The sequence below is a fragment of the Uloborus diversus genome, chromosome 8 (assembly GCF_026930045.1).
Source record: "Uloborus diversus isolate 005 chromosome 8, Udiv.v.3.1, whole genome shotgun sequence".
Taxonomy (NCBI): Eukaryota; Metazoa; Arthropoda; class Arachnida; order Araneae; family Uloboridae; genus Uloborus; species Uloborus diversus.
Genome location: NC_072738.1, coordinates 26,062,831 through 26,134,919, shown reverse-complemented (window position 1 = coordinate 26,134,919; position 72,089 = coordinate 26,062,831). Strand labels below are relative to the sequence as shown.

General features: G+C 34.8%; 1 protein-coding gene across 1 annotated transcript; it reads right to left on the bottom strand.

Annotated features, from left to right (window-relative positions):
* Positions 1-32,062: 32,062 nt before the first annotated feature.
* On the bottom strand, positions 32,063-65,774 carry LOC129227979 (rhotekin-2-like). The gene is made up of 11 exons (XM_054862605.1): positions 65,730-65,774; positions 59,167-59,351; positions 52,139-52,191; positions 50,052-50,226; positions 48,795-48,948; positions 48,443-48,468; positions 47,514-47,718; positions 42,942-43,067; positions 39,961-40,126; positions 37,339-37,455; positions 32,063-34,922 (listed from the first exon to the last, which is right to left on the bottom strand). Exons 1-11 carry the CDS (start codon positions 65,772-65,774, stop codon positions 34,735-34,737), a joined length of 1,440 nt encoding a protein of 479 aa, XP_054718580.1. The 3' UTR covers positions 32,063-34,734.
* Between the last annotated feature and the right edge of the window lie 6,315 nt (positions 65,775-72,089).

The following is a 72,089-nucleotide window of genomic DNA, read 5'->3' as shown; positions in this document are numbered from 1 at the left end:
TCCGAAGAATTTACATTACTTACCTTAAATTAAAATAACTGATGCATGAAATTGTTTCAATATGATAATTACATTAAGTACCAATATATTAATCACATTATTATTTCACATTTCTTCCTTCAAAGTACAGGGTTAGCATAAAAGGATATCTCGGATTTTAAAATTTATATTTCATTAACTATTACATTTAGCACTGTAAATGATAAATAAAAATAAAGGTAAATTGTGACAGTTTTTTTTTTTTTTTTTCAAAATCATGATCACCTACGCGGCCAATCCAGTTTTGAAGAACGTCAGAGGCGCAGCGAAGTGGGGGACATGAGGATAAAAACATTCCCCAGAACTCTTACTTTTAATATTGTTGCCAATCCTAATACAGTAGTTAAGACGCGTGTAAGGACTGTCGTGACCAAAAAAAAAACTCCTCCAGAAAGAGTCTCTTGCTCCGCTGTGCGGAATGTGCACGATTAAGAAATTACTTACGTTCAAAAAAACTTGGACAGTTTGTCTTTATTTAAATGTATCATTTATAGTGGCAAGTGTAGTAGTTTTATGAAATATAAATTTTTAAACCGGGATATTCCTTTATACTAACCCAGTATATAAGTAACCTTGAAGTGGTCTCTACTGAAGCACTGGCCACTACTGGTGTGGTTACCTCAGTGTAAGAAGCAGATTCCCGTCAAAAACTAGAAGGAATTCATGGACTTCGGTTATTGGCAACCCTGACAGAGGCTTCGCTAGAAGTCATTAATAGCTTACTAAAGGATGAAAAATATTGATGAAAAAACTTCATTGGCGTGGAACGCACAGCCAGCTTAATCATTTCCAGCCGAGGACTGAAGTTTCGTGCTTATTAGCACTCAACAGCCCGGCATAGGAAAATGTCTCAGCTGGAGATGGAAAACCTCTTAAGGAAGCCAAGAGTGCGAAACAAACTGGTAGCTAATACAGGATTAGCAGACCAGACGAGTGACCGAAGCAATGGTTTGGTTCAACTCGAAGATTGAACGCGAGGCAAGGTATTAAATGGCAATTATATGAAGGTTGTAATTTTTCAAAAAATATAGTATACCGTGTTAACTAATCAGGACACCACCGGTTAGATACTGTTATCAGTTGAAAGATTGAAATTTTGCGAAAATGTTGAGCTATTATATATTCTTGAATGTTTTAAGGTGAAACGTATTATAAACAAAATATCCCTTTATTCTTAAAAAACGTAGAAGAAATAGCGTATTTTCTTGTGTTAAAACCTGAAAAGTATTTAAACAATTTTGATAAGTTTGCATACAAATTTGGAAAATTTACGAGATGCTGTTGTTGTCTTATCTTGGTTGTTGTTGTTTATCTTGGCCATAACCAAATTCGAACTTCTCGACTGCCCAAGCAAGAGGAGAAGCTACCAATTCGAGACGTATACTGACACGTTAGAATTAATGAAATACCCGAATGCAAACCGCGCTTTTTCAAAAATATTCAAAAAATGAAAATGAAAATTACGCAAAATGATCCCATGAAAAGCAGGCAACTGAATAATGACACAGAGATAGTTTCATGTAATTGCTTCTTCTATTTGGCATATCTTTAGGATTGTCAGATGTGGTTACAAATACTGCTGTATATACGTACATTATTGAGCGCTGCATAATTATGTGTAACCAAGAAACTTATGAAGTTACAAATTTTTTTTGGAATGTATATTTTAGAAGAAATAATAGATTGCGTAACAGATACTAACCTCTGTCACACAGTTTTTCTTTTTCTTAATCTAAAAATACATCATTAAGTGATTAAAGTCGATATTTGAAATATATTCCCTAAGTCTTAGCATGAACTTGCTCCGTTATTGTGTTTTTTCCGAGCATTTTTCTACAGTGTCGTTGCCCCTTATTTTCATCCCAATAAGCGTCGGTTTCGAATAAAAAATGGGCCCATCGAGATCTTTTTAGTTCACATGATAATTGACAGATGGCGCTTTAAGACATGCTCTTGCTAAGTAGAAGGTTTCTTAACGCAATGCTTCACTTGATACGCGTCTTATCAGGCTCAGTCATTTCAATAAAAGTTGTAGTATGAAATAAATCAATCAAACAAAAAACCCGGTCAGACTCCAGCGACATCTTTTGGATTTTGTGGCAACTTTTATCGATATGAACATAAGATAAGTTTATTTTTAAAGAGAATAGGTATTCAAAATTGAGTTCAGATGTATTTCAGTTACTTTAAAAGCGGATTTTTTCTTCCTGAAAAAAGTATTTGTGTGTGTGTGAAAAGATATTTTAGGTAAAAAGTGAAAAAATATGAAATTTTGTTTTCCAGAAAAATTAAGTTTTGAAACAAAATCACATAAATATATTGATGCTTTCCGCTGAAATTCAGTCAACTTAATGAAGTATTCGGAAATCTTCCCATTTAAAGCTAGTCGTGTCTCTGGTACCTTAAAGTAAACTTAGATAAGTATAACATTGGAAACTTCCTGATTTATCAAGAAAGTTCCAAAACCAGTGAGGCAAGCATTGTCAAAGCTAAGACAGAAATGCAAGTAAGTATCAAGAATAGCACTTGCCTACAATTTTCGCAAAGCTACGTAGACAAAACTTGACGTCTCCGGGAAAAGGACTTATTCGTGTACTTAGGGCGCCTTATCAGTCCGGACGGGCTACAGTCGAGCTGACGCTGATACACTTTATAAATACGCTTAGTTAATCTCTAAACTGGGAGCTAAAAATATTTTTACAACAGTGAGGAGTCTGTACTCGTGCGACTTGTAGAAATTTAGGAAATTTTTTGATAATGACATTTGATTTTTAAAGAAAATGGATAAAATTGACGTTAAAATATGTTATACGGAAATACTCGTTTGTCATGTTTCGGAACTTTTTTACAGTGTAAGTGAAGTTCCAGCAGTTCCGTAAAAACATTGCAAAAACCTGTTAATTGATTTGGGATAGTGTTAAATTTATTAATTTTTTCCACTTCCGCCGGTTTGCCGATCAACGTTAATTTACGTTCCTGGTTTTCATGTACCAATCATGTTTTAATAGAAATTTTTCGTTGATTCTCTGTGGTGGTGGCAAACAAAGGTCCCCTATTCAGTCTCTGCTTCATTCACAAATTTTGCCTTTAATTTTTATATCGCTTGACATGAACGACAATCATAGTATTTCTGCTGACGCTCTCCTTGCAATATGTCGTCACAGAGACATTTTTTTAAATGTTTGCCTTTCAGCGATAGGGTCTAAAAGTTGACATAAAAGTTAAAATAGTTGAACAATTCTCTGAGTTAAGGAGCGGAGTCAGGAAGTTATATGTATCAACTGAGGTTAGTTTCCAAGGTTTGTCGTCGTCTATAAGACCGAGTTCTTTATCTGCTGCTTGATAGGTTGGCAGGATCTTTAACTGTTAAACGACTTTGAAAATATGTAGGACCACGAAAATGCTCTGAATGAATTCTTATGTGACAAAATTCAGATTAACTATTAGGATGAATATTGTATATTTTACTAAGAGGTGAGTCATTTTCAATCTCGGGATGCCTTTCAATCTCTTGTACTCGGTTTCTTCGGAAAACTTGCTTTCTTCATCTGCCTCCTTTTTTTTTTTTTTTTTGCAATTTCCTCTTGATAGGATATTTGTAAGCTATATTATTTTATTACAGCGTTTTTAAATGCTTAAATACGGTCAGCATGAAGAATAGTTCCGCAAATAATTTTTTTTTCTTCTTTCTCAAAAAAATAGCTAAAACTTTGTCCAATTAATTTTTAAACTTACACTTTTACATTTAATTGGAAGAATTTGTGATATTTCGTTTGAAAAAGGAGCATGAAAATTTTGAGGTATCCAGCATTTATTTACTGGAAATCTCTCACTGTTCGTGTCAAAACTTGTAATTAACTGCTTTGAAATTTTATTGTGACCTTTTTAGCATAAAGTTTAAAATACTGAATTTTCAAAACATTTTTTCGGTTTTTTTGTAGAGTTGAAATGAGGAAATTAAAAAAAAAAAATTGAATTTCGGGAAAATTACCAGTAACATGCAAAAATAATGAATCTAGAGTTTTATTTTTACTTGATATGCTATCAAATGAGTTTTAACCACATACATTTACTAGTTGTAAACATCTTGAAAGTCGAGAAATGCAAAAATTATCAAAAGAACCCCCCAGGAATTACAAAAACAGCTACAGGAGCAACTCATCTTCTGCAGCCTCTAGAAAAAATAATGTGCGACTATTTTCGTGGGAACATAGTTTTTTTTGACCTGTTATGTTTCTAGGTCTCTGAAAAAAAAAAAAAAAAAAAAAAAAAAAAAACTTTTTTTTTTTGGTTACCAGATGTGGCAAACAAAACTTGTTTCCTAGGCATCTTTCCGCGTTCGCGTCGTGCGGTCTATTGCTTTTTTGTGGGCACCTTTGCTCAAACCAAGACCAAAAGTACCTTTCATGAACTATGCTTAAATGTTTACAATACACACAGCCAACTACCATTTCTGTATATATTTAAAATGCATTATAAATAAGACTGGCAGCTAAGAGATAAATGTATGTTCGTGGAAAATTGGTTTAATGCACATTATACGAATTTATTTACCTATATATTATTGGTTGAGTTTCACGTTTTGAAGATAAAATTATTTTAGACTACACTTAGGAATTTATTTCACACTGAAAACGATAGTTTAAATTGTGCTTTCGCGTATTACTATGGATGTCTTCGCGTAGATCTTAAAAATAGTAATCAAATCCAATCCTTTGCTTTTACAACAAAGGTATAAATCAAGTAATTATTTTTGCAGTGTTTTAGGAAATCATATTAATAATAAAACATTTAAATAGTACTTTACCTTGAGTTTTTTTATCCCTCTGAGGCTAGGAGAAATCTGAAATATACTAGAAAATCGCCTGTCATGGTGTGACGAGTGAAAATCGTTTCTACATTTGAACGAAGAAATTGTCTGTTTGTTGATATTTTGATAGTTGAATTTTTAACCCTAACACTAGTGGATTAACCCTAAACTCCAGTAGATAACGTTAATTGTTTTGGTTTCTTCGTTTTCCTAAAATGAAAGTCTTACCAGTAAAGCAGTTAAATGACCGGTTCGAGTTCAGTCTTGTCACAATAAATCCTTTCCCTGCATGTTAAACATTAGCAAAACGTATTACCAAATTATCATGCCGTGGCGCGAGTTTCATTGTTGAAACACGCGGGTTACTCGATCATCGGCAATTATTTATGTGAAGATATTTCATGAACACAAAACTATTTTGATTTAAGTGAAAAACCAACGCAAATAAGGCAGAAATTCTCCAAAAAATAGCACAAAGCTATTTTATGGCAACGGGAATTAGCTATTTCAAGGCTGTAATGGAGTCGCTTCATCAGTGTAACCCCCCCCCCCCGGGAGGGGGGGAATTAACACCCGGAAAATTGCGAGAGAACTTTCAAGAAGTAGCGAGATAAGAGTTCTCTCGAAACTTCATCAAAAATTTTTAATTCAAAACATCTGAGAAATACTAAAGGCGCAGTAGCTTGGCTTTAAAAAAAATCCGTCGTTAACTTACCAGAAATATTACCCGAACATTTTTACTGAGCTGCACGAAAAATGAAAAGCAAGAAGTAGTGTTTGAAAAGAAATATGGTCTCTAGACAACGATTTGACAATAAACTCTTCTATTTGTTTATTATTATTATTATTATTATTATTATTTTGAAAAGGACCTCCAAGGAGTCTTATTTCAAATAAATCAGATTTGTAATTCTGTAAAATCTCAAGGCATTCTGGATAAGTAGAAAATCTCCCGTCAAGATACGACGGGTGAGAATTTCTTCTACATTTGAACGAAACAATTTCTTTTTCTGTGATATTTTGATAGTAGAAATTTTAACCCTAGCTCCAGAGAATTAAACCTAAACTCTAGTGGATAGCGTTCGTTGTTGACCACTTTTTCGGTTCTACATTCTTCTACAATGACAGTTTTCCCAGTAAAACAGTTAAGTTACCGGATCCAGTTTAGCCTTCTCAAAATAAAGCATTTCCCTGCATACATTGCCAGAAAATATTATGAAATTTATCATGCATGGGGCATATTCAAAACATGGGTTTTAACATGTTATAATATTCATTACACCAAACTTACAGCCACAAGTGATGTATCAAATAAAAGGGAAACTCAATTTTGTTTGTTGGCATCAGTGCGCATGCGCGTGGAATGTTTCTGCTGCAGTCCGCTAGAAAGCGCTTGTAGCAAAGATGGTGACTAAAGAACAGAAAGCGTTTTGCGTTTTACAGCTTGCGTCGCCGTAAACCTCTCCAAACAGTCGTCACAGGAATTGCTAATTCACGACTAGCCTTCCGAACGGATTTCTTAGGGCTACGCGTGAACGAATTACGCACTTTCTCAACGCTTTCTTCTCTAGTTCTTGGTCGTCCCGTACTCTTGCCTTTACAAAGGCAGCCAGTGTCTTGAAACTGACGATACCATTGAGAAGGAATAGATGGAGAGAGTGTAACCCTACTATCCCGATACAGCAATAGTACCATGTGACTTGGGGAGCAATTTCGAGTTGACCGTAACCGCCGAAGAAGTTTTCATTAGCTGAAGCCAAGCATGATAACAACCTTTAACTGTAGAAGGTAAAAATTAGATTTATAGTAATAGTGCAGTATTCTAGCATTGTAAACTATGAGGAAAAAGCCACACCAGGAGGTCCAGTAACTTTTCCCTAGCATGTACGAATGTTTTTTACTTCTAAATAAAGAAAAAATAACATTTATATGCATTCAACGAGTACATATTTCACAACTGCCTACAATTTTTAAATTTTTGTACTTATTTTACCTATAAAAGTTATAAAACATTCTATATCTTGAGTGCAAATAACATTTTAGTTCCACAAAAACACTTTTTACTTAACTAGTAATTATTTTAACGGCTCTTAAGCATTTTGTGTACATTTGCTTTGTTGGCGAGTATCTTTTCACTAAGCTCCTGTGAACAGCAGATGCGCAAGAATAAAGATTTGCTATTTTTATGCTTCAATTTAAACACTAGTATGCCTGCGTATGAAATCATTTCGAAACATTGATTACAATACATATGAATCCATTAATTTTCAGTCAATAACAGAACACTTTAAACTATTTGTACATGCCCGTCATTTCAGGGAATAAACATCAAAATACATGAAAAATGCAATTACATTATATTTTAAAATCCGGAAAGTGGGGAGAGGGAGTTTGAATGATAGGCCTGTATTTGTATCCGTTATTTATTTATTTATTATTATGCGGTAAAGGAGTTGGAGCCAGAGTTGCTCTGAGTTGTAGCCCCGACTTCATAATAAGCGCCGTCGCGTCGTCTGAAAAATATTTAATGTCAAAAGAGCGATTGCGTGCCAAAACGCGACAACTTCCCAGCCAAACAAGTCACCTGACCTGGGAAACATTGGGTCCCAAGCTTATTTCACTGAGACATTTGCTATGGCTCCCTCCATTAGTATTCCTTCTCAATGGATGATACCATCTTGTTATCACCTGGTGGATCACAACCGAACTTAATCCGGAACGCACGTTGCACAGTAACAACAGATTCCGTCTTTGCAAACTGTAAAACACAAAACGCTTTCTGTGCATTAGTCGCCATCTTTGGTACAAGCGCTTTCTAGCGGATTGCAGCAGAAACATTCCACGCGCATGCACACTGATGCCAACAAACAAAAAACTGTTTGAGTTTTTCTTTCATTTGATATATCACTTGTGGCTGTAAGTTTGGTGTAATAAATATTATAACATGTTAAAACCTCGCTATTCATTTTGAAACACCCTGTATACGAGCCGACGCATCAGCGTAAGATTAGCCCTTTTGGATCGGAACGCGTGTTTGAGTAGTTGCCTTTCTGGCGAGTTATCGCGTTTGGTGATTGTTCACTGTGAGTAATTATTAGCGGCACGAGAATTGTTTATTAAATAAAATATTATTTTCGGCAAATTTGGTGAAAGTCGAAACTTTGCTGTAGCAAGGCTTCACTTGATACGCGTCTTATCAGGCTCAATCATTCCAATAAAAGTTGTAGTATGAAATCAATCAATCAAACAAAAAACCCGGTCAGACTCCAATGACATCTTTTGGATTTTGTGGCAACTTTTATCTATATAAACATCAAATAAGTTTATTTTAAAAGAGAATAGGTATTCAAAATTGAGTTCAGAAGTATTTGGGTTACTTTAAAAGCGGATTTTTTCTTCCTGAAAAAAAATATTTGTGTGTGTGTGAAAAGATATTTTAAAGTGTGTAAAAAGTGAAAAAATATGAAATTTTGTTTTCCAGAAAAATTAAGTTTTGAAACAAAATCACAAAAATATAAGCTGAGGAAGATGTTTATCTAGTTAAATCAATGTAAATTCCGTGTATGAAAAAATTTTGTGATAAATTATTTCAACCTTTCGCAATGAAGCATTTTTAAAATTATTGAGTAATGTAACTGCAAACCTTCAATAAATATAAATAGGAGTTAGTATTTATTGCAATTCATACATTAAATAATGATTTTAAATGAGCTTAAACAGAAGTTTTCTGTTTGAAAACGTATGTGAATAAAATGTTTTGGAAATACTGTTCTTTTTTTTTTTTTTTTTTTATTTTAAATATTTGAATGCAGTCTTTCATTACTATTGAGAAAAAACAATGGCAGATATACAGGCCGTTTTCAAAGTCTTAGCAAACTTGTGTATGTGTGTATGTAGGCGTGTGTGTTTCTGTCTGTGTGCAGGCATGAGTGTGTGTGTGTGTGTGTGTGTGTGTGCGTGTGTATGTATTCGGGTGTGTGTAGGATATGGACGCAACCTGGAGACAGTTTTCGCTAGAAGAGCAGCATCGGGAGGGACCGGTCGACGGTGGTGCTGCAGAGGAAGGGGGGGGGGAGAGAAAAATAAAATCAAAGGAATTCAAAACAGTCAAATGAGAACAATAAGCAATGTGATTGCTTTAAAAAAAGAAGAAGAAGAGAATTTACTATGTTTTAGCAAAGTTGAAATTTATATTCTTTTTGGTTAATCTAGGTATTCAAAGACGATAACCAAAGGATCTGGAGACGGAAAACTTCTTAAAGGAGCCTAGAAAGCCAAACAAACTGGAAACTAATGTAGAACTAGGACATCAGACGAGTGACCGTAGCAATGGTGCGGTTCAACTCAAAGATTGAAGGCAAAACTAGGTATTTTGCAGTAAGTTACTGCTATAAGCCAGGGCTAAGGCAGAAACACTTTTAAAATACACCGCCGGCTCAGTCATTCCAGAATGAATGAGCTGGCGGTGTATTTTATGTAAGTAGAACGGTGTTTAAATTACCGAATATATTAAAATTATTTGAAAAAGACCACCCTTTTCGAGGGGGCGAGGAGTTGTATTTTAATGAGCGGTGCAAGCAAAAACATGATACTTCACGTCTTGGAAACTAGCCTAATTCAGAGACGTCCTTGGAAGGCGCGAAATTCGAGATTAGTGAAATGGTGCAATTTGTGAAGCGTGCTTAAATAGATTACTTCTTTTAAAGGGAAATTGGTTTCGTCACTAAATCCAGATCGACTGCATATCGAAGCCTCAGAGCAACGGAAGGATATCTTAGTGTTAATCCTAGGATTAGATGTCTTGCTGTTGCACTAGAACGACAATATGGTGAAATCTAAACAAATTTAGTAAAACAAATCATTAAAATTTTATTTAATTACTAGCTGTATTTGCCGGCTTTGTACGGTCTACCTCGAAAATAAAAGTTATGTCAAGGACGCGTGATCAACAATCAGGCTTAAAAAACGTATAAAATCTTGTCAAAATAATCATTCTCAAAGAAAGAAAACGGCAAATCAAAAGTTTCCGAAAAAACTTTTTTGTACTGCCAGCAGAAGATTATTAGGAAAACAGCGTTTAATTTGTTCGGTAATTTTTGATTTGCCGTTTTCTTTCTTTAAGAGTGATTATGTTGACGGGAAATTTTACAGTATTTTTTTCTCTAATTGAAGCCTGATTTTTGAGCACTCTTCACTACACATCACTTTTATTTTTATAGGTGGCCCGAGCAAAGCCGGGCGACGCAGCTAGTGAATACATAAACTGAAAGTTACTGCTTGTGATAAATAATGTTTCATAAACAGATATACAACGTAAAACAAATACATAATTATGTTCTAAAAATTTTGACATTTCTATGTTTTTTGAGCAATCACGATTGCTTATTGCTTTCATTTGACTGCTTTTGACGTTCCAAAGCAGTTCATTTGACGTGCTTTTGAAATGCAAGGTTCCTTTGATTTTTCCCATGAGCACCCTCCGCAGCATCACCGTCGACCGGGTCCTCACGATGGCGCACCTATAGCGAAAACCGTCTCCAGGTTTCGTCCATATCCTACACTTACACGCATACATACACGCACCTACACACATATACATATATACGCCTACACACACATACATACACCTTCACACATACACAAACACATTCACACACACACACCTACACACTCGCATACACACGACTACCCACACACTCATGCCTGCACACAGGCACAAACACATATGCCTACACACACATACACATACCCCCCACACACACCTACACACATACACGCAACTACCCACACGCTCATGCCTGCACACAGACACAAATACACATGCCTACACACACACACACATACCCTCCACACACAAACACACACGCTTACACATACACACACACTCGTGATTGCGAAAAACATAATTTGAATTCAAGATGACAAATTTCAAATTAATTTTTTTTTTTTTTATAATTTCTAATTTTGATTCCGATTGGAAAATAAAATAAATAAATGAAGCATAAAAAGTGGGGAGGGGGCGCAGTTACCCCCTTTCCCCGAATCGCGATCACTGCCGTCACTACATATGAAATAGCTAACAAACTACACCTTGAAAATTAAAATGACTGTATGAAAAAAAAAAAGGTTAATGCTTAGAAAAAGAAAAACAATTCTATCAAAAAAAACATATACCGTATGCAACAATAGAGAACTTAAATTTAAATCAATAAAATAGCTACCAGTTTAATTTATACGCAGTAAGTTATATATAAAAATGCAGCTAATGTTTCTTTAAAAAGGTAACACGCACACCAAGTTGTCAAGTAAGTCCCTAGCGGGACCATATTATAGGCTAGAAGAAAATGTTGCCTGAGGAACGTGTGTAGCTTACGCAGGGCTTATAGTCCTCTTGTAGTCCGCAGGACGAACGCTGAAAAATCCCTAGAAATCGTTTCGTATACCACATTCGGTAACTAAGAAAAAAAAAAGGGTTTTCCGTAGGCCTAGAAGCATAATAGGTCAGAAAATGAAATGTTCCCACGAAAATAGTTGCACATTATTTTTTAGAGGTCGCTGAAGTTGAGTTGATCTGGTAGCAATTGTTGTAATTTCTTCGCGGTTCTTTTCAAAACTTTTGTATTTTTTCAACTTTAAAGAAATTTAAAATTTGTATATGTATCCCTTTGAAGCTCGTTCGGTATTATCAAGTCAAACTAAAACTGCAGTTTCGTTCTTTTTGCGTATTTCTGATAGTTTTTCTTTCAAAAGTTCAACTTTTTTTTTTTCACACTCTCATTTTGAATTTTAACATTGAAAGATATATATTGTTTTGATAAATGCAAGATTTTAAAATTAAAAAGTGCTAAAAATGCCTCCTTGAAATTTTTAGGTAGTTAATTACAAGTTTTGTCAAACAGTGGGAGACTTCTAGCAAATAAATGCGTGGATGCCTTAAAATCTTCATACCCATTCCGTCACCAAAAATATGTCATGATCATGAAAATGAAATGTAAAAGTAAACCATTAAAATTAAAAATAAAACTTTGAAAATTACCCAGCGACCATACTGATACTTGAATGTTTAGCATTAATATCAATCATGATTAATTTTAAATTTGCAGCTAATTTAAGTCACTGGCAAGTGTCACTTGAATATTGCTCATTCTCACTTTCATCCTTGCGTTCAATCCTGCTTTTACTGCAGCCATATTATACACAAACAACAAAATAAAATAGTTTGTCCCTTTTGTAGGAACATTTGTTTGAAATACTAAGTCTTTTTCCATGAACAACATTCTCGCTTCAGCATATCTTCTGGCATGGACAGATGCGAATGCCACTGTGTAGTAATAATGTGGGTAACATAATGACTGTAGAAGTAAAAAATAAATTGCTACTACTCTAATATACATTTTATATAATATTTTCGACACTTTAAAAGGTTTTGCAATCAAGTATTAATTTTATGATTCAACATACACACGTTGTTTTGTTGAATCATAAAAGATATACATACTTTTTAAGTTACGAAAAGTAACACATAAAATTACAACGAACTTTGAGAAAATAGGAACGCAATGACAACTTTTTAAACCATATACGTTAAATACACCGCCAGCTCAGTCATTTCCAGCCGACGTTAGTTGATAAAATTAACCGCAGTTAACATTGCTATTAAGGTCGTGCCGAATGGGTTTTTAGGGCTTAAACCCCTTCCATTAGAGCAATAATTAAATGAACAAATAACTTGACTTTTAAATTAGGTTAAAATTAGAGATATTGCCTAAGTTTCAGCAATAAATCTTACCCCTTCGCAGCTAAATAAAGTTAAGCTGGAGAAACTCAATGATGAAACTACTTTTGAACCAATCTGGCAAACATTTAGGGTAATATCTGTATTTCTTGGGTAAAATAGTGATACCTAAATTAAAATAAGAGTTTGTGTGCATATTTCTGCATTATAAACAATCCCATATCACACATCGCTTGCTCAGTCAATTCCAACAGAGGACTGCAGTTTCGTACTTATTTGCACTTATTAACCCGGATTAGGAGTTACTGCGCTGGAGGTGGAAAACCTCTTAAGGAAGCTAAGAGTGCTAAACAAACTGGTAGCTAACACAGATTTAACACTGACCAGTCGAGTGACAGAAGCAATGGTTCGGTTCAATTCGAATATATTCAGTAAGGCAAGAATATTCAGTAAGCTACCGTCTTATAGCCAGGGCTAAGGCAGAAATACATCGCCAGCTCAGTCAATTCCAGCCGAGGACTGCAGTTTCGTGCTTATTAGCACTCATCAGCCCGGCATAGGAATGACTGAGCTGGAGGTGAGAAACCTCTATTTTTAGCTACCAGTTTGAAGAATGACGGAGCATGTTTAATTATTTTTATCGAACTTCCTTCGGTAACGGTTTGGCCAGGCTGTCTGAGATCTCAACGCAATAAGTATACAGCTTTGCCGGGCGCGAATTGCAGACTGTTCAGTTGCATGATGCTTAAGTCTTGGCCATAGTAGTGTTGACGCTTATTGAGCTGCGCAAGTACATATAGACCAAGAGCTGACCCCCCAAAACACGATTTATCTCTTTTATGGCTTGTGGCCGGTTAAAATAATAAAAAAATGCAATTTAAAACTTTGGCTCGAATCCCCCCCACTAATTTTGGGTCAAACGGCTGCGTGGGTGGGTAAAAGGTCAAAAAAATGAAAAATATCAAAGTGATGAGTTAAATGGCTAAAAACTATATAATAGCATTAAATTAATAAGAAAAAACCCGTAGCGAATTTGCCCCCCAGCTATGTTGGGGCGAACGTGGTGCCCCCCAGGGGTAAAGTATCGATTATTAAACTTTAAAAAAAATGATCACTTTCGTGGGGGAGAATTTAACAGGGTATTAGTTTCATTATTTTGATTGCCAAAAAAAATTCCCCCCCAGTAACTATGGGTCAATTTGTCAAAAAAAATTTTTTTTTGTTCCTCTTTATTTGGTTCAAGTCGAGTATTATTCGAACTTACGCATGACTGTTTAAGTTGCAAAAAAAAACCCCAAAGTTGGAACGTTTTTTCATTAAAAAAAACTCGTAGCAATCCCCCCCCCCCACACCTATGGAGGGGGTTGCTACGCGGTGCGCAGTTTCACAACGTGGTGCCCCTCCCCCCAGGGATGATTTGTCGATTAATTAAATTAAAAATAAATGATCACTTTCGTGGAGGGAATTTTACAGAGTATACATTTAATTGCAAAACAAAATATCTCCTCCCCAGCAATTATGAATCTACTAGATGCATTGCCAGGCGTTGCACGGTCTACCTCAAAAATGTACGTGTATTCGGCGTTCCAAGCATTTTATACAAATATATAAATTTTCTCGCTTTCATTACATTTCTTATTGCTGCTCTACTCCTATTAGTCAAAGCGCAATGTTATATAGCCTATAGCCTTCTCAATAAATGGACTATTCAACACAAAATGAATTTTTCAGTTCGAACCCGTCGTCCCTGTAGACCAAGAGCTGAGCCCCCAAAACACGGTTTATCTGTTTTATGGCGGGTGGCCGGTTAAAATAATAAAAAAATGTGATTAAAAATTTTGTCTCTAATCCCCCCCCCCCTCCGCCCACTATTTTCGGGTCACACGCTGCATGGGTGGATGAAAGGTCAAAATAAAAGAAAAATATTAACATAAGTGAAATGGCTAAAAAGTATATAATAACATTAAATTAATTAAAAAAAACCACGTAGCAAATCTCCCCTCCAGCTATGTTGGGGCGAATGTGGGAGGCCCCCCCCCCCAAAAGTGAATATCGATTGTTAAAATTAAAAAAAAAATCACTTTCGTGGGGTTGGGGATGGGGAACTTTACAGGGTATTTGTTTCATTATTTTGATTTCCAAAAAATCTGCCCGCCCCCAGTAACTATGGGTAAATTTGTCAAAAAAAAAAGTTTTTTGTTTCTCTTTATTTGGTCCGAGTCCAGTACTATTCGAACTTTCCCATGACCTCTTAAATTGTAAAAAACAATTGCAATTATTTATTCTGTAAAAAAAAAACACGTAGAAAATCCCCCCCCCCCAGCTATGTTAGGGCGAACTTGTTGCCCCCCCCCAGGAGTGAATTACCGATTGATTAAATAAATAAAAAAGATTACTTTCGTAGAGAGGAGGGATTTTCTCAGAGTTTACATTTGATTGTAGCAGGAAAAAAAATCCCCCCCCCCAAAAATGTTTTTAATTTAAATTAGAAATTTTGAAATATTTTTCAAAATGAAAGGAAGCAATTCAGCGTCCGTACATCTGCTTCTACCATTGTGTGCTCAGCATGAAAAGAATGAAGGGGAAAGTATACGCCTGTGATGATTTCTTCTTGCTGTTTCGAGGGCAGTTTCGTCAGTGATCAACTGTAGCCAACACAGTGAAGTCGTTATAGCTGTTGGTTTTTCTTTTCGGAGCACACTGTACCGCATCCTTAAACTGAAAACGTAAAAAAATCCTTTTTTCAAAAATATATTTTGCTGTTTTTATATTATAAGTGTTTTAAAGGGTAATTTTAAGTGTAGCCAGCCACCAGATAAAAGATAATTTAGTATATTATCTCTAGAGTATACATTTAATTGTTTTAATTGCAAAAAAAAAAATCTCCCCCTACCCCAGTAATTATGAGTTTATTTCACAAACAAAAGTGATTTTATGTTAAAATTGCAATAACGACTTTTTTACTTGTAAATGTTAATGCGTTAATCCGATGCGTTAAATGAATTTTTAAAATAATAATTTGGAAATTCATATAGATTTATTTACCTTCAGCATATTGGTTGTGATAGTGTCTATCTAGTTTGATAAAAATGTTCCTGCAATCTCGATGATATAAATCTGCTTCTGTTAAGAACTCGGAAAAATCTAAATCACGGAATTTCAGTTTTCAGTGTTTTCGAATCTTTGAAACTTTTATTCCTTCAAATAAAGTTTCTGTCAAAACATTATCTTTTATCTGGTGGCTGGCTACACTTAAAATTACCCTTTAAAACACTCATAATATAAAAACATCAAAATATATTTTTGAAAAAAGGATTTTTTTTACGTTTTCAGTTTAAGGATGCGGTACAGCGTGCTCCGAAAAGAAAAACCAACAGCTATAACGACTTCACTGTGTTGGCTACAGTTGATCACTGACGAAACTGCCCTCGAAACAGCAAGAAGAAATCATCACAGGCGTATACTTTCCCCTTCATTCTTTTCATGCTGAGCACACAATGGTAGAAGCAGATGTACGGACGCTGAATTGCTTCCTTTCATTTTGAAAAATATTTCAAAATTTCTAATTTAAATTAAAAACATTTTTTTTGGGGGGGGGGGGGATTTTTTTTCCTGCTACAATCAAATGTAAACTCTGAGAAAATCCCTCCTCTCTACGAAAGTAATCTTTTTTTTTATTTAATCAATCGGTAATTCACTCCTGGGGGGCAACAAGTTCGCCCTAACATAGCTGGGGGGGGGATTTTCTACGTGTTTTTTTTACAGAATAAATAATTGCAATTGTTTTTTACAATTTAAGAGGTCATGGGAAAGTTCGAATAGTACTGGACTCGGACCAAATAAAGAGAAACAAAAAACTTTTTTTTTTTGACAAATTTACCCATAGTTACTGGGGGCGGGGAGATTTTTTGGAAATCAAAATAATGAAACAAATACCCTGTAAAGTTCCCCATCCCCAACCCCACGAAAGTGATTTTTTTTTTAATTTTAACAATCGATATTCACTTCTGGGGGGGGGGGCCTCCCACATTCGCCCCAACATAGCTGGAGGGGAGATTTGCTACGTGGTTTTTTTTAATTAATTTAATGTTATTATATACTTTTTAGCCATTTCACTTATGTTAATATTTTTCTTTTATTTTGACCTTTCATCCACCCATGCAGCGTGTGACCCGAAAATAGTGGGCGGAGGGGGGGGGGGATTAGAGCCAAAATTTTTAATCAAATTTTTTTATTATTTTAACCGGCCACCCGCCATAAAACAGATAAACCGTGTTTTGGGGGCTCAGCTCTTGGTCTACAGGGACGACGGGTTCGAACTGAAAAATTCATTTTGTGTTGAATAGTCCATTTATTGAGACGGCTATAGGCTATATAACATTGCGCTTTGACTAATAGGAGTGGAGCAGCAATAAGTAATGTAATGAAAGCGAGAAAAATTATATAATTGTATAAAATGCTTGGAACGCCGAATACACGTACATTTTTGAGGTAGACCGTGCAACGCCTGGCAATGCAGCTAGTAGACTCATAATTGCTGGGGAGGAGATATTTTGTTTTGCAATTAAATGTATACTCTGTAAAATTCCCTCCACGAAAGTGATCATTTATTTTTAATTTAATCAATCGACAATTCACCCCGGGGGGGGGGGCACCACGTTGTAAAACTGCGCACCGCGTAGCAACCCCCTCCATAGGTGTGGGGGGGATTGCTACGAGTTTTTTTTATTGAAAAAACGTTCAAACTTTGGGGTTTTTTTTTTTTTGCAACTTAAACAGTCATGCGTAAGTTCGAATAATACTCGACTTGAACCAAATAAAGAGGAACAAAAAAAATTTTTTTTGACAAATTGACCCATAGTTACTGGGGGGGAATTTTTTTCGGCAATCAAAATAATGAAACTAATACCCTGTAAAATTCCCCCCCACGAAAGTGATCATTTTTTTTTTAAGTTTAATAATCGATACTTTACCCCTGGGGGGCACCACGTTCGCCCCAACATAGCTGGGGGGGAAATTCGCTACGGGTTTTTTCTTATTAATTTAATGCTATTATATAGTTTTTAGCCATTTAACTCATCACTTTGATATTTTTCATTTTTTTGACCTTTCACCCACCCACGCAGCCGTTTGACCCAAAATTAGTGGGGGGGATTCGAGCCAAAGTTTTAAATTGCATATTTTTATTATTTTAACCGGCCACAAGCCATAAAAGAGATAAATCGTGTTTTGGGGGGTCAGCTCTTGGTCTAATAGGAAACATTCTGATCAACAACGTTAAACGTATCATATTTCCCTTGAAGTTTCCAGACTAGCTTAGCTTTACCGTGGAGGTTCCTAAATTTTTCAGAAAGATTCTAGGATAATTTCTGGAAAGTTACTGTCTTTTAGCGGAGAACGTTGTCGGTTTTTGCAAGATATGTTACTGGAAGAAATTGGGCACATTAGCTGCATATTATTTTCCAGAACGTTTCTGAGTCGTTTTTACAGTTTACGGTGCATACAAAGGATGGGGCTCTCGCCTAATTTACGCTGGTAAATAATTATACAGGAATTTCTTTTATAGAATTAAGTTGTGATCACTCGATGCGGAATGAAATTCAACATATAAAGGCGCGGAAACCTAAAAATTGCCATTTTTGGACTTATGTTAGTATGGCTCTGAGGTAATTAATATAAAGCATAATATGGAAGAGAAAAATATTTTCAAAGAGATCCAGTTTTTCTGAGACGGTACTATGCATGAAATAACGGCAGTTAAAAGTGGCATTACCCGTCGCTGTGTTCTGAGAGAGAAACTATTGAGGGTGAAACTTCCTGGGATAGGAAGAAGGTGCCAGTTGAGTATCAAACTACCCTGCATGTGTGAGTTCTTCTGCAAGGAGAGAACGGGAAGAGTTGAGCAGGAAAAGTTTGACTAATCTTCACAAGTTTCAGAATTGATGTTCTGGTAGGCTTCGGAGCCCAGTACTGAGGAGATCCTCTGCTTACGTCCGAGTTTGTAAGAATTCGTTGCAAGAAATAAGTACAGGAGCTCCTATCGGCTCGTATGCAAATTAAGTCCTACTTATATTCGGCTGTCCCACCAAAATGGAAATTCCAGCTCGTATTTTGTTAGTTTCTCCAGTACGAAGAGTGAAAAATTTCTCATATGTATAACAGCAAATGATCGACTAAGGCTCCTGACGTTATCAACAATGAAACTCGCGCCACGGCATGATAATTTGATAATATTTTCTATTAATGTTTGACATGCATGGGAAGTCTTTATTGTGACAAGGCTGAACTGGATCCGGTCACTTAACTGTTTTACTGGTAAGACTTTTATTTCAGGGTAATGAATAAAGGAAAAAAGTGGAAGACAAGGAGCGCTATCTACTGGAGTTTAGGGTTAATCCACTGGAGTTAGAGTTAAAATTTCAACTGTCAAAATATCACCAAACAGGCAATGACTTCGTTCAAATGTTGAAGCATTTTTTCGCCCGTCATACCTTGACGGGCGAATTTGTAGTGTGGTATTTAAATAAAAAACACAAAAATGGCCTATAAATATGACTTTTTCATTTTTTATAGTTTTCAGTGTATTAGAAAGTGAAGTGGCACGCGGAACTTTTTCTCCCCCAGGGACTGTGCGTTCTTCCCAAAAAGGTTGGCTATCCCTGTTTTAGATTATCTTGTCACTACATATGAAATAACTACCAAACTACGTAAGTACCTTGAAAATTCAAATGAATGTTTGAAAAAAAAATAATTAAAGCTTTGAAAACGAAAAACAATTCCACTGAAAAACAGGAAACGTATGCAACAATAGAGAAAATGAAACATAAATTAATAAAATAGCTGCCACACTGTAAAAAAAATCCGTAAAATTTACAGAAAAAAGCTGTCAGCCAGGACGCCAGTTTTCTTCCGTTTATTTTACAGAAATCTTCCGTATTTTTATTATTTATTCAAGCTGATTTATTATTTTATGAAGATTAAAAAATGAAACTATACTTTCATAAATCCATTTCAATATTTACTATACTACTACGAAATACATGTATACAAAGGTAAATTTCCGAATATGCCTCTGTAACAGATGACAAAAAAACATAATAATAAAATATTGATTAGGATGCAATGAAATGGAAGTTGCAAACGATTTAAGACTTACTCGCTTTAATTAAATATAAGATCAAAAACTCGAGCACGAGAACCAAAATCCAAACACGCGCTCGAAATTTCGAAGATTCGAAGAAAAACAAAGTATAACCGGTTACAGATTCAAAAAAAACAGAGAAATCCTGTATTTTATTACGAACAGTTTTTTTCTGTAAAAAATACGGATAACTTCTTCAAAATTTACAGTTTTTTTTTACAGTGCAGTTGCATTTACATGCAGTTAGTTATATATAAAGAAAACGCAGATGAATTTGCTGATGGTAATCTTCGTGTTGTCATAAAGTTGTCATGTAAGTCCCTCTCGGGATCACATTATAGGCTAGAACCGAGTTTCCCAAACTGAGGATCAATTTCTCAAAGCGGCCCGCAAATGATGTCACACTTGAGGAGGGAGGGGGTTTAGGAAATTGCTTTTGTTTGCGACAAGAGAAGGGAGAATGTTGCAAGGAGAGAGACATCACACATCTTTTTAAAATAATATGCTTGTTTAAAACAGCTGGAAATTTAACAAGGGGAGAAGGTAAGTTGAAGTGTGATACTCTGTGACAAATGAAGGAGGGGATCAAGCATGTTGAAAAAAAAGCGTGACATCACTTATGGACCCCCCCAGAGAGCACCCTGGGCTAAAAGAACCGGGTCAGAGTTTCCGTTAGTAGGTAACGTAAAACTCAAAAAAAATTTAGAAAGATTTTAATTGTGATGAAAGTTTGCATCATTAAAGGCTGTAAATATATATATATATATATATATATGTATATATATATATATATATATATATATATATATATATATATATATATATAAGGGGGGAAATAATACTGCGCGGCATCCCCCATCTTCAAAATGCCTTTGAGACCTTTGGTAAAATGACTCCTCTAATCCATATATAGTTACCATTAGCTTCCATCACACCTTGCCTTTTTGAAATGCCCCACCCCCTTTTTTACTATTTTCAACAGTTTAATAGCCAATAAATTTATTTTGAAGGGGATGGGAACATTATATTTAACACAAGTGGTACCCGCACGGCTTTGCCCGTAATAGAAAAATTAAAAGGTCTTTTATAATGTATGGTGAATTTTCTCGCCAATTGGCTTGTACCCATGTTACAGTTCCACGTTATAATAATTTCGTATCTCGCCGATTGGCTTGTGCTCATGTTACGGTTCCACGTTATGATAATTTCGTAATTTACTCGTCCATCTCATGATAATTTTTTTCTTAAAATTGGAATAGAAAAAAAACCACATCGAATTTTCGAAAAATCGCTTCGAGATGCACACCCCCATGCTGCAAACTACCTCTGTACCAAATTTCATGAAAATCGGCCGAACGGTCTAGGCGCTATGCGCGTCACAGAGATCCAGACATCCTACAGACATCCTCCAGACAGAGAGACTTTGAGCTTTATTATTAGTAAAGATTAACATTATTCTGGAAGATTAGATTCGATGAAAAGTTTAAAAACATAAACATGTGTGACAAGAAGGGACATGTTTTAAGAGGGTATTTTCTCTAAAACAAATTTTTAAATAGTTTAAAACGATATTTTCATTTTAGGGGGTTTATTAACAGCTTTTTCACAAACTAAAGAGCTTCAAACCCTGCTCGTCAACCCCCGCCCTCCAACCCCTTTTTCCATGACAATTTACATCTTATATTTATTTCAAAAGCAGACGAGATTTAAACCAGTTTTGACAACCTCTTACCGTTCTATCGTTAAAACTCACGGGAAAGAAGATTAATGCAACAGATTCGATGTATTTCATATCCTTTGTCAGGGAAAATGCAATACATCTATTTTAAAGTATTCTGTTTTGTCAGAACATGTATAAAATTAAATTTACATTAAAAATATGCTGCGAAATATTTTGTACTGTGTACACCAACTTTTGAATTATTTTATAGTATTTAATGAGAAATTGGTCGAACCCTATATAAAGTTTGCCCACTCATTACGTTTTTCTCATAAGCCCCACGAAAAAGATTTAATCGGGGCTCTAGTGTAAATCAAAAGACAAAATTGCGAGTTATAGAGACAACAATGATTGCAGAGAATATCATACAAAAAGCAAAAATTGAATAAATTATTACCTAGAAACATTAAAAGTACATGCAGAATTGCATGTTCCCAGACATGCAATGACCGAACGTGTAATAGAAATAAAATGTTGGAAACAGGAAAATTCATATAAGTTTTCCTCAAAGTATTAGTAAGGAGAGTGGTCGAATCGAATTATGACCTATGGGTGAACAGCTCTAAACATAATTTTTCTCAATCATGTCCAAGAGGTCCGGAGGCCCTCATACCGTATTTCTCCCATCTATTTACAATGAAACTTGCTTCGGCAAATATAAGTATTCAAGAATTAAACTACCGTTTTATAATCATAACCAAAGCATGTCTTATGCGTAAAAACATCGTTCTTGTTTCACTGTGTCCCATAACCTATGTTAGGCTCATGAAAACAATCCAACTCGCTCTCGTAGCGTAGAGTTGGTTGCAGACTAGTCAGTTTCTTCTGTGGACATCCACCGTGTAGTCCAATCAATAAATACCATATACCTTATAAAAAGTGGGGTATGTAGAAGATTTTTTTCTCGTTAATTTCTACATATTATTCCCAACATGGAAAAACCAAGATATGCTACACAAACGATCGCAAAAAGAGCTTTGGGGGCGAAAAACCGGAAAAATTCATGACTTTTTTGTTTTTTTCCAAAATATCTCAGATGGTTAAATTTAGCAAAAAATCTCAAATGTAAAGTTTAAAGATCATTATTTCAGTGGAGCTTCATCAGTGCAAAACTGCTCAACACTCAACACGAAAGCCGAGAGTGAACAAAACCTCAGACATGAGGACACCGGTATATGCGTAAAATCTATAAAATAAATGCGCAAACTGAGGCCTTAGAAAATTTATTTTGCAAAATTTAGTCCCTATCGATTCTGTCCCCTTCAAAGTACTCTCCATTCGTTGCTTTGCGCGTATCCCATCTTCTTTTCCAAAGTCGCAGGGTGCGAGATCTGCCGAATAAGGAGTATGATCATGGATGGTGGTTGAATTTTTTGCCAGAAACTGGCGAACGATCAATGCTGAAGGTGCTAGTGCATAGTCATGGTGGAGGATCCATCCATCGCCTTGAGTTAAATTCGGTCGCAGACGACCTCTCAATCGCGATAGGTTCGTTGCTCCGTGATTTCACCAATTTCCATTTTTGACGAACAGTAAAAACACGGGCAACAGAAACTAAAATGACTTGCAACATACGCACAGTTTGGCGATCTGCCAAGCACTGACTTCTCATTGGTTGTCAGGCAACTATCGCCGATAGTTCGCGGCACTTATATAATTGTATGTTCCCAGATAGGCAATGAACGAACGTATAATGAAAACAAAAATGTTGGAAACGGAAAAATTAATATGTTTCCCTCAAATTATTAGTTACGAGAGTGGTCAAATCGAATTATGATCTATGGGTAGACAGCTCTAAATATAATTTTTTCAATCATGTCCAAGAGGTTCGGAGCCACTCATTTTGTATTTCTCCCATCAATTTACAATGAAACTTGCTTCGGCAAATATAAGTATACACGTATTAAACTACCGTTTTATAATCACAACCAAAGCATGTCTTATGCGTAAAAACATTTTTCTTGTTACATTGTGGACCGTTATTTGGTAGGCTCATGAAAACCATCCAACTCGCTCTCATAGCTTAGAGTTGGATGCAGATTAGTTAGTTTCTTCTATGGACATCCACTGAGTAGTCCAATCAACAAATACCATATACCTTACCGAAAATAGGGTATTTAGAAGATTTTTTTTTCGTTAATTTCTACATATTGTTCCCAACATGGAAAAACCAAGATATGCAACACAAACGATCGGAAAAGGAGCTTTGGGGGACGAAAAACCGGAAAAATTCATGACTTTTTTATTTTTTTCCAAAATATCTCAGAAATGGTTTAATTTAGCAAAAAATCTCAGATGTAAAGTTTAAAGATCATTATTTCAGTGGAGCTTCATCAGTGCAAAACCTCAGACATGAGGACACCGGTATATGCGTAAAATCTATAAAATAAATGCTCAAACTGAGGCCTTCGAAAATTTATTTTGCAAAATTTAGTCCCTATCGATTATCTACCCTTCTTCAAAGTACTCTCCATTCGTTGCTTTGCGCGTATCCCATCTTCTTTTCCAAAGTCGCAGGGTGCGAGATCTGCCGAATAAGGAGTATGATCATGGATGGTGGTTGAATTTTTTGCCAGAAACTGGCGAACGATCAATGCTGAAGGTGCTAGTGCATAGTCATGGTGGAGGATCCATCCATCGCCTTGAGTCAAATTCGGTCGCAGACGACCTCTCAATCGCGATAGATTCGTTGCTCCGTGATTTCACCAATTTCCATTTTTGACGAACAGTAAAAACAAGGGCAACAGAAACTAAAATGACTTGTAACATACGCACAGTTTGGCGATCTGCCAAGCACTGACTTCTCATTGGCTGTCAGGCAATATCGGCGATAGTTCGCGGCACTTATAGAATTTTATGTTCCTAGATATGCAATGAACGAACGTATAATGGAAATAAAAATTTTGGAAACGGAAAAATTAATATGTTTTCCTCAAAATATTAGTTACGAGAGTGGTTGAATCGAATTATGATCTATGGGTAGACAGCTCTAAATATAATTTTTCTCAATTATGTCCAAAAGGTTCGGAGCCCCTCATTCTGTATCTCTCCCATCAATTTACAATGAAACTTGCTTCGGCAAATATATGTATACACGTATTAAACTACCGTTTTATAATCACAACCAAAGCATATCTTAAGCTTGAAAACATCGTTTTTGTTACACTGTGGCCCATAACCGTATTGTAGGCTCATGAAAACAATTCAACTCGCTCTCGTAGCTTAGAGTTGGATGCAAACTAGTCAGTTTCTTTCATTGTGATCCATCGAGTAGTCTAATCAATAAATACACTATACCTTAAAAAAAAATGGGGTAGAAGTTTTTTTTGTTGTTAATTTGTACATAATGATCCCAACATAGAAAAAACAAGATATCCAACACGAACGACCGCGGGAAGAACTTAGGAAACCGAAAAACCGGGAAAAATTCATGAATTTTTTTACTTTTTTCAAAATATCTCGAAAATGGTAAAATTTAGCAAAAATTCTCAAATGTAAAATTTAAAGAACATTATTTCAGTGGATCTTCATCAGTGTAAAACTGCTCGACACCCAACACGAAAGTGGTGAGAGATCAAAACCTCAGACATGAGGACACCCGTATACACATAAAATCTGTCCAATAAATACGTGAACTGAAGCCATAGAAAAGTTATTTTGCAATATTTAGTCCACATCCATTTTGTTCCCCTTCAGAGTACTTTCCATTCCTTGCTATGCACTTATCCTATCTTCTTTCCCCCTCTTTAAAGCACCTTTGGGCGTCCTCTGCGGTTAGGTTCTTTAGTTGTCTCTTCGTTTCCGGCTTTATTGAGTCCAAATCCACTCAGTGATGTCCTCTCATCACATTTTTGCTTTTCGGGAACAGGAAAAAGTCGCAGAGTGGGTGATCTGCCGAATAAGGAAGATGATTAAGGATGGTGGTTGAATTATTAGCCAGAAACTGGCGAACAATCAATGCTGAATGTCTTAGTGCATGGTCATGGTAGAGGATCCATCCATCGCCTTGAGTCAAATTCATCGCACACGATCTCTCAAACGTGATAGATTCGTTACTCCGCGATTTTATCAATTTCCATTTTCGACGAACAGTAAAAACAAGGACAACAGAAACTAAAATGACTTGCAACATACGCACAGTTTGGCGATCTGCTAAGCACTGACTGTCGGGCAACTATCGCCGACACTTAGCGGAGCTATTGCCCTTGTCATGACCGGTGGATTGCACGAGTTTGCGTATTTATTGGACAGACTACGAAACTGATTGCACTACCATGTAGCTGAGGATGATAGTGCAATCAGTTGAGGCTCTTCCACCATTTTCTCATTCAATGATGATCATTTTTACACTGATGAAGAGGCTCTATTGCAGCCTGGAAATAGTCAGATTTCAACCATACTTCATGATGTTTTACTTAAACCATAAGTATATAAGCCCAAAGCTTACTTGATCCTTTTGAGTTAAGATTCTCTTGCTTTTGTCGAAGATTTTAACATCCAGCAGTCGCAACAATTTTTCTTAGAAACTAACTTACATAAAAGATGCTGAGGTTACATCAGTGTTTTAATATATACCACAAAATGTTAACCCCTTTGATATGCTTCCTAATCCATTACGCAAATAACTAATAAAATCACTGGTTTCAGAAAATTAAACAGATAAGATGTTAAACTTATTTAAGACCAGTGCAGACATGTTTCATACACTGCTCAAAGCACAATGCGGGGACAAATCAGTAAAAATCTCAAGCCCATAGCCAACATTCCATAACAACAAACCACAAAATTTAGTTGCTACAGGGAGGACTATTAAAAAGAAGTGCAAAATTTTATATCACCGCTTCTTACAAATAACTCAAGTTCGATTTTATGATATGCAAGAGCTCTTTCGGTATGAACTATCCGAAAACTGTTCATTGTTTAATAACGAGGGAATAAAGATAAATAAAGAACTGTATGTTGTTGAACCAGCTAGAAGCATCTCATGGTAGCACTGATTACAACTTGTTCAAGTCTGGAAAAAAAAAAATGTTATATAGTGGAGTCATAAGCTCTGTAAGAGAGTTTAGGATAAATGAATAGAAAATCTTTCTCGGAGCAGTTTTTGCTTTTTTGATTTGTATTTTCAGTATCGATTATACTATATTAAGTTATCGCAATTTGCCCCTTAAAAAGCCTGAGATAGTGCAGAGACATGACAGCAGCATCGATTCCGAGCCAAGATGGCTCGGAATGCTAAACATCATGTTATTTTATTTATATGCATACTAGCTACGTCGCCAGACTTCGCACAGTCTACCACGAAAATAAAAGTTATGTTAAGTGACGCATATTCAATAATTAGGCTTAAATAATGGAGAAAAAAACAAAATACTTTAAAATTACTTGTCAAAATAAGAGTTCTGAAATAACGTTAACGGCAAATCCTAAAGTCTGAAATAATTTAAACGCAAACCTCCATCAATGGAACTAAAATCCTTGATTATCTTCTGCTGGCAGAAAACATAAATAAATAAATAAATAAACAACTAAATAAATTAAAAAAAAAAAATAATAATCAAAATTTTTACCTCAATGCAAAAGCAAGAATTTTATTTGTTCACAGTAGAGAAACAACAACAGATCTTTCTAATTTTATTCACGCTAATTAAAACTGAGCAAGTGGCAGACGATAAATTTCCGATTCAATGTTGATGTTCCGTTGCTGAAAAATGCTTGTAATTCTTCAAATGGTGATCTTACACAGCCTTGTTTTTTTTTTTTTTTTTTGTTTTTTTTTTTAAATTCAAAGGAGTTAAATCTACTTCGGGGGGTATTTTTCGCGGGCTTTTGAATGAGACTAAATTCAGGACAATCGGATAATTATTTCGGGTAGAAAGAGTCCTTTAATGCCATTATCGGGTCCTAAAATTAAAATTCGAACGGTTCGGTACTTTTTCGCCATTTGACTCCCCCCTTTCTCCCTCCCCCTCCTACGTTCCATCTCGGGTGCCAAAGTACCTCCTTACCAAATTTTGTTGTGAACCGACGTAAAATGTGGATTTGTATAGGAAACATATGAATATATATATATATATATATATATATATATATATATATATATATATATATATATATATATATATATATATATATATATATATATATATATATATATATATATATATATATATATATATATATATATATATATATATATATATATATATATATATATATATATATATATATATATATATATATATATATATACAGTCAAACCTTGATATCTCGAACCTCCTTATCTCGAAACCCTTGATGTCTCGAAACAAAAATTTTCCCCAGCATTTTCTATAAAAGCCCCTATGTATTTTCCATAGTTATCTGGGAATTTATTTTTCGAAACCCTTGATATGTCGAAATTTTTGCACAGAAGCAAGATTCAATTGTCGTTTTGCTTTGGCAATTTTTGTAGTAAAACCAGTTTTCTTGGAAATTTTGTGAATAGGGATTGGGGCAAGATAATAGGGGAGTGTTGGCATGAAGGGGGTGCAGTGTATTCCCCAGAGTTTAGAATTTTTGTGCATTTTTCTCGAACATGTTCACTTTGAGGAAAGGGATTCGATTTTTCGTCCGTCGGCAGTTTTCAAGCGAAAACGGAAAAAGGGTTTCTCATTTTCATCATTCAACTTTTTTAACTCCTACAAAATGGCTGCTGAAAACTTTTTGAATGTGAGGTAACTGGTTAAAGATAAAATTAGAATTTTTAAATTTTTAGGTTAAAAAAACAAGTTGAAATTGTTGTTCATTTCAAAATCTTATCCTGTGCACTTTCGACAATTAGAAAATTTCAAATCTAGTGAAATATTGAAAACTACTTTATTGATTGTAATTCGAAGTGGTCCCATAGTACATATATAAATGCATATAGCGTACGCGTCTGTAAATGTGAGAGTTACTAGTGCCGTTTTTTTTTAAACCTTGATAACTGGAAAACTTGATATCTCGAAATTTTTCCCCGTCCCGAGAGATTTGAGATACCGAGGTTGTACTGTACACACAAGTACATACATTTATTCATTATTTTTTCTCTAGTTTATGTCATGTTATTTTACTTCTATGTTTATTATTTCATTTTTCCTTGACAATGTCTTTAATCTACTCTATAATATACAAGTAACTAAAATCAAAAACTTTAAAAACTCTCGACTGAGCCGCAAGTGTAGAATCAAGAGGGAAAATTGAAAATCCTTTCAAAAGCCCTAAAATCATTTAACAAGTATTTTATTTGTTGACGCATAGAAACTGGCAACCGATAAAAATTTTCAAACATTGCGTTTAATTCCCTTGTCGGTCAACAATGAATTCGGTTACTAATCGCGTGAATAAAGGCTTAGCGATATTTAAAATCCGCTTTAAATAAACGTTATAATTCGGATTCTATGTAACATGGAAGTTCTACACTCATTCGTTTAGACGCAGAAAAAACGACTCTTTATTTTTGTACTAAATTTTTAAATTTTAAAATATGTTTTCACTGCAAAAATCGCGAAAAACCTTTCAGAGATTTTAAATTAATATCTGCGTTAATTAAAGTCATCCAAAGACGCAAATCAGCTGAGAACACTCTCGATAAACTCTCCTTTCGAACAAAAAAAAAAAAGTTTTTCAAAATCGGTCCATCGGTTTAGCTGCTCGTGTGCCACACACTGACACACATAGACAGATACATATATGCACAGACACATCAAACTTATAAACCCCATTCCTCTGTGTGTCGGCGGTTAAAAAACAGGCGGAGTGCAACAGGACGACAATCTTTATCTTTACTATATAAATAAGTTATTCCCAGTTTTACAAATCACTTTTTATTTAAAAAAAAAGTACATTCACAATAATGTATACAATTTAAAAGGTATATGTGGGTATTAAATAAAAGCAAAATAAAACATTCTGCAAAATAACAACCTCATCAAAATTGATACTGTACATTTCTCTCAAAATAAAATGGAAAATATTATTGCTATGCAATATTTACACACATATGATTGATAAATTTCGACATGATTCTTTGAAGAATGTTCCTGAAAAAAAAAATGCATGTAATAGCCATTGAAATGCAAACAAACACCTTGTTCAAACCCTGTTTAAAAAATGTTTCATTTTACAAAAATTCATTTCCATAATCCTGTTTGTACAACATAAGGTAGAATACAGTTAAGGATTTGCTTTTCACTGGGAGATTAACATATTAATTTTACGTTTTGTTTATATGTCTTAAAAAAATTTCAGCAAAGAAAGTACAATTTATACATCTTGTGCCAAACCAAGGCAATGGAAAATAAAACTAAGTGAATTCATAGCTATGAACGGGAATAACACATAATAGCAAGCTATTTTTATCGCAAATATAGGGTAACAGCACCAGTAACAGACATGCTTAAGACATCGCTTTAAGGTTTGTTCAACTTTCTGAGTCTTTTAATGTATTTAGAATTTTTAAACTATTTTTATCTCACGCAACTACATCTCATCTAACGTTTGGCTGCTTCTGGATCCTCTGAGTTAGTTTATTCTATTTTTAGTTGCTCAATTTTGAAAAAAGTTCCGACCCCCCAGTAACAGACTCCGAAAAATCTGATAATACCTAATAACAAAGAGGAGGAAGAAAGGAAGAGTAGTGGACAAAATTCCCTTTTTCTCTTCAAAATGTGCAAATGCTCTTTAATTTTAGATGTAAAATCTTATTCAATTCAAATGAACATGAAACACTAGCAGACGTCCTGGTGTCTGTTCATAAGCCACTGCCTTGTATATATATAAATACCAATTGACTCATAAAATTCACTCTGATAACACAAAATGGTTGCGCAATGTCAATGGGTCAGAGCACCATCAGTTTTACCTGCTTAAAATTTTAAATCCAAAATTATGACTGTATGTTACTGGACCCTTGTCTGTTACTGGTGCAATTACCCTAATTACCTATTTAGATAACAAACGAAACAAAACAAGCATTTTTTTTTTTTTTTTTTTTTTTTGGCTCAAATGCATTTTAATATTTTTTTCAACCCAAGTCTGCTGAACTCAATCTAGGATGGCAATGATGCTTGATAGTCATCAGTATTAAATCAATCATAACTGCATGATTGGGCACTGAAATGTAAACTTCACATAGTAAAGAAGTACGTTTCTGATGGTCATAAGCACAGGAAAAAATAAGTATAGGTTAGCAGAAAAAGTTTTAAAAAATTAATACATACAACTATAAAAAAAAGTTTAATAGTTTTTGGCAACACAATCAGTTTTTATTCCACATTATTTGCAATTTCGAAAGCACATTTTAGTGCGCCATTATAAGTCTTTAGAAGAAATGTGGCAGCTTTGGCCATTTTTTTTAAATTCAGTTATTGTGTCCCTTTTTGACTTAAGTAACAATATCTTTTAATATTTCTTAAAACAATTAGAAATTTGTATAAATGCATCACTTTACTGCATGCTTTGGAGACAACTATGAAATCATATAAGTTTATTTTTCTTGCTTGTAGGAATTTTGTATACCAAGCATTATCAAAAAATTATTTTAACAGAAGTGAAATTTTAACAAAATTTAAACTTTAGTTATTACAGAAAAAATGATTGTAATTCGGAATAAAACGTAATATTTTCAAAGACTGAAATTTGCATTAAAAAAATACAAACATACTATACCTTTTAGAAACATTTTAATTTCAACTGGTTTTAGCAATTAAAGAAAAAACAACAGTGCTTTAAACAATTATCTAAATATACCTATAAGAATAAAATGCAAAACAAATTCTAACTCGAAACAATAAACAAAATATTTAAAAGCTCTGCATTTTTAAATTGTATTGCACACTTTTCTACCTTGTTTGTAACAATGTTTCCCATGCAGAACAGTTTCCTTCGAAATATTTTCAACGCAAATAAAAATATTGTTGATTGAGAAGAGTACAGATATAATTGAAACACAACCCGATGTATTATAATTGCTCTTTAGATTTCAATAATGGTTACTCTTCATTAAAAAAGTATATTTTTCACGCGACACAACAACATATCTTTCAAAGATGCTCTTAAAGTAAAATCATGACTAGTGTAAAATGGATTTAATTTGCTTTGAACACAGTTGTTTGAAGTTCAAACGAAATTCAAATGTATTATACTGAAACGCTTTACGTGCGAAAAGATAGAAGATCAAAATTCAGTTTCAGACAATTTATTTATAACTAGCATTAAGTCTTATTAACGTTGCAAATATACACTGCTAGCCTCTGGAGCTAGCCTCCACATATTTTGCTGCTGGGGCCCAAAATTTATTGATCCGGGACTCATGAAAACTTACATGTTCTATATTTTAAAGCTTGAATATGTTAAATATGTACCTAAAGTACTCAATATTTCGTTCGAAAATACTTTTCCCAATCGAATAGAAAATATTTCATTCAAAAAATATTTCATTAATAATTTAATTGCTTATTAAGAAATTACTCTTTCATTATCTTTTCATTTTATGAATTAACCTTTTATTTGCTCATTAATTTATCTAAAAACATTTTTCGAAATCGAATTGAAAATATTTCATTTAAAAAATATTTCGTTTTTCACTTTGCTCCATGGAGAAAAAAAAAAAGTGAAAAATTTCCACCTTTTTTTTTGAAGGCACAATTTTACTGCCGAAAGCAAAAAATAATGCTTCGATGCAAGCTTATTATGAAATACAATGTTCTTTCTTTATTTAAAGTAGTTTTCAAAACAACTTTGCCCCACATTCCTCTTTTGTTTGAGAAATGAAGACTTGTTTTCCCCAATATATCAGTGTCTGTCCTCGTCAGAAAAATAGAAAAAAAAAAAAAAAATACTTGTCAATATCTACACCTCTTTTTCTTTTTTCTATTTTTTTTCCTTGAAATCTGTTTACATCATTTGAGAGCAAAATTGTTCGCCGAAAAAAATATGTTTCTTTCAGGAAAAAAAGAAATAAAGAAAGAACACTAACTGAAAATTAAACTTGTGATTTCTCCCCGGATCTGTATTAGTATGCAGAGGAAACTAGAAGGGTTTAACCCACCTTCTCTTGTTCATATTTAAATATTTATTAAACTGATGGTTTTTCTTAGCTTAGCTTATTAAATATACATTTAAGACTCATCGGTGTCGATCAGAATATTGTATGGGATATGCTAAACTAAAACAATCTGTAATTGGCACAAGCAAGGCAATCTTGAAACTGAATTACAGAGATTGCTGCCGATCTTATGAAATATCCCTATTAGAAAGGCAAAAGGGACTAAAACTCATTTAGATCATCTTCATATATATATAATAGCCAATGATCGAGCAAAGGTCCTGACGTCATCAACAATGAAACTCGCGCCACGGCATGATAATTTGATAATATTTTTTGGCAGTGTTTGACATGGCAGGGAAATGCTTTTTTTTTTTTTTTTTTGACAAGACTGTACTGTATCCGGTAACTTAACTGTTTTACAGATAAGGCTCATTTTAGGAGAATGAAGAAACGAAAAAGTGGTCAACATTTAACGCTATCTACTGGAGTTTAGGGTTAATCCACTGCAATTAGGGTTAAAATTTCAATTATCAAAATATCATCAACAGGCAATTGCTTCGTTCAAATGTAAAAGCAATTTTCACCCATCATACCTTGACGGGCGATTTTCTAGTCTTATGATATTCTTTGACCAAGACAAATTATCATTTAAACCGAAATGATTACTTATGGTGACTACTTATAGTGTTTTGACTCTTGCCATCACATAATTAGATCTCGCGTTGGTCACCTTACGGCATATCTTCAAACGAGGCAGTCATCTTCAGGTCAAAAAAGTCAAGTTTGAGACAATTAACTAACCGGGCTATAGGATTTTACTCAGTGATTTCAGATATTTGCAGCATCAAATTTCGTTTCTCTTTTATGCTTTTATTAGTAGCACAAACCCTTTAATAGCTCATCTTACAAACTGTTATTTATGACAGCTGTGCTCAACTTTTTTAACCTGAGGACCACCTTATATTGAGCTGAATTTCTTGAACAGGAACACACGTAAAATGTAAATACGCTTAAGTATAATTTTTCCCGCATAAGATGAATAATACAATTTTCTTAATTAATGACATTTTTCCAGATAACATGTGAAAGCACGGAGAAAGGACGAAAATTTCAAACCAAAAATTGTTGTTTTCATTACCGCTCGCTTATTTTCATTTTCGTCTGTCCAAATTTGTAACAATCATTCTTAATATCGGTTGAAGAAGATCTGATGTTTGGGAAATATGGTTTTCGGTTCGTGACATTGAACATAAGAATAGACCACATGAATCAGCGTCATGGGTCCCATATTGCCCGCTGGCCGTAGGTTAGGTTTCACTGAATTATAAGAAAATACAGAAGCATCTACGGCCGGAGGCATAGCGAGGGAATGGGTTGAGGACAAAGCAACCCAAAACCGTTGGTTTTAAATATTATCCGATTTAAGAACGTTAATAAATCTTAGATAATTAAAAACTGAGCGTATCTACCTATGTATGTATGTCCAAGTTACTTCTCACGAATGACAGCGAACTGAATATCGAACCAGGGATCGATGGATTCGTATTCTTCCCGTCTTTATGATTGGCCATTTAACATAATCCTCCGATAGTAATTAGCGGACATATCAATTAAAAACTATTAATTATGACACTTAGATTTCGGCATAAAATCCCTATTTTTCGAAGGCTTTCCTCCACTCAAATTATTATTCAGTGCTTCATCTCAACTTTTTTTCTTTCTCGAATATAAACAAATAAAATTCTGGCTTTTGTTTTGATGGCTTTTCCTATAATCCGGGAGTTTAAAATGTTTACTTTTTGGATATTTTTCCGCAATCTGCCGCAAAATTTTACTGATTTTTTTTTTTTTTTTTGTTCAAGCCCGATTGTTGAACACGCGTCACTTGACATAGCTTTTATTTTCGAAGTAGACCGTGCAATGCCGGGTGACGCAACTAGTATACGTATATGGATTGTATGAGCAGAAATGTTGATTTCTTTTAACCCCCTTACCCTTCAGAAGGAAATTCTGAATGTGCTAGACTATTACTATAATACAGTATTGAACCTTCAGAACACTAAAAAATAAATTTTGCTCTGAATTTCTGCATCCGTCTACTTAGCAGCGCCCTGAACTTAAATGTGATAAAAACAAACATGCCTGGAGTATTATTTAATGATATCAGTGTGATACGACAACTGTATTTCAAAGCAAATCTTAATGTCCATGAGCTGTTTCACGACGAGTGAAAAAACGAAGGAAAATATGCACTAACGGATCGCCGATTGAGAGACGATTTAGACAGGGGATGCTCGAAAGAACTGTTGGTTGAGGAAGATCCAGACGACCAGGAACAAAAGGGAGGGGTGGATATTCGATGGCTTTCTTTGTGGAGGGATGACTGGCTGGAACACTCCCCATCTTCTGCAAAGCAAGAAACTAAATTAATAAATATGTTACACTTTCAGGAATTCACCACTAAGTCTCAGAAGTGAGCTGTAAAAAAAAAATCCGAAATGACACTGATTATCTCCGTGAAGCGTTTTGGAATTTCACAGGCTTTCATCAATTTCCTTTAAAAATCAAGTTTCTTTGTTAAAAAGCTTCCTGATTGCTAAAAGTTGCAAGAATGCAGACTTCTCACTGATGGGAAAAAACTTTTAATTACCAGTTTAAAGATTGATTGAGAGTATTTATTAAGTGTACCGGCTTCTGTACGTTCGCATCCCTCTCAGGGTAGCAATTAACAACGAGAGCAAGTCTGGATCCCGCAGTTATACGAGATATGCAGGCAAGTGTCTTAAATAGAAACTTCGTTACCTACTTGAAAGTCTGCTCTAACTAGAAACACTTAAAAAGGACACGCCGACATCATGGCTCTAAGACAAACTTTGTTTCTATATTTATAATTACGTTATAATATTCGCTGGTTGCTATATCGTAAAACAATTGTTGATAAGTTGAGTAAACAGTCACTTATGGTAGATCTAGAAAGATAACTTAGTTCGCAATTCAACAAAAATGTATCGGGAAATGTTTACAGCAATAAACCTCATTTTAACACCTTATTTGTTTCTAATTTTGTATTGATTAAATCTTCTTCATTTACAGAATAAAACAAGCAAACATCAATCAGGCAACATGTTTAAAGCTCGCCACCAGTTTACTGAAACCAGGCTTTTATACAAATGCTAATTTTTGCCAATCGAAACTGTTGGAACCAAAATGTCGATAAGTCTGCTCCCATTGTATAGTGGTTAAGTCTTAAATAGGGGCCCATTTACTAATTTTTCCTAACCGAGCTAGAAACTCATACTCAAATCTCAAGAAATTTTCGTCAGTTTTCTCAATTTGAAGGGAGGTTCAAGCGGAGCAATTTTCACGAAGACGTTTCGTCAAATACGACGAAACTTTCGTGAGATTTGAGTATCAGTTTCTGATCCACCGAGGAAAGAATCGCCATAAATAACGAAATTTCTCTTATGACTGAAGAATCTATCCAAGGTTTATCTGAAGCAAGACAAACGTTTCTAAATGATTAAGCTCGAGAATAAAATGAAAAACTAAAGATAGATAGATTCTATCTTTAATCATTTAACTTTTTGTGTTTTCAAGCTATACATTACATCTACCAAAGTTTAAAGATGCAGAGACACGGCTAGCTTTAAACGGGAAGATTTCTGAATTTCTCGGGAGGTTTCCAGGATAATTTCAGGAAGGTTGCTAAATTTTAGCGGAAAACGTTCCAGGTTTTTGCCAGATATGTTACTGGCAGAAATGGGGCACATCAGCTGCCCATTATTTTCCAGGAACGTTTCTGAATCGCTTTTACCGGTTGTGGCTATTTAACATAATACTCCGATAAAAAATATCGCAGATATCAATTAAAAACTATTCGCAACTCCAATAAACTATAGGGAGCACTGCCGCCACTGTCTAATGGCGGATGAAAAAGATAAACAAACAAATGCCGTAACTTATAACTTGCTTTGACGCTTAGTGAATGACATCAATTTTTTATCGTGTTTGGGGGAAGCTTTCTTTTCTATTCTTCTGAAATTGCATTACACCATAAACTGTCTGAAGCCTGTAACTTACCTTAAAGAACACACGTGAAAGGGAATGTTTTACCTTTTTCGGTAGTATTTTTAATCACCGCAAGGTAGCGTATTCGAGCTCTGGAGTTGCGAAATAATTATGATACTCAGATTTAGACATAAAATCCTTATTTTTCGAAGACTTTCCTCCATTCAAATTATTATTCAGTGCTTCATCTCAACTTTCCGTCACAGTGTTTTAAAAAATCTGTAACGTGAAGAAAATCATTGAGAATAAAGATCTGTTGCTATTTTTTTTCGAATATGAACAAATAAAATTCTGACTTTTGTTTTGGGTCTGTTCCTGCAATCGGGGGATTTAAAATGTTTCCTTTTCGGTTATTTTTCGGCAATCTGCCGCAAAATTTTACTGATTTTTTTTTTTTTTTTTTTTGTTGAAGCCTGATTGTTGAGCACGCGTCACTTGACATAACATTTATTTTCGAGTCAGACCGTGCAAAACCGGACGATGCAGATAGTTTTAACATAAATGTGGTATTGTTCCAATTGGGATGGTAATTAGTACTTTAACATTGGTATATATCTTTACAAAAAAGGAGATTTTCGTTTCCCTTAAAAATGCTTTTGGGCGTAGTTTATTTCGAAAAATTAAGAATTAAATCACATAAATAGTTCACAATGCCTTAAAATTCAATCACTTATAAAATAGAGACGAAAAGGATAACCGGTAATATTTTACTTTTCAATTTGTATAAACATTCTCACATTTGAGTAATACTTACCAGAAAATGGCGTTTCATCGTACAAAGAACTGTTTCTATGCTTAAATGATTGTGAATTGCGGCAAGCACATGGGGATGAGATTTCCATGAGAGATTCAGTGGCTGGCTTCCATAGCTCTGGAGAGAAAAGAAAGAGAGAGAAAAGAAATATAGATTTTCCAGCTTACGGGAAGAATATTCTTCTAATACCGAAGTAATAAAGATGATCACATTAAACTTCCGATTATCCGAGGAACTGGGAGGCACAAGTGCCGAGGATAATAAAAATCGCGGATAAACAGCAAAAAGGCTAAAACGAAGGACAAATAAGGTAATTATTGTCCTTCTTCAAAAACTTAGCAGTATTAATGCGTAATACTTTCTTCAAACAGTGAAAATATGTACAGTACAGTAAAAAAAAATGTATTTTGTGCAACAGAACTTAACATAAATAAAGAACAAGTGTATATACGATGAAGAAAGCACAATAAATAAATAAGCAAATAAAACAAAAACAACTGAGCTTAAATTTACAAACTTTAAACAAAAAATAACAGCGAAAATACATTTTGCTGGTTGTTAATTGACTTGCTGATAATCCGCCCAGCGGATAATTGGGAGTTTACTGTACATTGTAATAACACGCAAACCATTTAATTCTTAAAATTACTTGACATTTTTTGGTAAGTGCTTTTAGAGAAAACATGAAAAATATAGCATAGCAGCTAATAGTATTTCTGATTTTATTTCATCCAAAAGTCTTTAGTCTTTTAAAAATCACATTCTGAGCAGGAGAGTGTATCAAGCTACGTAGAGAAATTCTAAAGTTAAATTATCTGTGTCTCTAGCACACGAATGTCCCTTAATCCAATTTTTAATTTCAGGATGCTCTTTTGTTGTTTTTTGTGCTTTGTTTACTGTAAAATAATCAGTTCACAACAGCAATTAAAAGCGGATCAACATTGAAAAAAGGTTAGTGGTTACTTATTTATAGGGTTGGGGGAGGGGAACAAATGTCTAGTTACTTTTCCAAACAAATAAACTTTGCAGCTGCAAAGAAAAGCAATAGACTCCCTTTCAAGATTACATTTTTATTTCACAAACTTGGAGTTTGTGTACATCAGGGATGAGTTCCAAGCTTCAAAACTTTAAGTTTCGATGTGTACCTTACAATAAGCAATATATTACTGTGCTAAGCACAAAGTCGTATCTGCACTTTTTATCAAAATTGAGTCATGGTCACCAGCTTGTTCATTGTCATATGTTTCACCTAATTGCAATGTTTTATGGTCATTTGCGTATGGCAAACATTAAAAAATAATGAAAAATAAATAAAATAAATAAATTTAAAAAATCTGAAAAAGTTGTATCTGAATCAAATACATGACGGCACAAAACTTTAAACGGCAATTGCTCAATATGAACTGGGGTGCAGATACCACTTTTGAGCTTCGGACGGCAGTATAGGGTAATGAATATTTTTCCTCATCTTATTTCTGACTGACTTCTGAAAACTCAATACGAGGGCAAATCAAAATGCGCCTATTTTTTATTTGCCAAAAAAAGATACCTACAGGTATATTCAAATATACGCAGCAAACTATGCCACTTACACTATTTCTCCACATAGTCACCACACCGGTTCAGACATTTGTCCAATCGCAGCACTAAATTAGAGATCCTCCTGTAGTAGAATTCTTCCGGCTGCCCGTGGAATCACCGTCGAACCGCGTTCTTGGCTTCTGTCCTGCCTTTTTTAGTGGATGGATATCCTAAAAATCATTAAGGAGAAGCTCTGGACTGTAGGTGCATTTCCCTGTGAATTGCTACGTGCTTTTGTCCCTGTTTCCGTACAAAACGAATAACACTTCGCTGCTAATAAACTGTGAACATCTGAAGAACAATCGTCACCTTAAATGACTGATAGCAACTCCGCTCTTCCGAGCAAAAAGGAGATACGGCTGGTACGGTTCAAGGAACTGTCACTCTTGGGAATGTATATGTTTGCTTTGGTATTCACATCCCTATTTTGGCTAAAAAAAATAGGCGCAAAGACTTTTTGATTTACCCTCGTACAACAGTATTTAGAACAGGAGAGAGTAACAATTTTTGCAGAGATATTTTCAATGTTATCGGTTAATTCGAAATATACTCCTAAAAAATATATTTCTATATCCCAAGATTTTCGCAAATACATTTTTCTATATCAGCCAGAGTTTTAAGGGTTTTTTTTTGTCATACAGCGATAGGAATAAAGGTGGTGTATTGTCGGATGAGTATGGTGTGTGAGGCAACCCATCGCAAGGATCATTTTATTTTCCATATTCTGTTTTGATCAGTGTTTTATTGCGTAATCATGTTTCAGAACTACGCTTTTGCTATTTCCAATGGCTGGAATATAAAACCTCCAGTTTTGCCATTAATTGATATAAATATTTTCGTCATCGTCACACAGATACCTTCCTACCTCTGTTATTGCTATTTTCACTGAACTCCGGTATTTATACTTGAGTTAGCATCAAGCCTAAGATTGTGAGATTGGACTAAATCTATATGACTCGACATTGCACTCCAGTTCTGCTGAAATTTGTAAAAACCGATTTGCCAAAGCATAAGAAATAACTTTCGGGTAGCTTAACTCACCGTAATCCTCCATATGTTGGTTAATGTAGCTCATCCACTCATTCAGTTGAATGGGCGAGTCAGCTGCGAGCAACAACTCCTTCTCCCCTTCTTCGGATGAGTATTCTATTTGAAAACTAAAGCGAGGGTATGAAATGGCTTTTGAACTAGGAATGACTTTGGTACCCTGAAGAAAGATAAATATTCATCGTTAAAACATTGCAGTAACCATCAGTTCACCAATACATACATAGATTTTTAAGATAAAGCAACTTTAACGCATCGCATTGTCAAGATACAGGACACAAGATACAAAACAACAATCAAATACAAAAATGAATGATACATTTCAGAAATCAATAAAAAACTACACGGGCAGCGATAGAAATATGCCGTTTGTTGCTTTATGCTTGGGACAAAAATAAATTTTCAGACAGACATATTTTCAAAATTAGTCACAATGTTTCTCAACAGATGGCGCTGCTAGTATTTTAAAAGTTATAAAAGAAAACGAAGTCTGTAAGATCGCCCAAATGACCGGTATATTTGAAAAATTAATGCTGTCCGTTTAGATTTTATTGATTTTTCAAGTTTACAGGTTGTTTTGGTGATCTTACAGACTGCGTTTTCTTTTATAACTTTTAAAATACCTGCTGCGCCATCTGTTGAGGAACATTGTAATTAATTTTGATAGTTTGTCTGTCTGAAAACTTACTGTTGTTCCACGCATATGCAACAAACGGTATATTTCTATCACTGACCGTATAGCTTTTATTGATTTTTTTCAAATGTATCAATAATTTTTCGAACACATTGTAGCTACTAATAATTTTGTGATGTAAGAATTGAAGATCTGAAAGTATAAGGTTTTCGTTGAAACTTCCTTAATTACAAAAATTAGCTATATGAAACCTAACAACATAATTAAGCATATACTTGTTTTAATAAGTGTTAATCAAAAGAAATTGATAAAAATTTAATTATTCATGCCTAATAAACGGTACACTCCTTTTCAATATCATGTAATATGAGTGTGGGGGAGAGGGGAATCCATACCGCTAACTTTTAAAATTAGTATAAGTTCTCTCAGTAAGTTTTAAAGAATTATAAATACGTTATAATGCTTAGATAAGACGTGATTTTGTTTTATGCTTTGCTTAAAGATAAGGTTTCCATCATTATGTACATTTTTAGTGTAAAATAGTAAAATAATACGTTGAATGATTTTACTCACCCTCCTTCCCTTTTTTTTATCCCTTGATTCGCAGCAGGTCAAGAGAAAAAACCTTCTCGACTAACAGAAGAGGAATCACAGAATTTATCGAAAGAGTTAAAAGAGGCCAGATACAATAATATAAGTGAGCAGACTACAGCTGCTAATTTACCACAGTAAACGCACCATGGCAATGTTTGTATTTCTTCCTTAACTTTTCTTACCTATATTAGTCGTGTGATTAAAGTAAAAAACCAACGTAAATAAAGCACAAATTCTGAAGAAAATACAACATATAGCTATTTCAAGGCTACAGTGGAACCTTGTCATCAGAGCAAGGAGCTCACCAACACAACCAAAAATCGCGAGAGAACTAACAACAACCACGTGGACGCCGGTCTTTATACCAAAGAGGGCCAACCAATATGAATTCAGGACACAATACATCAAACAACGAATCAGCAAACGATAAGTCAACCCCGTGCTCAGAGCAAGGGGGAGAGAAAACCAATCAGAAGACAGGAGACAAAAAGAGTGAGAGAGAACAAAGAAACCAGAAAAAAGCAATTATAAAAATTGTTTTCAAATGTCATGAAAAAATGGATAGTGCTGGAAAAATCAATGACTAGAGAATAAGAATTTTTCCAAATATAGTAAGCTTCCAAGAAATCGAGATCATAGAGCGAAGAACATTTACAAATAATCTTTGAGGATGAAAGATCAAAACAGTGGCTCCAACAATGCTGAGCGATAAAAGAACGAGCAAGCTTTTTTCGTTTAACATAATTTTCGTGCTCTTTCAGAGCTCGCTTTTTTTTCGTGCTCGCTTGAAAGCACGTTTAATCATACTGTCGCACAAAGCGTACGTGATAATTTTTCATTTATTTTTGTCATGGTGCATAAGAAAAACTTCAGATTTGTATTTTGATCTGAAGTTTGGAGTAAAAGCAATATTTCAAGAATGAAAATCTGTTACTGTCTGACCACGGATTGTATGGAAAGACAAACATCCGTTTTACAGCCGGAAATAGACAAATCTATTATTTTTAGCAATGTCAGCTTTTGCAGAAGCAGAGTCTCGTTCAAATGAGCGGAATACGCGCATCAAAATTTTACTTTTTCCCCTCATTCAGGTAGATTTTTCTCATCTGGACGTTTGAAAATTCCATACAATCCGTAGTTGGACAGTACACACACAGAAAGAGGGATCTATGTAGTTTTGCGTGTTGAAGTTAAGATTGTATAACACAGTGTATTTCAATTTAGAGCAACAGATTCTAAAAACGCAAAATTAATTTATAAAAATAAATCAACTGGTTTTATTAATGGTTTTGTTTAAAAAAATCAATTGATTTAAATTAATGGTTTTTTTAACCACCTGATTTAAATAATAATTTTAATCATAATTTAAATCAAGCTGTTTTAAATCAACGAACCCTGCTAATAGCCAACTGGAATTAACAAATAGAGCTGACAAAATGCAAACTGAGAAAAGCATTTCTCTTCTTTCTTTAGACAAACAATGTATTCAATAACTTCGCTATTTTTTAATGTTCATTTTTCTTTTCTTCAATTGATTCCCCCTTTTTAGGACCTAAGCTACAATTATACGTAAAAGCATTTGCACCTTTCAAAATTAGTAAAAATAGGGATTGTTTAAATCATTCAAAATTCATTTTGGGAGAACTGTTTTAACGAAATAAATTTTGGAAGAGAAATTTTGTGCAATATTTGGCTACAATCATAAAATAACTTTAAAATAAAAGCAGAATATAAATTTCATACTGACCGCTTTAATAGGAATGACTACATCAGGATTAGCACCATGGACATCAGCAAAATTTGACCACATGGAAAGATTAAAGTTTTTGAGTGAACACAGCATACGTCTGGAACCGGTAATATTCCCAATTTGCTGCAAAATTTCAAGTTCAACGTTTTATCAGAAAGAGCAAAACCATACAAAGGAAAAATGAAGCATTTAATAAGTAAAAATGTGCTTGTATATACAGTGCAAGCAATTACATTATCTAAAATCAGTATAAATAAATGGTGCAAGAAAGATAATGAGCATTTTTGAAAACTTCTACATTAGGCTTCACACTCACAGTGAGACTCTAATTAACTTTGAATCAATAAATAAATACTTTTTAATTTTTCGTAGAATATTCCGACTTATTTATTTGACCATTTATTCATCAGAATATGAAAAATCGTTTTCGAAGTAGAAAACTATAGTCGCAAAGAAAAAAAGCTGCTTGTATTGCTTGCTTGTGATGTATTGCTTGCTATTAAAGCTGCTTGTGATTTTTGTCTGTATGTATTGAGCGGACAGATTTATTCTGAAATTCTTTTCACGTATTTTTATTAGTTTTCGAAGTTGCTAGCTTGAAAGCAACACTCCCTTCATACTAAATGTCTATCGCATTTGCCTCAAAAAGTGATCTCTCGTTAATGCCCGCGTTGCCTGTCGGTACGGAGGACAGCGATGATAGCGGGAATCCGATGAAGACGTTACTATGGCGATGGATCCAAACAATTCAAATGAAATTGTTAAATGGCTGATGTCAAAATTTAAATTTAGAAATTAACCATTTGGTTTTTTCTTGCTATTAATTTCTAATATCTTCAATAGGTGGCACTAGCCTCGGTACCAAAATTTACTTATCCTCGTTCCCTCGATTTGGGGTTCATTTTTGCTCTATGTGAAAAGCGAAAAAGCGACAGGCATTTTGTATTAAAGGGTTGCTTGAAAGCAAGGATTCAAAAATGGATATAAAATAATATTAACTGATTAAGAAAACCACCTAAAGCTACCGTAGTTAAAAATAATTCAAAAATATATATCTTGTTTTCACCATACCTTTAAAGAGCTACTTCCAAAATCGGAATTTTCATAACCTTGGGTTCATAGCCATTTTTTCCCCATAAAAAAAATTAAAAAAAAAAAAAAAAAACATGCTGTTTTCTTTTTTTTTCTTTTGAACAGGAGTATTCGAAGTAACTCTCATTTCCCTCAATTTTCTTTTTTATTAACATCTTAAAATTCACTGCTTGATTCGAACTTCTTGTTATTTTTCGTAATTTTTCGAATTTCCGTGCAAGTAATTCAAGTTTACCGAATGCCATTTCCTTTGCAAAAGTGTTCCTCTCCTTTGGAGGTAAATTGAAGAAAGATACCTGGTGGTAAAATAACTGTTTCTGTCGCCAAGACAATTGAGGAAGTGACGTTCAAAGACTAAGGTAATTTACTACGTTTAAATCGGCATTTTCGTTTAAAAAAAATTATAATTCCGATTTTTAGTCTGAATCCTTGGCTTTCCGAAACTTTTACTTTTTGCTCGACGTGAATTACAAACAACTGGAGCTTTAGCCATATTACAGTTGTAAACTAAACTCCAGACCGGAAGTAGCATTTAAATGCGTTTTCGGAAGAATATTATTTTTGAGGAAAGTTGTCTACTGTAACAATGATATCTCAAAAAGTTATTCAAGTATGGATGTGAAATTTTCTGAGAAAGTGTTCAGCAATATGCTTGCTGTCTTCTTCCAAAAACTAACTAGTATATTGTGGCCATCACGAAACTTTCTTCTATATTTTTCCTTTTTCTGATCCCTCCCCATTCTTGACGAGGAAGCAATATTCCCAACAAAAACAAAATTACTCATGCAAAAACTTGACGACCATCCCAATGTCTGAATTATTGCAAAAGCAAAGCAAAGAGCAAAAATTGAAAGTTATTTTAAAAGCCTTGCTTGAATTAATTACAAATATTTTATTTGTTAACAAACATAAGATGGCAACAGTTAAAAATTTTAAATCATTGAGATAATATTTTCGGTCATTTCCATACAATTAAAATCACGAGAAATACGCAGACGACAATCTATTACGATTTATCTTTCTTATTGTTGCATTAATAAAACTATTTTTATTCGCAAAAAAAAAAAAAAATCAACACCTCTTGGAGCGATTGGCGTCAAAATTGAACCAAAGCCTGTTTACATATGGATTCACATATATTCCAAATTTCAACCAGAACGTAGCATTACTTCTTGAGATAGGGCACTCACAATGGAAAAAAAGAACGGGCGATTGCGCTACCCCCGTTTTAGCTGTTGACACCAAAATAAAATCAGCTCTTATACCCACTAAGGGCTACTTGCCGATAAATTTTTCTTTCATTCCGTTCATTATTTCTTGAGATACAGCAGTCACAATTGACGACAAAAAACGTTCTATAGCTCAACCCCCGTTTAAGTTATTGACACCGAAATTGAATCAGCACCTGTTCCTGTTAATACCAACATATGGACCAAATTTTGTTTGATTCCGCCAGTTACTTCCTGAGGAATAGCAAGCACGCGTAACTCGAAAAACGTCCCATTGCTCCACCCCCCTTGGAGGAATTCGCGCCAAAAACTAATGGGCACAAGTTCACATAGGGGCACATACGTGTACTAAATTTCGTTCGATTTCATGCGGTAGTTTTTGTTGTAGAGCGGCCACAAAAAACTGGTCACACACAGACGTGACACACATACACACACACACACACACATACACACACACATACAGACAGACAGACATTTTCCAAAAATGGTCGAAATGGACTCAGCACACCTCAAAACGTTCGAATCCGTCAAAATTCGAAATTCGAAAATTTGCACGAATCCAATACTTTCTTCTATATATTAGATATAGAAGAAAGTAAAAACTACGCTGAATTTTAGAATGAAGTAATATTTTTATGTGCATGATTTTAAGCAAAAGCATTTATTTTAAATACCAGTATAGGAGTTTTGTTTAGCTATATTTCAGAACTATTTTGAAGAATATATGATTTATCCTTTGCAGTAAAACACACAGCAAAGTAGCATAAAAATGTATTCCTACCAGGATTAATGTGTGATTAGAATCTACTTTGCTACATAGCTGTTAGCAGGAGAAACGTGATTTCGCTATTTTTCCTCAAATTTGACCAAATTAAAAAAAAAAAAACAATACTTTGAAAATCTGTTTTTACATTAATAAATCATATGCAGTTAAAATAGCATTAAAAATGTCCAAGTTATAACATTTAAAAAAAAAATCTTCGAACGTAGTCGGATACCTTACACAAAATATCAAAAAGTTAATCGGAGATGTATTATATTTTAGCCAGTTTAACCACAGGTATTTAAAAAAAAAATTTCTTTTTCTTATAAAAAAAACCTAATTGAATAACCCATTTGAACTTGAAAAGTAAAAGAATTGAAAACAACGTAATTACAGAAACTTGAAGAACTGCGTAAACATGTTTCGGGGTAACAAAGAACCTCTTTTTTTCATGGAAAAAAAAGTGAGCTTATGGATTGAAAGACACAAAAGAAAAGCTATCTTTTTGGCTTTTGATCCATAAACTCCCTTCTATTTGCATTGAAAAAGGGTTTCCTTGCAACCCTGAAACACGTAAAAGTAATTCCCTGCAAATTTCTGCCTAATTTTTTTGTTTAAAATTATTTAACTTCATAGCATGAAAGTTTTTGCAGACTGAAAAAAAAAAAAAAAAAAAAAAAAAATTAAAATCATAATTTCCACATGAAATTTGGATAGAAAAAAAATTAGTTTTGTTGAAAATACGATTGTTCTACTTCTGAGGTCAAGCAGGAGCTACGACTATTCCTCAGTAGGCTAATAACAGTAAAGCTTTCTATCTCCCGCTTACAATTCCAGCAGAGTTACAAATCCCGACGCTCATTCACTCTCTTCGAGAACTGAACATAACCAGCCTTGTCATATTCATACGGAAATCGATACATTTAATAAATACACTGTACTAATCATTAAACTGGTAGCTAAAAGCATTTTTCATAACAGTGAGAAGCTTGCATTCGTGCAACTTGTAGCAATTCAAGAAATTTTTTGACATCAATACTTGATTTTCATATTATGTGGATGAAAATCTACATCCCCGAAACAAGCAGTAATGTTTCGGAATTTTTTTACTGTGTGCAAATATTTTAGGAGAATTTTTTTTAAATCTTAATACTTTAACAAAAGTCAGTTAAAATTTCATTTGCTACTAATTATGTGCATACTGGAGAAAGTTACTCTTAGGGAAATCAGGAACGAGTACCAGGACAAAAAGAGAGAGAGAGAAAGAATCTGCTTGGGAGCAATGGTTCCTTTGGAAATGAAAGCTTTGCATCAGATATCTGATGCTTTTAGAGGTGACACATTGAAACAAACAATTGTCATACAAATTTGATATAATTTCGAATGAAAATAAGTAGTACATCATGTATTTTATATGCTTCATCAAAAGTTCATCTGTTTACATTTAAATTTCACAGAGGAAGAAATGAAATAAATACTTACTTGGACTAGACTGAGATAACCTGAATATACTTCTTCTGTCATACACGTTGGCTGCACTGCAAGGCGGCAACAAAAGTGCCCAAACAGTGGGATTTGGTTGCTATTTTTGTCTGAATTCTCCATTACTAAATCATACGTTTTTATCCGAGAATTTGCGTCGCTAAGATTTAACTTCGCACTAGCTACTAAATCAAAGTCAGCAAATCTGAAGAGAGAGAGAAAAAAAAAAAAGAACATGCAGTTAAAACTGAATTCAGATCGTGAAATGTATTCAATTATTAAATAAGTAATTATACATTAAGTCCTCACTCTCAAAACTAAAATTGGAGCCTCCTCCCCCTCCAATTTTAAAATAAAAATTTTTCTCTTAAAGAAATAAAGAAAACTTTTGCGCAGAAAAGTACAAGAAAATATTAAAATGTTAAATTGCAAAATTTGCAGGGAATTGCATGCACATGTAGCTTTTCTCGGATATCTTCACATCCACAAGCTCATATCTTTTTACATTCAAAAAGGGATTGCTTGTAACCCCGAAACACGCGAATACAGTTCTTTGCAAAATTGTGAGATTTTACGTTGCAGTATTTTCTTTTGATCTGCCCCCTTGATGGCTCGTGTCAGGGGTGCCCGCGAAGGGGCCCAAGGCACTGCGCCATTGAAATATGTAGGGAAATGTTTTAAATGGTCTCTTTCTGCTTTTGGGGGCAGCCATTCTGGAAGGTTCCCCCATAGGATTTGAAAGGGTTGCGTCATCACCCTCGGGGTGGGAGGAGAGGAACACCCCAGGCTCATCTATTTCAACAATAAATTGGGTAGTCAAGAGTTAATTTGAGCCGGACTATTGGAAATGAGGAGAATACATTTCCACAGCAAAGTGTTAGATAAAATAACAGTACTTATAAAAAAGAAGGGAAAAAATACAAACTTACCCTGTTTTAAAATTGGAATCTTCTTTCTGAAATACACAAGCGAACAAACATCAAATAAAGAACTTGTCAAAAAAATACAGTAGGTTGAAATTTTAAAGGTACAGAGGAGCCAATTCCTCTTTAAAATCACACATTTTCTATAAAACTGCATTAAATGGGAAGAGTAAAAGAGTACTCTTAAATGTTTAAAAATATCAAAATAAAAACATGAAAATTTAGTATTAGACTCAGGGATGATCGTAACGCAATTAGAAATTATAAGTGTGAAAGGTTTCATTTGTCATATGAAACTCACCAAATATGTATAATTAATAAAATACTTAACAACATGAAAGTTAAAAGTAATACTCACAAAATTATCGGAGAGTCTTTTTCCTATTGCTTTGCTGACTGAATAAGATATTTTCTTCTTCAACTTATTGGAAGCACTTGCTATGCTCAAGTCTTCTTGCAAAATATGACTATACACTTCCAGACGAAACTCAAAGTCATGCGGAACAGTATTGCTGAAATAAATTTTGTAATTTCAATTTGACATAGATACGAACACTTTATATCTAAAACATAAAATAGAAGCGTCCGTATAAAAGGGGAAGAAAAGATTTTTTTTTAAAAATTAATCCTGCCATTACTTTTCCACCCCTTTACCTTCATGTCCTAAATGTCATGGTGTCATGGTGATGGGTTCCGCCATCTGTCGACTGAAATGCCAGTTATCGTCGTTCAGTATTAGAGGGAATTATGGTCATCCCTACTAGTTACCTCCTTACAAAATGGCCATAACGCTAGTGGCGTTAACGTGGGGAGTGCAATGTGCCTTCACATTTCAAATAACAAATCAGAAATTTATTATTGTCATTAAAGAAATAAAAACCTTCGTTTTATACAGAACAATTATTTAAGAGTTCGGTCGGTATCAAAGAGGCAATTGAGGGCTAGTTCAGAGCCTTACTTCTTCGGACACATTAGTCATTCCTAGAATATTATTATACAGGGTGTCTCAAATAAATGTTTCAGAACACCTAAGAGAGATAGGACGCACCCTGAAAACGTGAAATCTTTAGATATGCCAGGAGTATTCCATACTGTTCGAGTTCCATGAGCCGAAGAGGTGCATTTTAGCCGGTTGAGAAAACTTCGAATACTTACTTGGACCCATGTACCTTTTACTTTTTTCATGAATCATTAAAAAGATTTTCTTATGGCTTATTTAAAATATGAGTACTGTCCGGCCGTCATGAGAAACGCCCCCGCCGAAATGTCTTGGCCTGTCTTTTGCTATAACAACGAAGCGTGTCTCATTTTCCCAAGGGAAGCTTTAATATTGAAAAAACCCGTACGACTGCACAAAGGCGAAAGGACGAGTGACGAAATGGCACCAAAAAAACCCTCCTGCTAACCTTCACAGAAAATGAACGAAGTCCGTTTCTGTGACAGTAGACGGGCTCAGACTTAACGGCGGGAGCTTTTCTCATGAAAGACAGACAGTAGAACAGCTTAAAGTGGAGAAGTTGAGACTCAAAGGTAACCTAAGTGACTCTAAAAACAAAACAGAGTAAACAAAAAAAAAAAAAAAAATACTGCGAAGAAAAAAAAAAATTAAACTTACAAGACGTTGACATCTTCAAAGGCCACGTCCGTCATACTCCTGTCCACATCGGCGACCATGGCCGTGTCCTGGACTTCCGTTCCGATTTTCAGCAAACAGAAGACTGCAAAACGTCGACGATCGCCACGGTTCTTAAAGTGATCGCTGTCTTTCCAGATTAGAGGCATGCGCAAATCTACGAGATAAAAATCACTAGTAAGAGGAAGGTGTTGACTATCAAAAATAATGACAGACAATGTCATTGCCTGATAGTATACAGAAAATTAAGTACACTGTAAGAAAATTCTGAAACGTCACAGAAAACTTCCGGGTAACGTTTCAGGATTTCCTGGGAAGGTTTCCAGAGAAAATCAAGTATCTTTGTGAAAAGGTTTCTGGCCTGCTATAAGTTACATGAATGCAGACTTCCCACTGTTGAGAAAAATATTTTTAGCTACCAGTATGAAAATATGCTCTGCGTTTTTATTAAGTGTTTCTCCTATAGCTACATTGCGGCTCTTCTAGGTTGACTGAGCTCCAAATGAGGACGAAATACAGTGTCTAGGTACTTAAGTTTTGCAAGAATTGGTGACAAATTAGGCTTTCGTTAAATTCTTGATATACTGCATAAACTTCAGTCGAATTTGCTGTAAAAACTTTCCTGGGCAATCAGGATGGTGCCAAGATATTACCATAAAGATATCAAAGTTTTTACTGAAGGTTCAAGGTTTATTCCAGAAACATGACTACACTGTTAAAAATTCAGGAAGATTTTCTGGTTATTGTTACTGTAAAATTGCATCGCCGACGCATCGCTGATTTTTACGGTAATTTATACCGGAGAAATAAGCGATCCCAGCGCCAACTGGTTGCTGTGGCCTACCGAGGAAACCGTAAAATTTTACAGTAACATTTGATTTTTACGGTAATAGTTACTGGCAACATGGATGCCAGTAACAATTACCGTAAATTTTCCGGAAAATTTTTAACAGTGTAGGTTTTATAGGGAAGTTTTGAGAATTCATCTGAGAGATACAAGGTTAATTTTAAGAATGTTTCTGACTTTTAGCGCGAAAAGTTCTTGTTATAGGTATTTTACAGGCATAAATTAGGCACATTAACTGAGGAGTATTTTATCAAAAGGGTACATATCCACTTTTTAGAACAAGTCATTCTATGACATTTTCTAAATCTTTCAGATGACCTTTATCAAATCACTTACTCTCAAGATGTCCAGACGTGAAAAACGCTCTTTTATTTAAGAGTAAAGTGTGGCTTTTTGATCAAAAGGTAATAAATCCGTCCTCTGCACGTTTTATTTTGAACAAAATGGGACGTATCCTGAAAGAATCTGTAGTACAAAGACTTTTAGATCCAAAGGAACACATGTCCAAAATCCTCAAATTTGAATCCACTACTTTTAGGTTCATGTACGTCGATAGGAGAATATGAGAAGGTGAAATATTAGAGTTTTGGTGAAATTGGAATTTTAATCATTCAGGTTTTCGTTTAAAAGGGCACAACTCCAAAATTAATATGGCGATATCTCCTTGGTTTTTTTTTTTTTTTTTTAAATCATTTCTTACTCTGGGCCATGATTTGCTGTGCTTTTGTGCTTAATTCTGTACCCAGAGAAGTTGATAAAACTGTTTTGCTCTTACCGTAATTCGTTTTTCTCACCTCCTGAACATTTTTGGAAAATGGATATGTTCATTTTTGATAAAATAGTCCTCAACTGTAATTTATTTTCTAGGAACGTTTCTAAATATTTTTTTTCTTTTTTTTTTTAATTTTTCAGACTAATCTACTTGAAAACCGAATGAAAACAAGAGAAATAAGTGTTGCCGAAATCAAGCGCTGTAGAAACAAGTTTTCGTGAAGTTTCGTCGTTTGCTTACAGCTTTTGCAAGCGACGTGCCCGCCATCTCCCCATGGTTAAGCTATCATTGATTTCTGTGGATTGCCGAGTACAAACACTAGGGAAGCGGACTATACCTTAACGACGGGTTTGAGACTTTCTGTAGTTAGAAAATGAAATATTAAATAACAGTTTGTATTTGGTCATGAAGAATCAACTCGTTCCAGTGATCAATACAAATGAAAATTACCTGACACAGCAACTTTTCCCAGGCAGGGGAGCAAATGGGTCGTGGGACTCATCCTGAAAAAGGAGATGTAAACAATTATTTGTTACAAGTCTTTCTAAAGATAAAAATTAACTAAATCGAACAGAGCAACATTCATTTTGGTGCCGGAGTATTTGGAGCTGATTTTGTAGGAATTTGGTACACTGAATTCAAATATGACATTAGTTTTTGCCTAGGAGCTCGAATTTCTAAAATATAACATTTAAGAGAAACATACATAACGCGGGTTTAAGTTAAGTCCATAGATGAAACAAAACACAAAACATGGATTTTTTATTGATATTATATTATAAAATACTCAGAGCCAGATTACCAAACAGCCTAACCAGATCGTAGTCTTGGGCCCCAAGCTTTAGGGGCTTCAAAATGAAGAAAATGGGGGGGGGGGGGGATAAGATTTTCTCATTTATTAGTCTCTATCTTCTTCTGAGTACACTGTAAAAACGATTCAGAAACGTTCCTGGAAAATAATAGGCAGCTGATGTGCCCAGTTTCTTCCAATAACATATCTTGGAAAAACCAGGAACGTTTTCCGCTAAAAGTCAGTAAGCTTTCTGAAATTAACCTTGAAACTTTCTGAAGGAATGCGAAATCTCCCTTGTTAAAGCCAGTCATGTCTCTAGAACCTTCTCGCAAAATTCAGTAGGTTTAGTGTTTAGAACCTTCCGGATTTTCCAAGAAGGCTCCATAGAAATCAGGGCGACTTCGGCCAAAGCTATCCAAGAAGGAACCAGCCATATCTCTTGCCTACAGTTCCCTGCCTTACAAAGCTGTAGCCATCCATTGACTTTTTCGCTCATCATTAAGAGCTTAGTCAACCTGGACAGGCCTTAAGCAACCACAGGCTGATACACTTAATAAACACGCTCATTCAATCTTTAAACCGGTAGCTAAAAATATTTTCCACAACAGTAAAAAGTCTGCACGCGAGCAACTTGTAGCGATTCAGGAAACTTTTTTGTGAAGATACTTGTTTTTACGGGGAAATAGGTGGAAACGTGTGAAATCCCGAGACGTTCCACGGAAATAACCAGTAACGTTTCGGAATTTTTTTACAGTGTACTTAAGGTATGAGATGCTCTACTTACCATGAAATATTTTGAACGAATGGTGGAGCACCTCAACAGCCCTGAAAACGGCACTAATAATCTTCCCTGACTGTTTGTGTTCATAAGGTTTGACTGCAGAGGACTTCGAAAACATGTTTGGTCCAGCGAAATGATTTTTTACCCTGCGTCAGCTATGAAACGCAGCACACCAAGATAAAATGTTGTAACAGGCAACTGAAGACAACTCCTCCACTTCTCCCCTGAATAGTAACAAGACCTTCTCGGTTTTGATGGGAGATGTGGAGTGACCTTCCAACGCCATCACTGTAAAAAAATTCCGAAACGTTACTGGTTATTTCCGTGGAACGTCTCGGGATTTCACACGTTTTCACCTATTTCCCCGTAAAAACAAGTATCTTCACAAAAACGTTTTCTGAATCGCTACCAGTTGCACGCGCGCAGACTTTTCACTGTTGTGGAAAATATTTTTAGCAACCAGTTTAATGATTGAATGAGCGTGTTTATTTAGTTTATCGGCCAAAAGTTGCTTACGGCTTGTCTAGGTTGACTTAAGGCTCCTATATAAGGGGAGCTGACTTATCCGACATTTTGGTTCCAAAATTGTCGGGCGAAAAAAATCGTATTTGTATAAAAGCCTCATTGCAGAAAACTGGTGCCCAAGCTATAGGTGTGTTGTCCGATTGATGTTTGATTATTTTAAGCGGTAGATGAATACGATTTAATTAATACAAATTTAAAAAAAATAAAGTGTGAAAATGAGGTTTATTGCAGTAAACATTTCCCGATACATTTTTGCTGAATTTGTGAACGAAGTTATCTTTCTAAATTCACCTTAAGTGACATTTTACTCAACTTATCATCAATTGTTTTACGACATAGCAACCAATAAATATTATAAAGTATTTATAAATACTAGAAGCGAGGTTGAATCCAATTTTGTCTTGGAACCAAAATGTCGGATAAGTCAGCCTGTCCTTTTCAAGGGGCTCTAGGTTGACTAAGCTCCTAATGAGAGCGAACAAGTCAATGGATAGCTGCAGCTTTGCAAGGCAGGAATTGCAGGCAAGAGATGTGCTTGGTTCCTTCTTGCATAGCTTTAGCCGTGGTCGCTCTGATTTTTATGTAGCCTTCTGGGGCGAATCAGGAAGGTTCTAATCAATACCACTAAGTCTACTTAATTTTTCTGGACGGTTCTAGAAACATGGCTGGCTTTAATAGGGGAGATTTCACACTTCTTCAGAAAGTTTCAAGGTTAATTTCAGAAAGGTTACTGACTTTTAGCGGAAAACGTTCCTGGTTTTTCCAAGATAAGTTACTGGAAGAAATTGGGCACATCAGCTGCCTATTATTTTCCAGGAACGTTCCTGAATCGTTTTTACAGTGATCCAACCAAGAAATCCGTAACAACAGCTGACTTGATTGACATTTTGACAAAATACAGTAACACCATCAAAATCAACATTTTGTGTTCATAAATCCATAGGGTTGTTCTGCTTAGCAAATACAGTGAAACCTCCCTTAACGGACACTCCCGAATAACGGACACCTCTAATTAACGGACATTTTTGCAAGTCCCAGTCCCTCAATATAGGCCATTACATGTAATTCACTCTGAATAACGGACACTCCGAATAACGGACAGTTACTTCACAAAAAATTTCCCTTGCGATCGTAGCACTTTCGGGCTTTTTTTTTCTTTTCACAGAATATCTTAGTAACTGCTTGCATTACAAAGCTTTTCATTCTCCACAACTGATATCCCCCCCCCCCCCCGTCATTTCCTTATCACTGTTTCTTGGAATTAAAAGGGTGGTAATGGGCAGAGGCAGCGATTGGGGCTTAAAAGTTGGGGGCAGAAAAAAAAGAACTAAAAGGGATGGTACTTTTTGCGGGCAGCAAAAAATGAAAAAGAAAATAAAAGTCATAATTTTGTAACGGCTAGTTTTGAGAGTATTAAAGCAAATAAGTGAAAACTAATGTCAGTCTAACAATTAACGTACGTTTTTCTTAAGATTTTAATGAATTTTATACACAATAACTATTCAAAAGTTTCGATAAAAAAGAGGAAATTGGGCGCTTTTTCTAACTGGGGCTCTCAGGAGATGCAATTGAGCAGACCGGCGCCGGTAGTAGTCGGCTTTATGGCGCCGTGGTTTCGTTGGGTTGTTTAATTTTTAGATATGAAAAAGATTTGCCCATATTCAAGGTCATATTGCCAACTGTCAATCATACATCATGCAATAGTGATACTCGAGATAAATAAATTAACCATAAAAAGTGTGTGTGTGGGGGGGGGGGGTTGCTCCGCCAAATCGCCGCCGTTGGTAATGCAAAAAAGAGATGTCAAACTGTTTTAACTGTTTACTTTAATTGATTAAATGCTTTTTAAGACAAATGTGTGCTGTCAGTATACCTTTGTTAAGAAAAAACAGATTAATTACACTTGACGTAAAATGTAGTAAACCTTTCGCAATTGTTTCGATTGTGTTCTAAAAAGGGAACAACAGCCCATTTTGAAAAAGGTAAATTAAGTAGTTCCTCCTAATAGCGGACACCTCCCAATAACGGACAAAACTTCTAGTCCCTTGACTGTATTGGGAGGTTTCACTGTATTCCTAAATTAAAAATAAAAATCAGTTTTTTTTTTATTTAAGCATCTTTTAACAGTTTGATTAGCGACTGGTTGAGCAGGCCCAATTAGAGGTGCAAAATTTGTGTCAGTAAGACTTGGCGACAAGTAATCGAAATCTCACGACACCAGAGGCGTTTTTCATTTGCATTTACTGACCGCTTACAAAACAAACTGCACTGATAATTTACACAAATATAAGCCCAACTGCTTTGCCCAAGCACATACATTCATTACATCCAACTATGACCTCAAGTCTAAGTCTAAGTCGCAAAACCCAAAAACACTTCTTAAATAATTTTCATAAATGTCACAAAATTAATACTTAAAACCAACGAGGACATACTATAAACCATTTTAGAGTAATCAGAATTAAAGAAAGTCGAAAATTTTTAATGAAAATAGCAGAAAACTTTGCTAGGGTCTTGCCTTATAAATGGGTACGCTTAGAAACTGTGGTTGCTGCCTGTAATTAGTTGACAGGTAAAGATTCTTAACAGTGTTTTAGGGTGCAAATACCTTTTTTGGACAGAGTACTCGCTTTGGGCATGCTTAACCACTCCCAATCTACGGCCCGCGGACCACATCCGGGCCACGAAGCGGATCCGTGTGGTCCTTTGTTTTGTTTAATGTTAAAAATCGAAAAACACGAGAAGGGACAATGTCACACATTTGGAGCCAAATAGTCAGAAATTGGTTTCCGAAAAACATGCATTAAAAAAATAAGCGTCAAGTAATGATAGCAATAATTATTGGTTTGCAATTTTCTTCTATGTTTTACATTTTCCCATTTTGTGCAGAAAATAATGAAACATGTCGGGATTTTACATGTGTTCTCGCCTGCGAGAATAACTTTAAATAATATGAGGTGTAGCCCTCCGGCAAAAAACGTTGGACATCACTGACCTAAAGCATTTTGTCCTCTTCCGAGGCTTCTGGTGAACTGTGAAAAAATGAGAAGAGAGATAGTCTATTAGTCAACGCACCTGACAGAAGATGGCAGCACTGCTAACTCACTTTCTCCCGCTCAAAGTAGAATGAAATCCCGACTAACGCGAATGATGCGACTAATAACGCGAGTCCCGCGCGAGGATTTTCCAAGGCTCCTCGCGTGAGTCGGAATTTTGCGTTATGGAAAAGGGTTTGCGTAGATTTTTTTGGAATTATGCCTAATTATTTTAGACACCTGTTATCACAATTTCAAACTGTTTTAAACTATTCTTCAATTATACATTACTGTTTCTTACATAAAGAACTGAATTTTTATTTGTATTTTTTAAACAGCTGTTTTAATCAACATAAAATACTGTTATGATGCACAAAATCAGTGATCAGCAGGAAAGAGAGACATAAAATAAACCAGTACGGTACGTAGAGTATTTAGTAACAATAAAATGTTCTATAACAATACTGTGCAGTAGACCCAGTAATGATATTTGTAACTTGAAAAAAAAAAAAAAATTAAGATGTTGATGGATTTATGCTGCATGATCAAATCGTTATTCTAATAAATTTTTAAATACAGTTGCTTCGCTAGTTCTTTAATTACGTTTCCGTCTATGGTAACACCTCTCTTCCTAGATTCTTTTAATTCTCAATACAAAAGCAGCTTTAATTTTCATAATTTCTGCATTTTGCTTAGACACCACTCCGCAAACTTTTACGGATTTCCTTTTTTTGACTTTTAATTGTACATATGGACAATTCACTCACACCTAATTATCGTGCAACGTTCGACGCATTTTTTAGTTGTAGCACATAGAGAACCTTTAGCGTTTGTTTAATTGTCAGAAAGTTTATCTTTTTCTTTCTGTCTTTACAAACTTTAGATGGAACAATGATCTTAAGTAGCATTATATTTCATCAACTTTCGCATTAGAATGAAAAAAAAATATGGTAAATGCGGAGTAGTCATATGTATATTCACAAACATAGCTGTGCTCAGACTAGAACGGTGTGGGAATTTCCGCTGCCATTGATGCTGAAGGGATGAAGGTCCATTCAAGAAAAAAAATATTTTGGTAGACAATAACAAAGTCGATACTTTCACACAGCGAATCCCTTCCGAAAATTTTCGTGCTGCGGACGAGGAATTCGCGTTAGGTCTAAAATTATTTACTGGTGAAAAAATCGCGTTAAAGCCATTTCGCGTTTGTCAAATCGCGTTGTAGCGGGAGTACACTGTACTGCATTTTAAAGTCACATTCAATTTCAATAATTGTTAGGTTTCATTCAATTAACTAATCTCGAAAGTGATAAGCTTTCATTTAATTATTCAACTTTGATACTCGTTCTATCAGAAAAATATCAATCACGGTAATTGTTAGATTACCCGTCAATGTTTCAAACTCGGGCTTGGCACTTGCTACGTCTACTTCCAGGGGCCCCCCGATTTTATATGGGTGGAGGGGAGAAATTCTCAATTTGCCAATCGGAGCTCCAAATTGTTCCGAATGATGATAATTTAGCCGAATGCAACTCCAAATTTCGCCGAAAGATGATGAATTGGTCGAATGCAACTCCAAACTTCGTCGAATGATGATAATTTTGCCGAATAGAAGTCCAACTTTTGTTCACTGATGAATTTTGCCAAATCGTGTATAATACAGTTTACCGAACAAGTAATAGGTTACCATTCAAAATTTGTGGAGTTGAAAAGACTTTACATGAAAACAGCTACATTAATAATGATCAGCGCACCTAAGCAAATATTTCGTACGCGTGGATTCTGCAGAAAATATATTAAGACAAAGGCCCACCTTATGACAGCCAATCATATTTATCTTTTTTGAAATCATATGATATTTAGCTTTTCACATCGTCTCCTAGGTGTCTAAGATCTAATGGAATGATTGAAAGATCCTTACAGTGTATGGTATTTTTATTTTTGGTATTATGGTATTTTTATTTTTCTTGTCAATCTTAAATTAGTAGTCTGGGAATTTTGTAAATAGATGAAATTTTGCTATTTCAGTTCATCTATATAAGTGTTTTTGCTGAAAACAAAAGCAATTCCCCCCCCCCCAAAAAAAAAGTTTCTCAATGTAAAATCCGCTTGAGTTGAGCCCTGAATGAAAGCAGACGATTTGTAACCATGGCGACGAAAATCAATCTCTCCTAGTAAATATTTAAAAAATCGAGCTGGACTGGTTCTTCTCGTCATTTAAGTGTGAAATATGGAAGTCTCCTCAAACACGGTGCAAGGACAAATAGCAATTTGTCATCTCTCAAGAAAAAAACAATGATAATTAAGGAGTTGAACACAAACACGCGGACAAGAAGCGACTTACTTCTTGTTGGCGAGAGCTTTCCTTCTCTGCAACTCTCCCGCGCAGGCCCGTATCCTCTCGTCGGAAGTGAGAAGCGACTTGACGGCTTCCAGCGACTGCAGCTGATAGCGGCAGGCGGACAGCAGCTTCTGCGTGCCCTCCTGCATGCGCAGCTCAAGCTCGATGCGTTGCTCCAGATCGTACTCCTGGGTCAAAGAGAAAACTCCAGTTACAAAAGCACGGGTGGAAGACAGAACAAGAACTAATGTTAAAGTTCAAGTTATTTTTGAAATAATAATAATAATAAAAACGACTCCGACCATGGCCGGCTCTACTAGTTCTGCCGTCCTAGGCGATATTAACAAGTGCCGCCTCCCCCATTGAATAATAATGATCATTATAATAATAATATAAAATAATAATATATCAATAAAATAAAAATGACAGCAAAGTGCTTAAAATTAAAGCAAGTTTCTTGTTAAATTCCAAACTGAGTTTTACATACCCAAACACTGGTACACACTTTAGATGATGATTATTATTATTATTATTTAACATTAAACTAGTGCATTGAAACATATATTAATATTTTCAAAAGACTTAAATCAATTAATATGCCGCCTCTAAAATTAAATTGAATTTCTAGTTAAATCCCGAACTATGTTATGCATATCCAAGCACTGGTACACACTCTAAATTATTTTTTTTAGCATTGAAGCAGTGAATCTTATGGCGCTGAAACAGATTTTCATACTTTAAAAAAATGTTTTAATTTCGAAATTTACCGCCCCTAAAATCTGCCGCCTAGGTTGCCTACTTCTGGAACCGGGCCTGACTCCATCTGCCCCAACTACTATAAAAATAAACTTCGCGGGTCTGAAGACATATTTAAAAAAAAAAAACAACTTTTTTAGATAAGTAGAAAATCGTCCGTCAAGATATGACGGGCGAAAATTGCTTCTACATTTGAACGAAACAGTTGCCTGTTTGGTGATATTTTGATAGTTGAAATTTTAACCCTAACTTCAGTGGATTAACCCTAAACGAGCGTTCATTTTTGACCGCTTTTTCGTTTCTTCATTCCCCTGAAATGAGTCTTGCCAGTAAAACAGTTGAGTTACCGGATCCAGATACCGGTAAAGTTATCGGTAAACAGTTAAGTTACCGGTTCAAACTTGTGACAATAAAGCCTTCCCCTGCATGTCAAACATTACCAAAACATATAATCAAATTATCATGCCGTGGCGCGAGTTTCATTGTTGATGACGTCAGGAGCGTAACTCGATCATTGGTTATTTTATATATAAGGAAGTGGTAGAGAAATACGGGAAAAGAAAAAAAAATCTCATTTACTAAGTCCCAAAAGCAGAATTAAGAGAGAAAACTCAAAACTCATTCCAATTCCTTGATTTTACATACAGTGGCCGCCGCTTATATGAATCACGTTTGTTCTAAACAGTTTTGATTCCATAAAGCGGCTAGTAATTCAATAAAGATGGATTTTTTTCTGTTTCTGACGATTTGATTCATTAAAACGGTTGATTCAACTAACTCCTGATTCAATTAACCGGCGTCAAGTATACTGAAACAAATTTCAAGTATTTTGTTTGTTAACAAATATTAAGTGAGCTTTCTCCAATTCATCAATGAAATCGTAACAAATCGCGAGAATGAAGACCTAGAACTGTATTTGAAATTTAGAAAAAATGTTACATAATTCAGTTCAATACGACTTGGAAGTTCCGAACGAATTCCATCTGCTGCAGAAAATTCTCTCTCTTTTGGTACTAATATTTTAAATAAGTGAATAAGTTTTCACTACCAAAATCGCGAAAATGCGCCAATTTTTGTAGTTTTAAATTAATATCTCTAGTAATTGAAGTCCTAAAAAATGAGGTCAAGCTGAGAACACTCTCGTTAGAGATGCTCACATTAGAATGGATAGTTATATTTTCATGATAAATTTGTAACTACCATTTTTTTTTTACTGATTTGCACATAACTTTGGTACGTTTGAATACCACACACTGTAAAACATTTCACAAACGTTCCTTAAAAATAATGGGCAGATAATGCGCCCCAACTTCTGCCAGTAACATATCTTGCAAAAACAGGAACGTTTTCCACTAAAATTACTACTACTGCCAGTTTAACTTAATGATATTTTTCTTCCAGTAATATTAGAAAGGTCTCTAAATCTATGTTGTCTTCAAAAGGACTACGAATCCAACTCTTGGATAACGGTTATAGTGCGTACATTAATCGTTAAAAGTACTGATGAAATTTCTCGTTGGTATACTAAAAGAGCGGAATTGAGCATTCACGATTGCTTATTGCTTTCATTTGACCGTCCTTGATGTTGTGGTTCCTTTTTGAGCTTGGACCAGGGACACCAGCACCACTGCCCACCCGTCGGCGCGGCTCCGAGCACTGCCTCCTGGAATCCGTTTCTCCTGGTCGATGGCGTCCATGTCCTACACACACACACACACACACACACAAGCCTTTACACACACACACACACACAAGCCTTTACACACACACGCTCAAACACACAAGCCACTTCACATACATAACACATACACACACGCCTACGTGCATACACACAGGTCTACGCACTCACACAAGCCTACACATGCACGCACGCACGCCTACACATACACATACGCCTGCACACACACACACACACACACACACACACACACAACTATACACACGTAACCGCCCAGGAGGAGGGGTAGGCTTGGGGGGACAGGAGCTGTTTCTAGAAACAATAGCCCCCAATGAGTAGGGCCCTGTCGCAACTCGTGATTGCAAAAAACATAATTTGAATTCAAAATTTCAGATTTTTTTTTTCTTTTGGTTTTTCCAAAAACAAATATTTTTATGCTCACTTCTTACAAAGTGAAATTTTATGCATAAATTCTATGAATCCTTTTTTTTTTTTTCATACAGCGCAAATTAAGTTGCATAATTTAGCTCCGTTGATTTTTTTGACTGCGTATCTCACGCTGCCGCTAGCTTCCCACAGGAAAAGTTTCTTAAGCAATTTATTTTTTCTAGTAAGTGTGAATATTATAGTAATAAATAGTAGGGCGACCGCACTTCAACGTATAATAAGGAAGGGCGAAATATCTTCGTCGCACTCAAATGGTAGAGAAACTAAGCCTCGAAAATTAACTAAAGATGTTTAAGGTGCTTGCATATGGTCCATGTAATATCTACATCAAGTGAATCGATTATTTCAGAAAGGTTATAAGTCCAATCAATGCAACTTTTCAGGAATCAATAAAAAGTGGTTATTTCATTCAGAAATGAACTAAATTCTACAAAAACTTCTCAGAGGAAAGTCATCCGCAATCTTGCTAAATTTCTTTAGTGCTATTTCTAGAAGAAGTCTCCTGCAGTGTTGTTCTTATTTTGACTAGCGTATATCACACTGAAAGCATCCAATTTTTTTCGCAGTTCCTAGAGTGATGTTAATAAAACCCCTGAGAAATTAGCGAATTTCATTCCGATTCCGCGATTTCGAATCCCCCCAACCCCCAAACTGACGAAGTTACCATTACTGAAATAATGCTACATCAATGGAGTTATTTGTTTTTACTTCATTACGCCAAAAAATCTAGTTCTACTATGATCTTGTCATTGCGACTTACGATTTCTTCCTTCGCGTTTAGTGCAGAAAGGGCATAAGTTCGGGACTTATGCCCTTTCTGCACTAAACGAAAAATTTGGCCCCGAAATAAAGTGTTTTGTTGTACAAAGATTATCTTCCCTGCTACACCAGTCGGTACCTCTACATATAAATATGGGAAAACCACATATAACTCAATTTTGAAAAAAAATGTGACTTATGCCCTTTCTGCACTAATCGATTCAAGTTTAATTTTTCTTGAGCTACTGAGAAAACCAAAGCATTCATATTCTTTTATCAGAATAAATTGTATTCAAAAGTGGAACTTTTTTGGCATGGCTTCATTTGCCGAGCAGTAAAACTCGCTGGTTATAATGACAGACTTAATTCTTAAGATGTAAATTGTGTCATGTGTCAGCAAATAAGCTAGCATTTTCATACAAATAGCATCGAATGTACCTGAGACAAATGAACAAATGATGAACAAAAGAATTTTTGAACTTTGGTTTTTATCTCACACAAGATGTTAAATTTCCGCCATTACAAAATAATTTTCGAAAACCCCCTTTGTACCTCACGCAGTTGGGAACCGCTGCTCTACTGTCAAGTAGAGATCCTGAATACGGAGAGATTGGACAACGGCGCGCCGCTGTCCGCCATGTTAAGTCCAAATGTTGTCAGCTCGAAATGCTGCGCTGTGTGAATTTCTAGCTTTTCCACGTAATATCAATATCGGGCATGAAATCTTCAAACAATAGACTGATTTTTCTTCTCCTCGTACTTTTATTAAACGGAGTGAGTTCCAAGTCTGGCAATCCAGCGCCAATCGTTTCGTATCGTCATAGCGCAAACAAATAAAAAATTCTTTCTCAAAAACTTGTTCATAAAGATAGAAAACAAACCGATGTTTGTGATCTGCACATTTCTTTTCATGATATCATAACTAGCTTATAATTTTTTCGATACAATGTACTGATATTTGAGGTAGAAGATGCATTACGGTCTACGGGCAGTGAGCATCTTTGGACATAAGATGGCCGCCGTTCCGAAGTTGTCCAATCTCTCCGTATACAGGATCTCTACTGTCAAATATAGCAACCAGTAAAATTTACTAACTAAGGAACTAAGGGTTATATTGTAAGTTTCAGCTAGCCGTTTGGTATGAGTTTTCTCTGACGAGTTATTATTCGTCTGCAATTTCGAGACTTTCCTCTTTGTTGTGAAAAGTCTTACTTTTCTCTTTAAGTGACAATATATATGACACATTTGGTGAATTCCATCACAGTTTTTAGGGATTAGGGCTCTTTGGAAACATAGAGAATATTATCTGACCTGTCAGGCCAATGTGCCTAGTACTAAGCAGCAGGGCCTGATTACTGAATAGGCCAACTAGGCCATGGCCTAGGGCCCCCGATCTTTAGGGGCCCCCAAATGGCCAAAATTGTTTTTATGCCATGGTTAAAACTGTAAGGTTTAACTATTTAGGGGCCCCCAAAAAAGCGTTTGGCCTAGGGCCATCTAATACATTAATCGGGCCTTGCTAAGCAGTAGCCGGGTGCTGCAGTTATCTGGCAGAATATCTAGTTTTATAAGTAATATAGTGATAAATAAAATGAAAATATATTTACAGCACACAAATATACCTCATAATAGTGCTGATGAATAATTTATTTTTTATTTAAAACTATTTCTATAAGTTTTCGATGCTTCCATATTTGTAATCCATTTTACCGAATAGTGAACTTACTCGTGCATTTCTATGCAAAATATGTTGCATTTGGAAATTATAATATATGAAACAATGGGCTGGAGACGTACAGAGCCGTATTTAAGGAGTATGTATTTTAGGTTCAAACACCCTCTGTAATTTTTCAAAACTATTCCAAAAAAAAATAAAAAAAATATTTTTATTATATTGCGTTTAATGACAAAATTATTATTACTGTTTTAATTTTTATATTCATTTATTAACTTTTCCATTTCCCTTGAAAAATAAAATCATTATTTTTGAAGAATTCTACAAACTCTGTTTTATCTTCAGAATTTATTTTTATTGCAGTTATTCCAAATGTTTTTTCTTACAAAACAATACAGCGTTTTCTTCATATTTTGAATACCTGACACCAGCAAAAGCATCAAAATTCTTGAAATTTGAAAATGCCGAACTCTATTATTCTGCTGTCTTTAACTGACAAAAAATATGAATTTAAGAAATTGAGTTCCTTTTACTACTCAAATATGAGTACACGGATCTATTCTTTTGAGTTGTTAAAAATACATCGAATGTTAAACTAGGATGAAGTTACTGTACAGATCAGATTTCTTTCCTTCATGTCAATTTATGTATTTGCAGCACCTTAATTTTTTTATGCCTTAAAGCAGCACCCTCTCATTTAAATAATCTATTGAAACAAAAATCAATAGATGTACACGAGAATAAAAAAATTTTATTGATAATTTAGATTTAACGAGAAATGTGTTTGGGGACCACCGAAACAAGACTCTGATTTTGACCGTGAGATACAAGAAGGAAATTTCCAATTCAGGTGGAACATTAGACGCTGAATTAAAAAAAAAAAAAAAAAACATATTTTTTTACACTAAATTTATCATTACTACCAGTAACAACTAGATAGGAAATGAACTGTTTCATGATTTGTTCAATTCTGTAATTCTGTCATAACGTTGAAGAAACATTTTGTGATAGAAAAACATTTTCTCACATTTTTTTTACGAATAAATATTTAAATATTTCAGAAAAAATAACTGTATCCCCAACTAATAAATCAGCAGTTTTCCTTAAAATATCGAGACTGTCCTTAAAAACCTGAACAACTCTTGGCACAAAAGCAAGCAAGTTCCCAAGCCATCCTCATCATCTTCAACTAGTTAATCACTATTTTCTGAAAAGATCTCAAGTTGACACTAAATTACCCTTAAAAATAACCTGAACGACTGTTACAACAGATGCAAGCTCCCAGGTCCTCCTCATCGTCCTCACCTAGCTAATCAGCATTTTCCCTTTAGATATCGAGATGTTCCTTAAAAAACCTGAACAACTCTTACCACAGAAGCAAGCACACTAGTCCTCTTCATCATCCTCAACTAGATAATTAGCATTTCCCTCTAAGATATTTAAATAGATGTCCTTTAAAAAACTTGAACAACTCTTACTGAAGAAGCAAGCTCTCAGGTACTCTTCATCATCCTCAACTAGTTAACTGGTATTTTCCCTAAAAATATCAAGATGTCCTTAAAAAACTTGAAAAACTCTTACGACAGACGCAAGCACTCATGTTCTCCACATCATCCCCAACTAGTTAATCAGTATTTTCCCTTAAGATATCTAGATGTCCTTTAAAAACCTGAACAACTCTTACCACAAAAGCATGTATGTAAATTCTCCTCATCGTCCTGAACTAAGTACTCACAATTTTCCCTTAATATCTCAAGATGTTGCTGAATAACCTTTAAAAAAAACTGAACAATTACCACAGAAGCAAGATCCCAGGTCATCCTCATAATCTTCAACTAGTTAATTAGCATTTTCCCTTACGATATCTAGATGTCTCTTTAAAACGTGAACAACTCTTACTGCAGAAGTAAGTATCCAAGTTCTTCTCATCCTGCTACTAGTTAACCATCATTTTCTCTTAACATCTCAAAATGTCCTTAAATTACCTTTTAAAAAATGAACAACTCCTACCACAGAAGCAAGCTGCCAGGTCCTCTTAATCAAAGTCAACGAGATAATCACCATTTTCTCTAAGGATCTCAAGCAGACCTAAACTACCTTTAAAAAACTGAACAACTCTTACCACTGAAACAAACTCCCACGTCATCCTTCTCATTCTCAACTACTAGTTAATCAGCATTTTCCCTAAAGAGATCGAGATTTCCCTAAATTAACCTCAAGAAATAAAAAAAAATAATAAAATAACTGAACAACTTTTACTTCAGAAGCAAGCATCTAAGTACTGTATTCATCATTCTCAAGTACGTAGTTAATCAGAATTTTCCCTCACGATATCGAGATGTCTTTTAAAAACCTGAACAACTCTTATCACAGAAGCAAGTACTCTAGTCCTCTTCATCATCCCCGATCAGTTAATCCCCTTTTTCTCTTAGGTTCTGGGTATGTCCCTAAATTACCCTTAAATAAATTAAAAAAAAAAAAAAACTGAAAAACTCTTACCACAGAAGCAAACTCTCGGATCCTCCTCTTCATCCTCAATCAGTTAATCACCATTTCATCTGAAAATCTTAAGATATTTCTAAATCACCCGTAAAAAAATCTGAACAACTCTTACCACAGAAGCAAGCTCCTAGGTCCTCCTCATCATCCTCAATTAGTTAATCATGATTTTCTCTTAAGATCTCAAGATATTCTTAAATCACCCTTAAAAAGATCTGAACAACCCTTCCACAGAAGAACCCTTCTCTCAGATCCTCCTCATCATCCTCATTTAGTTAATCATTCCACCATTTCCTCTTAAGATCTCAAGATGTCCTTAAATCACCTTTAAAAAAAATCTGAACAGCCCTTACCACAGAAGCAAGCTCCCAGGTCCTCCTCATCATCGGCTAAAAAGACGGGACGCTTGCTCCAAACACAACAAGCAGCACGTTTCGCATCACTTTTCCCACCTGATTCGTGACTGCCGTGCTCCACATTTCATCCATCCATTGTTTTCGCTCGCCAAAAGGGAGTAAAGACACGATTTTCACGCAACGACGACCAGAGCCTCAGATATGACCTTGTGGCGTGTTCAGGGTCAATAGATGGGTGCACAGGTGTCACGGCGATTAGTATTCTGGAGGTGGCGGCGAGCGACGTCGGTCGCCATTGGTTGAAGATAGTTTCTATTCAGAAAAAAAGTGCCCCACATGTGGAAATTCGCCTACGGATGTTTCTGTGACATGTGACTTTCACTTCACCCATGTCAGTTTTGCAGCGAATTTTTCGTTTTTAAAGGACTCAAAAACAACTTTACTTTGTTAACTAAACATGGCTATTGGACCGAAAAGTAAATTTAACAACTTTCTCTCTATCAATGCCTGTTTTGCCTCGCAATTTTCATTTTGTTGCTTTCAAAGTCATAAAGGTCACCATAAGCAACATCATTGTATTCTGCATGGGAATGCTGGACAGAGCATAAACTTTAACAAGTAACTAACTCTCTGTTGATCTGTGACTCTTTCTGTTTTGCTGTGAAGTTTTGATTATGCAGCAGATTTCAAAGCATAAAGGTCACCAAAAATTATATTGTTTAAACAAAATGTAAATGCTGAACAAAACAGTAACCGTAGCATGCGAGTTCCCTTCGTTCATGGCTGTTTTGCTCCAAAATTTTCATTAGGAAGCTCTCAAAGCCGTAAAGACGGCCAAATAATTATAATAAATGAAATAAAATTAAAGAAATAGAAATAAAGCAACATTATATTATCAACTATGTGAAAATGCTGAACAGAATAGAACCTTAACATGTGATTTTGTCTCCTTTCATGTCCTCTTGACCCAAAATTTTGACTTGCAGCTTTCAAAGACATTCAGGAGTCACTAAATGCGTAACCTTTAAATGTGTTTTCGTAGCAAAATATGCATTGCTGCAGCAAAAACAACGGTAGATGAATATGTACTACTGTCGAAGGCATGATGCATAAAAAGGAGCACTGTAAAAACGATTCAGAAATGTTCCTGGAAAATGATGGGCAGCTGATGTGCCCAATTTCTTCCAGCAATATAAATTATAAAAACCAGGAACGTTTTCTGCTAAAATTTAGTAACCTTCCTGAAATTATCCTGAAAGCTTCCTGAAATATTCAGAAATCTTCCCGTTTAAAGCCAGTCGTGTCTCTGGAATTTTAGAGTAACCTTTCTGCGTTCCCAGAAAAACTCCAAAAGCAGTATTACAAAACATGGCCACAGCTGAGACAGAACTACAAGTAAATTTCACATATGCCTGCAATTCTAGCAGAGCTACGTAGTCCTAGTCAAATTTGCGCCCTTTGGGCGCCGTTATCAGCCTGGACGAGCCGCGATCGCGCTACAACTGAAACACTTTATAAATACGCTTGGTTAATCTTTAAACTGGGAGCTAAAAATATTTTTCACAACAATGTTAAGTTTGCATTCGTGCGACTTGTAGCAATTCAGGAAACTCTTTGGTAGTGATACTTGCTTTTTCCAGGAAGTCGATAAAAACCATTGAAATTCCACAACGTTACACGGAAATACTCGGTAACGTTTCGGAATTTTTTTACAGTGAGCATGAACATCGACTTCACTTGAAAATTAATATTTTTGTGGTATAAAAACCTCAAACATGATTATTCCCGTATTATAACGTCATCATATTGCCTGTACATGTGTAATTGGTGAAGAACAAGCACTACTGGAGTAAAAGCAACAGTTATTGAACATTAGGGTGAGCCAAAAAAATGGATATTTACAATAAACGACTTCTAATACCAAAAAAAAAAAAAAAAGATTGTTTTGGAATCCTAAATATGGGGAAAATAATCTAATAAAATAGTATTTATGTCTTTATATCACCTCAAAGTTTGAGTAAGCTATTTTAAGAAACCTTTAAAACCCAAATTCTTAATCTTTCGTATCACATAGATACAAAGATTTTGCAAATTTTATTGTATTAAAGCTACAATAGAGTCTTACAGTGTGAAAAACGACTAAAATTTTGTTTTTCCATTTTTTTCCCCAAAATTAATCTTTGAACTGTGAGTTGTTCATAGCAAAAAATAAATAAAAAAAATAATCAATTCGGACTATTTTTCCAGAAGCTATAAGCTGTTCCGTCAGTGATATTTTACATTTTTGTGAACCTCTTGCACCTTAACGGTTGAACGTAGAAGATTGGATGCCGTATCAGGGGATCGCACTAGGTCTGCTAAAGGCTAAATAGCGTTAGAACGCAGCCCCTATTAGAAGAAAAAATTTTTTTTTTTTTTTTTTTTTTTTTTGTGAACAAATGTTTCATTTAAATGCATATATCTTACAATCGTAAAATTTCAATTGATGTGTATCTTTCAAATGCTCCCTGCGGATCAGGATTTCTTTAATTACTTTGCGTTTTTTTTCAGATTGATAATGAGATAAAAATTTTAAAAAATTAGGAAGCAAATTTTTAATGCCATCATTTCTTTAAAAAAAAAAAAAAAAAAAAAAAAATCTGGCTTAAATAAAAAATTTTACTGACTTTTTTCCGAAAAATTCGAAAATTTAACAAAAACTTTTGAACAAAATATTGTTTAATGAAATTTAGCTCCCTAAGTTCTTTTTAAATATGAAATATGCATCTAGAAAAAAAAAGAACATCAAGTTAAAAAAAAATGGTGCTCATGGAATGACTACATGGAGTTAAAAACTCTATTTAAAAATTTTCAACAAAATTTTACATATTACATCCCCTCATAAAAGTCTATAACTCATAAAAAAATTCAGAACTATGTCGACAAAAAAAATGAAATTAATACTCCATTGTAGCCGGTAGCAAGATAAATTTCAGTGGAAAAGAATGTGTACTCTTTTATATGCTACTATAGCTTACAAATACCCGGATAACAATGAAAGTTTTAATAAACGGTAATACTATAAGAGAGAAAAACGCTTTTTTCTTGGCATAAAGTTCAGTAACCTTGATAAATTTGTTATTTTTTCTTATCCTATTGTCCATTATTTTATGACCCCCTTTAAATTCTTTGATTCTTGTCATTCAAATCTGAGAATGCCGTACGTTTGGGAGAATAACCATAGCATGGAACGTCAAACTGGTCAAAATAAAGAGCTTATTTGCTCGTCAAACATCGACAAAACCAATAATGCGGAAATATGAAATTGGTTGTTTAATTTTTAGCCTACTTTCCCAGTAAAAGTCAGAAAAGGAAGAAAAAAGCATGAAAGAAGGCTTAATAAATCTTAAAAATATCGCGAAAAACAAAAAAAAAGTTAAAACTAAATAAAATAATTAAATAAATATCGAAAAATGAAAAATTGGAAAGTAGGGTATTGAGATGGGGAAAAATGTCTGTCGGTCTGTCGGTCCGTCGGTCTGTCCCCCCCCCCCCTAATAACTTTTGAATGAATAGTCCGATTCGAACAAACTTTTTTTTGTTCGAAAGATCTTGGCGAGGACACCTTATTCCCATATTTCACTTTTTAATTTGAACTATTTTTTGTTCAATTTTAAACAGTTCAAAAAAAACTTAACATTAGCGCCTACGGGGAAATTCAACGCAATTCCGAACTGTGAGGCGAATTTGCTTCAAACAAACTTTGTAGGAAAAAGCTATTGATGAAAAACTTGTATATAAAATATCTTTTTGATTTGAACAATTTTCCACTCAATTTTGAACAGTTCAAATCCCTTAACATTAGCGCCTACGGGGAAACTGAAAGTCAATGTAGATTTGTACTATGTACAATGTAGTACTTGAAGGCGGATTTTTTTTCAAACAAATTTTGTTGGAAATAGCTCTTGACGCCAAACTGCAGACTCCGACTCCGAGAATTTAGGGGCACCTGACTCCGAATCCGACTCCTGTGCCCGACAATTAAGGAGACTCCGACTCCGCAGCCATGGTTTTAACTGTGAAATAAATATTGTTGATATGACTTGTTTTTATTTTCACGCTTAAGTTTTAATTTAGGTATGAAGTTTTCGGCGAATAAACTCGAAGTCATTTATGTTTCTACATAAAGATATGCGCAGACGACATTTTTTTTTCTTTTGACAGTGAAAAGTATTTCTTTAAGTTGACATTTTATTCTTTTTATTTATTTTGGTAAGTGCATTAATTAATTTAAAAAATTATTTTCGGCAACAGGGGAAAAAGAAACAATTTTTTTATATGATGTACTTATTTTACTGAGCTTATTAATTTTAATTATTATTTTTTCTTTCTGAAAGCTGGTAAAGAAATTTTTTTAATGGAAAAAAGTGTATTAGCTGCTTTGTTTAAAAGGTGCTGCTATTTTATTTGTTCGGTTGTTTTTTTTTTTTATTTTTTACGATTCTAATTTTTTTAGATGAGTGATGAATATTTTATTCCTAGAAATTAGCTAAAAATATTTAAAAAATATGTTTGAAACAATTTGCGATTTTAGCTATTTTTGAGAATATTGATTAGGTGCTAGAAAGTAGTATGGGTATACGGGAAAGTAGGCTCGTATAGTTCTAGACAGAACTTCTTGTTAAACAAAGCAATCCATCAAATGAAACTAAAGGCTGTATAAAGGTAAATCGAGCTCATTATTTTGCATTCTTTTTTTTTTTTTTTGTTAGCGATA

What these genes read in the sequence shown, in the direction of transcription:
- LOC129227979 (XM_054862605.1), bottom strand. Translation starts at nt 65,774, where the DNA reads ATGAGGAGGACCTGGGAGCTTGCATCTGTTGTAACAGTCGTTCAG. An exon ending in TTTGAAGATGTCAACGTCTT is followed by an intron (nt 48,949 to 50,051) that starts GTAAGTTTAATT and finishes AATTTATTTCAG; the next exon opens with CAATACTGTTCCGCATGACT. An exon ending in AAAGACTCTCCGATAATTTT is followed by an intron (nt 48,469 to 48,794) that starts GTGAGTATTACT and finishes TGTGTATTTCAG; the next exon opens with AAAGAAGATTCCAATTTTAA.